This window comes from Cavia porcellus, unplaced genomic scaffold (genome assembly GCF_034190915.1).
Source record: "Cavia porcellus strain 051 isolate PalLab524CR breed Dunkin Hartley unplaced genomic scaffold, mCavPor4.1 scaffold_7, whole genome shotgun sequence".
Lineage (NCBI taxonomy): Eukaryota > Metazoa > Chordata > Mammalia > Rodentia > Caviidae > Cavia > Cavia porcellus.
Window position 1 is genome coordinate 38,394,523 of NW_026947490.1, and position 67,946 is coordinate 38,462,468.

Consider the following 67,946-nt stretch of genomic DNA (forward strand, 5'->3'; position numbering starts at 1 on the left):
CTTTTGAAGGTAAACATTGGAAGGGACTGATCAAAATCAGACATGCTCGGGGAAGAATACTTTTTTTTTTTAATGTAGGAGAACTATACTACCACTCAACCTCTACTGAAAGGTTGGCAGCCCTGGGAACTCCTTTATTCATATAGCATGTTACGGATGCATTTCTACCCCCAAAGCAAGGAGGAAGAAAACTTTATATGGAGAATGTGGGTGAGGTTTGACTAGATGTCCAAATTTATCAGGTGGTTATATCTAGAAGTCACAGCTCACTGGAAATAGAAACAAACACCAAGATAATGTCAAATCCTGATATATGTGAGTTGTCTTTTTTTTTTTTTTTTTTTTTTTGGCACCGGGAATTGAACTCATGACCTCATGCTTGCCAGGCAGGCGCTTATGCCACTGAGATAAATCTCTGGCCCATAAATCATTTGCATATTTTTTATCTCTTTTTTTTTTGGTACCACGGATCGAACTCATGACTGTGTACTTGCAAGGCAGGCCCTTATGCCGCTGAGCTAAATCCCTGGCCCAAATCCTGATATATGTGGAAAGTGTAAACATTACCTTGCTGCTTACTATTTGTCAGAAATGCACAAACCCACACTCTGCTAAGCACTCACATAGGAGTGAAAAATAGTTTCATCAACACAGACAAATCTTAACTATGCATCAACTCTTCACACGGAAAATTTGATAGAAATGAATAAACTCGGGGCCACTCACTCAGCCCACTACTGGATGTCAGTGGGCGGTTTCCTTGTTACTCTGAATGTGTGGAAAGCAGACATAATAGAATAAAAGTGTGCTGTGGTTTGTCTTTTAAATCTCTCCTTACCATGTGTTAAAGCCTCTTCCCCTGGCTTTGTGCTTTTGGGAAGTGCTGGAAATTTTAAGAGGTGGAACCTCACAGCCGGGCATGGTGGTGGCTGTGGTGGTGCACACCAGCATTCAGTAGGCTGAGGCAGAAGAATCATTGTTGAGTTTGAGACCAGCCTGGACTGTACAGTGAGCCCAAGGCCAGCCCGAAATGCACAAAACCCTGCCTTAAAAAGACAAAAAAAAAAAAAAAAAGTGGGGCCTCAAGGGCATTCCCTTGATGGGGACAGGAGGCCCTAATTCCTCCTTTTCCTCCCTTGTTTCACATCCCAACCATGAAGTGAACACCTTCACTCTACCATGTGCTTCCATGATTAGTTGCTTCACTGCAGGCCCGAACCAACAGGGCCAAATCGATCATGGGCTAAAACCTCCAAAACTGAGCCAAAGCAACTTTTTCTCTTTATAAGCTGACTCCCTCAGGTATTGGTTACAGTCACACAGAGCTGTCTAACACGGACATGGATGGTTTTCAATCCACAGAGCTTTTAGTGTGAGGAACAGAAGGGTCTTCTTAGGTAACCCTGCTCTGTTTGAGATGTCATTTTTGCACGTGAGCACTTCCCCATGTTTTCAAGGTCACTGGGTTAAAATGAGCTTTCTTTTTCCACAGCTCTTACTCACACCATGAACTTTATTCAGCAATCTACCTGCAAAAGCAGAGATCAGAACAGGTAAAGAGAATATGGACTTGCCCAGTCAATCTGAGAATCTTGAGTCAACTGTCTTGAAGACAACAGTCTTGAAGACACTGATCCTGTGAACAGAAGGGTGGGTTCTGGAGTAAGATGTGCCTGGTGAGGTGAGGGGCAACTTGACAGTGTGTGAAATTTGCGTAGTATTCATCAACAAACATAGATGGTTACCTTAACATATGAGTGAATAGGGGGCTGGGGATTTAGCTCAGTGGGATAAGCACCTGCCTTGCAAACAGGCAGTCGTGAGTTCGATCCCCAGTACTGATAAAAAGGAAAAAGACCAAAAAAAAACCATATGAGTGATTTTTTTTTTGTCTTTTTCATTTTTATCAGTACCAGGGATTGAACTCACGACTGCCTGCTTGCAAGGCAGGCGCTTATGCCGCTGAGCTAAATCGCCAGCCCCTCATCTGAGTGAATATTAAAAATACCATAGTAGTCCAGTAGGATTCCTTTTATTGTCACATATTATAACTCACATCTATGATACAGACATCCTTTATGCATTTAAAATGGAAATGGAAGGGCTGGCGATTTAGCTCAGTGGCACAAGCACTTGCCTGGCAAGTGCAGGGTCATGAGTTTAATTCCCAGTACCAAAAAAAAAAAAAAAAAAAAAAAGTAGAGCAAAAAATAAAATAGAAGTGGAAGCCAGGTATGGTGGTATACCTTGGAATCCCAGCAGTCTGGGAGGCTGAGGCAGGAGGACCACAAGTTCAAAACCTGTCTGGGCAACTTAGTGACTTAACAAGATCCTCTCTCTCTCAAAAAAAAATTAAATATATATATATATATATTAAATATTAAACATTAAACATATATGTGTGTATATATATATATATATATATATATATATAGAGAGAGAGAGAGAGAGAGAGAGAGAGACAGAGATAGAGAGAGAGAGAGACAGAGAGCTGGGAATAGAGCTCAGTGTAAAGGATCTAGGTTTGATGCCTAGTACCTATCATTAGAAAAAACAAAGAGAACTAGAGAAAGAAAAGTGTCCAGTTTAGGCCACAGGAGGAGAAGGTATAGATGAAAGGGAGGTGGGGCTATCACTGAGGCAGGAGCCAGCCAAGAATCATAGCATCACGTAGGCTGAGAGCATCCCAGAGGGACGAAGGGCTCTCCCAGGTTCAGGGCCTCGAAGAGCAGAGCAGGAAGATGAGGACTGGCCAATACATTGGATTCAGCCACTGACTGAAGTTGGAAGAGCAACACTGAGGGGCAGGGAACAGAAGCTGCACTGTAGCTGACGAACCCAAGGGATGGATTGCCAGAGGCTTAGAGTAAGAAGAGCCTTTCCTCAGTTGGCTGTCAAGAAGGGAAGGGTGGGGTGGCCTTCCTCAGCCTCCTCCAGAGTCTGAGCACCCCACCCCCTTCTCTGTCCTCTCTCCCAGCTGGCCAGAGAGTAACAGGACTCTGGCCCGACTATTCCAGCTTGAAGGTCATGACTCTGTGGCCCAGCCAGGACACGAAGAGGAAAAGAAGGGCCAGGTCTTCTGCTGTCATCACAGAGTTCTGAGCTTTTTGAGAACAGGAGGAAGAACTCATAAGGTAGGAGAGTGTTGGGGTCCTAGTGTGCCTGGTAATATCCCAGCCTGGCCTGTGAGGGTCAGGGTCTTCCCCAGCCAGGGGAACTGTCTCTTTGGATTCCAAGAAGTCCTTGCTATGCTCTACTGTGCTGACTGACAGGCTGTTGTCCGGCCTCTGTAGCCTGAGCTGCCCACCAGCACGGCAGCTCCAACCACAGGAACTGCCAGGCTTCCTGCCAGGCTGCGGAGGCTGCAGCAGCCACTGCCCATTCACCCTTTGTCTCAGGAGGGCCCGCTGCTGGGAAGCCAGAGAAGGGAAATCCCAGGTTCTGTCTCTCTCTGTCTTTCTGCTTCTCTCTCTGTTTCTTGTTACTCTCTTTCTCCACTCAACAACTGTGTCTGAGGGCCAAGGTCTTTGGAGCCTACTCAGCCTTGGCTCCTTCCAGACTTTATATCTAGAAATGACATCGGGGTCAGGCTGAAATTCATGGAACACCCAGGGCATGGCCTTTGTGGATGCTTAGAAAACACTGCCAGCCTAAGGACACGAACAGACACTTGCTATGCCATCACTGTGTGCTACTATGGTTGGGGTTTCTGCCACTCCCCCAGGATGTCATGTCAGATCTACCAGTCCCCAGAAAAAGAAGTGAGACGCAGGGTCACTAGAGTAGGACACAGAAGGGAAGGAACCTCACCAAATCTCTACGACCCCTAAACTGTGCTCCTAATCAAAGCTCGTTTCTCCTGGCATAGCAGAGGGGAAGGTGGTAGGATCTTAGACAGAAACCCTCCCCCTTCACCTGTCTTCTCTTTCCCCTAGAGGTGGTACTGCTGTTCAAGACCCTCGTCATGGCTGAGCTCCTGCCCCTGTTTCCTTGGGTGCCGCTGGAGAACAAGGGTGGTGCCCAGGACTTGCCTGCTACCCCAGCAGAACAGCAGGCACAGGATGATGGAGCCCAGGACCTGGTTCCTGAGCCATGGAGATTCCCAGCCATACCAACCATTCAGATCACACCATGTAGTGATGGGGAGTCACCCCCCAGCTCCACAACACCCTCAAGCTTACCGCAATTGAGGACCTCCGAGCTGGAGAGTCTACCCCAGAACAGGTGAGACCTGGGTCGTGGGATGGGCAAGACAGTGTCTGTCTCTCTTTCCTCATGGTGGAGGGTGAGAGCCTCGTGACTGTCACCCGTCCAGATTGGGAGCTACAGGTGAGTGTTGCCTTAGCCTCATAGGCCCTGCCACTCACTAAGTAGATGCACAAACAAAACCTGCACAGGTACATTATGATACCAACTCTGAGCTCAACTGAGCAAGTCTAGAGTGCACTTCCCTCCCCACCTTTGAGCTTTTCAAACTGTGGGTTACCATCCACATAAGGACCATGAAACCAATGTGGTAAGCTGTGATCAGCAGTTTGTTTCCAAACTGAAGTAGAGTAGGACTGAAAATAATGCTATGTAGCAGGCATAGTGAGAATACGTGTGGTTTCCTGCAACTTCTGGGACATGACATGTATTTCTAAGTATGTGCTAGAGGCCAATGCAAGAGGTATTTCCTGCTGAAACCTGCAGACAAAAAAAAAAAAAAACACTTAAAAAAAACTTCTGTAAAGACTCACTACCTGTAGCCAAGGACACAGGAACTGGGAGGTTCAAGGGCATGAGAGGAAAAAGGAAAGACTGTATATTGGCTGGGAGTAGAAATATGCATTGTGGTTTCTTCCAACAATGGACACTGGCTAAGAGTGAAGGTTTATGAAGCAGAGCTCTGTGTACTGGTGTGGAAAAATTTCAGAAACAATGACAAAGGAAAACCAGTTGCAAAATGATCAAGTAGGAGCCTAACTATGTATCTTTTTTAAAAGGACACCAAATGCTAGATTATATTGTAGGTAGAGGCATCCTGTTGTAGAAAAAGGGTAGGCAAATTGCACAGGAGGAAGGCTTGACACTCAGACTGAGAAAGTGGGGGGTGGGGAGTGGGCCTTTGTAACAGTTTATTCCCCTCTTTTTTTTTTTTTTTTCTTTAAAAAGGGATCTTAAGCAATATGGCCAAATGTCCATGTTGATTGCATATGAGTCACAGGCATAGATGGCCACTGTTTTCCTGTTTGAAATTAATATTCCCTACTTAACAATATAGACATATTTCAAAAGATGAAACAGGCAGAGATAGAATTGGGACACAGGAATATGGTGGAAAGAGGCTTCTGGGACATCTTGAGGTGGAAGGCAGCCAGGGAGAATTGGGGGAGAGCTTTCCCCTGCAGAAAGGATAGCAAGTACAAGGGTCCTGAGGCAGAGGCAGGACTGTGCCTAGTGAGTTACAGGGCCCAGCAGGGAAGGCAAAGTGGGTAGGGAATGCGCAATGGAGAGACCAAAGAGCCAGATGGCTCTATCTGTTGCTAGGGTCTTGGATGCCAAGGTGGGAGTTTTACTTGGGGGGAGTTTAAGCCAAGAGAGCTCAGGTGTTCATAGGGTCGGGCTGCCTATGAGTGGGAACTGACTGGGGGTAAGGACAGGAACAGGAGACCAGAGAAGAGACTGGTGTGATGCTCCAGGCCAGGGGATCAGGCTGGAGTTGGTTGGGGGCAGTCAAGTGGTGTGGGGTAAGAGTTTAGCTTCTGGAGAGGCTTTATAAGTGGAGCCCACAGGGTTTGTGACAGATCTTAAGCAGGTGAGGAGGGTCAAGTAAGATTCAGAGAATTGGGGTTTGCCATCCACCAAAACAGAGAAGTCAGGCAGGGATTTTTTTTTTTTTTTTTTTTTTTTGCGTGGGTGGGGATTAAGGGAGAAAGGTTAAGGGCCAGGAAGGGATGGGAATGCAGAGTTTCCAAGAGGCAGGATCTGGGCACAGTGTCACATGCTTGTAATCCCTACAGTAAGAAGGCTGAGACAGGAGGTTTACAAATTTAAGGCCAGCCTGGGCAACTCATAGTACCCCTGATTCAAAATCAAATAAAATAAGGGGCTGAGGATATAGCACCAGTGATAGCACTTGCCTGGACTCTGAGTTCAATTCCAAGTGTTGGGGTGGACAGTGCACCCTGGAGAGGTAGGGATCAAGTCCCTGTGCTGGTGGAATTCACACTTCTGTCTCTCTGGGCAAGGAATCCAGCACATCAGCAGGCAGCAGTCTGCAAGGGTGGGTGCTGGCTCTGGCAAAACAAGCCCCTGTCCACTTTGCAGCCTGTGGCTCCCAGGCCTCACAAGTCACTTACCATTTTTGAGGCCCGGCCCCCACCCCTCCCGCTGACAATGCCCTCTATTTCGTTATCCCAGTTGGAACCCCACACCTAGGACGACTGGCTGGGGGTTGAGGTCGAGGCACCAGTAAGAGCCAGAGGTGCTGGATTCAGATTAGGATTGCTAAATCTCCAGCGCCCAAGGTCCTAGAAACTCCCGGTGCAAGAGCTGGGGTTCGAGACTGGGAGGAGACAGGGGAGGGTTGGGGGTCGAGGGGGTGGTGGAGATTCATGCCCTACTCTTTTCCTCCAGCTTCGGTTCTCCCGGCCTACCCGTGCAGTACCACCTCCACATCAGCTCCCCGGTTCCTCCCGGCCGGTGGCCTGGGCAGATTTGACTTTTCGGGGTCTAAGGGAGAGGAGTCCCCAGCCTGCAGCCAGGCAGCCTTGGCCACGGTGTTCAGCTCTAATAAAACGCCTGTCTCTGGCGCCCTGCCCCCGTCCCGTCCTCTCATCCCCACTCCCCAGCAGTCTCTCCGGGTCTAGGCCGCGCCAGGCCCGCCCCGTTTCCCCTCCCGGCCGGGGGGCGGCGCCGTGACGCGGCGAGGCGGCGCAGGAACCGGGTGTCGCTGACGCCGCGGCGGCCTCCGGCGGCTCCGGCCTTTTGTGCTGGCGGCGGGGTCGGGTGGGGGTGGCGGCCCAGGCAGGCGCGGCCGGCGGCCTGCGGGGTCGCCCAGCTCAGCCCAGCCCCGCTCAGTCGGGCCCTGCCCTGTGGCCGGGCGCGCGCCGCATCCATGTTCGAGTAAGGAGCGGGCCGCCGCGGTCGGGGAGGCGCGGGTCCGGGCGCCGGTGCACGTGGGGCGACCCCGGGTGGGCAGCGGAGGTGAGGGGACCCGGGGCGCACGGGGTGCACCGGCGTGGAGCGCTGGGCCGGGAGAGGGATCCAGGTCGGGATCGGCGCTGCCGGCCCGCGAAGCTCCGGGCTGCAGCGGTTTGGCCGGGGGAGACCTCTCGGCAGCCAACCTCCAGACCCGGCCTGGATCGCCCTGCCCGGGATGGAGGGAGGACGGGGTCCAGCCCCTGCCGGCCCGGGCCCACAGGCGGCCGAGCCCTGGGCCGGCCGGCAGCCCCTCCCGGCTGCGCCCCCTCCCACCGTGCTCGTCGGTCGCGGCTGCCGGGGGGCGGGGCTCCTGCGAGGTGCTCGGGGGTCCTGCGTGCCTGCAGCTTCCTTCCTCCTCCTCCTCCTGTCTGGCTCGGTGTGCGAGTGTTTCCGATTGTGGAGCCCGTCCTGGCCATGACTGTGGGTCTGTCTGGGGCTCCTAATGCGTGCACAACAGCTGCGAGCCGTTTCCGTGGTGTAGGTGTGTGTAATTTCCACGAATTCCATTTGTGGCTCTGTGTTACTTACCTTTCCTGTGTGTGTAGGACTGTGACTGTGTAGTGTGTGTTTGGGGCTCTTTGCCTGCTGCTGGTGACGTGCCTTTGGTTGTATGTGTGTAATATTTCTCATTCCATCGTGCAAGTAAGTACAGATTACCGACGTGGGTCTGGTTGTGTTTTAGGGGTGCAGCAACTATCATCCTTGTTAGTTGTTGGTATTTGTAATTTGCCACTAATTCCATCTGGCTCCTTATGTCACCTGTGAGCTACCAGTGTTTGTCCCATTGTGATTCTAGCGTGTGTATCAGTGTGCTACAGGACTCTCTTTGCTGGTATGCCTGTGGTTTACTTCTGAAACTCATTTGATTCTGTGTGCAAATGTGAATTTCCAGCATCTGTCCACTGCTGTGTGCCTGTGTCTTTGTGTGCATGTGGTTGTGCCCCTCTGTGGTTGAGTCTGTCATTTACTTCTGGTTTTTTGTCAACCTTCTGGGTATTTGGGATTGTGACATTGTTGCATGTGCCTGAGCTTTTCTGTGTGCAGCTTAGATAGTTTGTGGCTTTGTGTGTGCTTGAGGAGAGAGACAGAGAGATCCCTTGTGGCTCTCTGAGGGTGTGAGGCCCTCCTTCCTCAAACCTTGGGTATAACCTTGACTCTGAAAGGAGTAGCATTGTCCCCTTGTTAACAGTTTATAAAACATATCCTATGCATTACTTCAAAACCTGGGCACTGTGATGTCAAGGTGTGTCTCCCAGCACCCTGGAGCTGCGTTTTTCCAGAGTCCTTTGTGGTGTGTGTGAGTGTGAAGATTCTCTGCCACGGTGGCACTATTACTTTGCTCTGTTTTCCCTGCCAGATGGTGACTATGAGGATAGAGGAGCTGTTGGGATGTGTGTGCTGATTGCGTGACAATCTACCTTAAATGTGTGTGTATATGATTTAGCTGGGTTTCCCTATGACTGTTTTTTTCCTTGTGAGGTTCTCTCTGGTGACTTATGTGAATCTTTTTTGCTTTTAATGTCTCACTGAGACTCTTGTGGCTCTGTATGTAAATGTTGTTTATCTGGGGCTTCCTGTGGTTCTCTGTGTGTTCCAGTGCTGTGCTGTAGCTCTGTGTGTGTGATTAGCATGTTTGTAGTGCTGCAGTTGTGTGTGTTGATGATTATTCTGAGACTCTGGCTCTGTCTGTGACTGTAGCATGTTTAAGACACTACGTGTGTGTGTGTGTGTGTGTGTGTGTGTGTGTGTGTGTGTGTGTGACAGAGAGAGAGACACGGGGGGGGGGGGACGCTTTTCAACTGTGAGTGAGTGCAGTTTGCCTGGGATTCAGACTTGGGGACTCCTCATTGAGGTTCCTTGTTATGCACACCTGTGTATGTGTTTGCCTGTCTCTGAGCAGAGGCAGCTGGACCTGCAGGGGCCCAGGAAGTCTGTGGTGGGACAGTCTGTGGTTGCAAAAACCCCTTCCTCCTCTCACTGGTCCCCACCTCCGTAACGGTTCTCCAGCCACTTGGGGCTCTGCCACCCATGATAACACAGCTGCCTGTACTGGGCAGCCCCTACCCTCTGAGCACTTCCGCTTTGTCCTGCCCTCTGCAGCAAGAACTGAGGCGTGGGTCCTGCCTGCTTGTGAGCTTGAGCAGGCAGCCCTGCTCATGACCTATGGCTTCAGGATAGTAGGGGAAGCCTGTGTTTCAGGCCCGAGAGGTGAGAAGTCACCCCCAACTCGGCACCCTTCCCCACTCTCCTCTGTCTTTGGGTGATGTAGCCCAAACCCTTGACCACTGGCCATGGGCCCATACTGTGGGCCTGTGCCCTCTTTCCCTTCCTCAGCCTTGCTGGCCACCTGACTTCCTCAGCCCTGCTGAGTTCACTCTGCCTTCAAACTTCGTGTTCCAGCCTGTCCCTAGAACTGTCTTCTCCCATGGTTTTCCAAATCTGTTCTCTTGTTCTCATTGCTTGGCTCAAGTGAGCCTAGCCCTGTGAGGCCTTCACAGACCCACTAAAGAGACTACCTCCATGATCTGTTACTCCATCCTACACCTCTGTGCTTTTCATACCTGAATATGCATCAGAATCTCTTGGGGCCCACCCCCATCCTGTGATGGGAAGTGGGTCCAAGAATTCTGCATTTCAAATAATTTCCTGACCCAGTGGTCCCAGGCCATGCTGTAGCCTGATTTGAAGCAGTGGCCAGTGTCTAAGGCCATTATCCTCATTTCCCCATTTTTTTTGTTTTTGGTCTTTTTGAGACAGGGTTTCACTGTGCTGTTCAGGTTGGCCTTGAGCTCATTTTATAGTCCAGGCTGATCTCGAGCTCACAACCATCCTCCTGCCCAGCGTCCCAAGTGCTGGGATTACAGGTGTGTGCCACCACTCCTGGCTATTTCCTTGTTTCTTTACTAATTCTGCAGGTCCCCACCTAGAATCTAGGTCCCTCTTGGCAGCATTGTAGTCCGCCATTGTGTCTGCAGTGCAAGGTTCAGGGCAGGTGCTTGGGGTGTATTTACAGAGTATGTAGCTGGAGACTCCAGATACTGGCTGAGATGTACGCCTGTCAGCATCAGCATGGCATTTTGGATTAAAGTGGGCTGAGATGATGGCAGGACTGGGCACTGCCAAGAAGGAAAACAGATCACAGTGTCTTCTCTGTGCTGGGATCTTTGTGTTGGTCCTTGTTTTCTCCTCTAGGCAGCCCTAAGAGGTGTGAACTATTGCTCTTCTCACTATATCAGAGGACACAGAGGCTCAGCAAGGTTCACACTGGCCCAAGGCCACAAAGGGAGGAATTTCTTGCACATCCAAATCCCACAAATCACATACTGGGTGGGTTTTATCCAAGTTCTGGAAGGGCAAAGGATTGATCGTTCACTCAGCTCACAGCAGCAAATGCTCACGAGGCACCTGCTGTGCACCAGGCCCGTGCTAGGTGATGGGGTTACTAGCATCTGGTTACCGGAACCTGGATGGGAATCCAGAAGTCACCGGGGATGTGCCGAGGCAGAAGAGAAAGCAGAGAGGGAGGGTGGAGGTGGGCAGTGGAATTTCACAGTGGGCACTGAGGTTTTATTTGTTTAGTTTTGGTCTTTTTGAGATAAGGCTTTGCTATGCAGATCAGGCTGGCCTTAAACTCACAGGGATCCTCCTGCCTCAGCCTCCCAAATGTTGAGGTTGTAGGCATGTGCCACCATGCCCAGCTGGCGTTGGTGTCTTTGAGATGTGTTTGTTCCTTGAGTTTCTCTTCCTTGAGTTTCTGCTCAAGGAAGATCAGGGTGTCCCTGGACATCTGGGAGGAAAGCAGTTGGGTCAGAGGGAAGAGCAAAGCAGAAACTGGAGGAGAGGGAATGCGGGCAAAGTCCCAGTCCTAGTCCTACACGCAGGAGGTAAAGGGCTCAGGCTGGAAAGATCCTGTCCCATCTTGGGGGCACAGGCTCCTTCAGGCAGCAGGTAGGAGCAGACTGAGTCCAAGAGAGTGGCAATGGTCCAGGCCACCCTTGGTTTAACTTACTTACTTGTATATTTTATCCTGCTAATGCATTTTACTAGTATTATGTGAATGCCTCCACTCGACCTGTTCCTGAGCAGGACTGAGGAAGACAGCAGGGAGGGGCCAGGACAGCCCAGAGCTTTCCCCCTGGGAGCCTTCAGATCTGAAGGGGAAATGACCTGTCATCAGACAGTGGCAGGCTGGAGAAGTCACAGCTGGAGCAAGAGCTGCGCAGGGGGTTATGGAGGCCCACAGAAAGGAAGGAATGTGTGAGCGGGAGTCTAGAAAGTTGCTTAAGAGGGTCAAGGGTGCTCTGGGAGGCTGAGGCAGGAGAATGGTAAGTTCATGCCCAGCCTGGGCAACTTCAGGAAATCCTGTCTCAAATGAAAAATAAAAAGTGTTGGGAATGTTAGTTCAGCATGAAGGTCCCCCCCAGCACCCCCCAGGGGTGCATTCTGCAACGTGGGGGGAAAATAAAGGCACGAGTAGTCTGGACAGAGGAAAGGCATTGCTAAAGCTAGGAGGCAGGAAGGGACCGCACTCCTGCCTTCACCCCAGAGCCCATTAATGCTTCCTGAATTGTAATACAACCCTGAAACAAACCTGCTGTGTATCTTTGGTCAAGTTGTTCACCATCGAGCTGTTTGAGGAATAATAAATCTTATCGCAAAGAGAGCTTGATTGTTCCTGATAAGGAATCAACAATGAATGTGCCTTTAAAGTTCCTGATATCTTGCAGCCCTTATTGCAGTTTGCAATCTCCCCGTCACCTGCGGGTTCTGTTTGTTTAACATCTGCCTCCTACCAGAAGGTTAACTCTCCCAGGACACCAGCCATACCAGGTCTCCACTGGCCCAGCTCCTGCCAGCGTAGGGCCATTCATCCAGTTGTCAGTGTTTACCGAGTATTATTTATGTGTCCTGTACAGGTGAGGGTGCTAGGGACACCATAGCAACCAAGACTTACTGCAATTCAGTTTTGAGGTGAGCAATAAACAAACTGAATAAATAAATGGGGAGCACAGATAAATGGGGTGTGGCCAGGAAGGTGCTGATTCTAGGCCTTGCCACTGGGGAAGCTGTTACACTGGGGCTGGGGCTGGGGCTGGGGCTGGGCCTTGGGGTTCCAGGTGGAGGGAAGCAAGTGTGGAGGCTAGGTGTGGGGATGAAGTTGGACAGCTTGGGGAACAAAGGCTGGGATGGCTGGGACAACCAGGGGAGGTGACAAGACCTGACTCCAGTGGTCACAGACTGCAGTGAGAAAGCCTAGGGCCAGGGATAGGATCAGGAGGGGCAGGGAGGACCCTGCTGTGACATCTAGGTGATAGGGTATGGAACCTGGAACAGGGAGAATTGACAGAAGAAGCAGTAGGCACATCTATAATCCCAGCACTCTGAGAGGTCGGTGCAGGAAGATTGCAAGTTTGAGCCTAATCTGGACAACTGATTTAGCAAAACCTTGCTTCAAAATAGAAAAGGCCTGGGACTATAGCTTTGTGCAAAGGCCCTGGGTTCAGTTCCCAGTAACAAAAAAATAAATTTTGGTGGTGGTACTGAGACGTGCTGACAGATCAGAAATGAGGGGATAGGAAAAGAAATTCAGAGGCATGCTTATGGTTTTAGCTCAAGTAACACAGTGGAAAGTTGCTGTTCATTAAATTTTGTTGCATGAGTGAATTAGTTTTTTAAAAAACAGATATTAAGAGCTTAGTGTGTGCTTAGTATGTACCAGGTTCTGTAGAAGTCTTTTATATGTACTGGGTAACTTAAAGATGAAGATGTATTTGTCATTCCCAGGATTACAAAGTGATCAAGGCACTGCTTTGGAGCTGCAGTGCAAGGCAGGGGCACAGGTGCCTGGGTGGGCAGGTGGATGGATAGATGGGAGGGTGGGTAGATAGATGAGTGATGGATGGATGGATTGAGCAATGAATGGATAGATTGGGGATGGGTGGGTGGCTGGATACATCAATGGCAGGGTGAGATTAGATGAGGAGATGGGGAGATCAAGGGGAGTGAATTGGTCGGTGAGGTTTGTTGGACTGGTGAGTAGGTCTTTAGAACCAGGCCTGACCCCACCCCAGCCTGTCTCCTGTTTCCTCTCCCTGGCCCTAGCACCACGCCCCATTCTGGTCGCAGCACACCGAGCAGCTCCCCATCTCTCCGGAAGCGGCTGCAGCTCTTGCCCCCAAGCCGGCCACCACCTGAGCCTGAATCAGGCACAATGGTAGAGAAGGGGTCAGATAGCTCCTTGGAGAAGGGTGGGGTTCCTGGGACCCCCAGCACCCAGAGCCTGGGCAGCCGGAACTTCATCCGCAACAGCAAGGTTTGTTAACGCCCAGGTGGGTGGGTAGGAGGTGGGAGTGTAGGGAATCCAAGGGCTCTTCCTGACTCCTCTGTTTCTCTTACAGAAGATGCAGAGCTGGTACAGTGTAAGTATTTGGGCTAGAGGGGTGCAGGGGAGGTGGGGTCCATCTGCTGGCCAAGAGCCCCAGACTGCAGCAGTCAGAGAGTTGGTGCTGTGCCAAGGTTAGCAGCCAGCATTGCAGCAGATGCTGATGTTTGTATGCTGTGTGACCTGGAGTGAGTCACTCAATGTCTCTGGGCTTGTCTCTTTCTCCTTAAGAAACAGCCCTGCCTTGCATAATGGGAGTGGGTATTGAACAGGGGTTGGTGGTGCTGGTGGAACTTGCCACAGGGCCTGGCTTACATAAGAAGTCAGTAAATGGCAGCTGGCATCGTACTGGGGCTGTGCTGGGGTAGAATCCCCACCCAGACTCTCACTTGTCCACCCCCAGATGCTAAGCCCCACGTACAAACAGCGCAATGAGGACTTCCGTAAACTGTTCAGCAAACTCCCCGAAGCTGAGCGCCTCATTGTGGGTGAGTCCCCACACCTCAGGCCCAGCCCCAGCCCCTGACCTCGTCTGCAGTTCTGCCCTCCCTACTGTCCCCGCTGGGCTGTGGACTGCCAGGATGGCTGGGTGACTCGGGTATCTGCCTGTCTCTCCCGGCGCCTGGTGGCTCTCAGATTACTCCTGCGCCCTGCAGCGTGAGATCCTCCTGCAGGGCCGCCTCTATCTCTCCGAGAACTGGATCTGCTTCTACAGCAACATCTTCCGCTGGGAGACCACAGTGAGCCTTGGGGACAGGAAGAGGCAGGGATGGGTGGGGGCATGGCCCTGGCACCTTTGACCTTCCTGTCTCCTTAGATTTCCATCCAGTTGAAGGAAGTGACGTGTCTGAAGAAGGAAAAGACGGCCAAGCTCATCCCCAACGCCATCCAGATCTGTACAGAGAGTGAGAAGGTGAGCTTGGGGAGCTGATGATAGGGCCACGTGGCCACTGATCTCCACAGGCTGCCCTTTCCCCCCACATACCACAGAGCTTAGAGCAGGGCCTGATTCTTCTGAGCTCTGAGCAGCTGAGCTGTCCCTGCCCTTTATCTCGCAGCCCCTACTGTGGCCTGGCCCTCATCACCTCTGCCTGGATCCCTGCAGCAGCCTCCTGTTCCCTTGCTGCTGCACTGTATCCCCTCCTACAGCTGCCTGGAGAGGTGGCAGTGGTAGTAAAATCCTTGTCACCCATGTATCCAGCTGCTCAGATGTCCCCTCCCCTCGACAGCTGGCCTCCCATGTGCCTTTCTGCCTCACATCCAGTTGGTCACAATAAGGCCACGTCACACCTGTGGGAAGAGTGGGGGAAGTGGGAGTGGGAAGAGCAGGGGAAGCCGCAGACTTTCCCCTGTGTTCTGCCAGCCCAAAGCCAGATTAGTTGCCACCCCTAGTGAGGAGGACTCGGGAAATGCCCTGGGCTTTCCCTTTGCAGCCCCAATTTGCAGGGTTGAGGCTGCAGGGAGAGGGGTCCAACTCCACCCTGAACTCCTCCTCATGGTGACTCCAGCACCATCCAGCACTGGGCCAGCCGTGGGGTTAAACAGTTTACAGAATGGATGCAGGGGTGATACATGGATTCCTTAGGATAGGAATGCAGAGGGACAGCTGGGAGAATGTGGAAGCCGCTCCCTCACCCTATCCAGTCTCATTATCCCCTCTCCCCTGCAGCATTTCTTCACCTCTTTTGGAGCCCGTGACCGCTGCTTCCTCCTCATCTTCCGCCTCTGGCAGAATGCGCTGTTGGAGAAGGTGTGTCTGGGTGGGACCTGGGAGGGGTGGGTTTCAGGGGACGAAGGACCCAGGGGTGCCCAAATCCGGGGAGCAGAAGGCACCCCTGACTCTTCTCACCGGCAGCTACATCCACAGGCTCTTCCAGGGCACCTGGGGGTCCTTGGGCTGACCTGGAAGCTGATCTCTGGTAAAGGAGACAGACCAGTCAGTATAGACTGTCTTAATTTGTCCCTGGGCTGCAGAAGATTTTCGCACCACACAAAACCAGTGTTCTGTTGGCGGGGAGGGGGGACGTATCACTGATGCTCTGCAGTGCCTCAGAGCACCCTGGCCACCCCTCTAACTCATTGCGCACCTCCTGCCTTCTTAGGGGCTCTAATGCCCTACTCCCTGGCAGCTCCACTCTGGCCTCTGAAACGCTGGTTCCAGAAGGTCCCACTCAGGAGCAAGAGGGAGAGACAATGCAGTCAACATCTCAAAGGAGCTTGAGGCAGGAAAGGTCAAAGTGTGGTTCAAGCTCCATCACTTTTCAGACGTGTGACCTGAGCAAGTCACAGAAATGGGGTCTATTCCTACTTCATGGCTCCCACAGCCAGTCCCAGACCAGATACTCGGTGATGGCAAGTCCTCTGAGGCTGAGTATCTCAGTGGTTAGCCCTGAGGCTTTCTGAAGCCCCCTGTAGCCACAGCTCTGCCGGTTCCCAGTCAGATGACCTTGGATATGTTCCTATGCATCTTTTTGTACCGCTATTCTGAAAACAATGTTAATATTACATTAGCGCATTCTTTCCAGAAAGTGGTACCTGTGAAGACATTAGAAGAGTACCTCATTAGAACCAGCTTGGTTCATGCGCCTGCTGCTGCTTTTCTTCCCTTTATTACCGTTGTAATTCTTTCACTGCCAGTGCCCTTGTCATCCTGCCACCTGGGGACACCTGGGGAGAGAGTTGAGGGTGGGAATGAAGGGCTCTGGACTCTGTGGTGTGAATCCCAGAGTTGCCTCAGGTTACGTGTGTGATCTTGAGCCAGTGACTTTCACTTCTTGGAGCTCCACATTCTTTTCTGTAAGAATGGAAACTTCAACTCACTCACCAAGTATTACGAGGACTTGGGAGGTCCAAAGGGCCAGAGCCAGGGCCTAGAGGGACCATAACTGCTGCGCGTTCCCGTGGGAGTGGGGAGAGTCTGGTGCGGGAGAGCATGTCGCCCCCTTGTGGAATCCCTGGGGAACTGCTGAGGCTGAGGACTGGCAGGGAGAGCTCCATCCAGGGCAACTGAGACCAACACCACATCCTGCCTGCCCAGACGCTGAGTCCCCGTGAGCTCTGGCACCTGGTGCATCAGTGCTATGGGTCGGAGCTGGGCCTCACCAGCGAGGATGAAGACTATGTCTCCCCTCTGCAGCTGAATGGTCTGGGGTGAGTAGGAGGTGAGAGGTGGCCGAGCATCAAGGAGATCATGAAGGGCTGTGCACAGAATTCTTGGGGTGCCGGGCAGACAGTGGTGGACCCAGGAGAGTGGGAGGGGGGTCCCAAGGATCCGGGGGACCCACTTCCTCCCTCCCCTGCAGGAGCCCCAAGGAAGTGGGAGATGTGATTGCCTTGAGTGACATTACCCCCTCGGGGGCCACAGAGCACAGCCGGGAGCCAAGCCCCGTGGGGTCTCGCCGTGGCCATGTTACACCCAACCTTTCCCGGGCTAGCAGCGATGTGGTGAGCAGGAAGGTGCTGGAGAGGAGGGTGCTGGTGGAAATGGGTAAAGGAAGGCCAAGGGCAGGCAGGGAGAGAGGGACAGAGTGACAGGGGAGGATGGATGGAGGGATGGGACAGATGGAAATGGAAAAATGGGCAAGGAAAGCAGGACCACATAGGGAAAGAGAAAACAGACAGAAGGAGGACAGACAGAAAGCCATGAAGGGTAAGAGACATGTGGTTGAGACAGATGAGCAGTAGGTGAGAAATCTTATGGTCCAGGCATCTAAGACAGTCTGCAGTTCAGCTGTGAGCCCAGGTTTGCACACTACCACCTCAGCCTCTTGAGTCCAGTGCAGACCCAGGGGCTGCTCAGGTTGGGCAGCATGTGGGATGAGGTGGATGAAGCCTTTCTTTGCAGGCAGAGGAGGAGAAGGAGGAGCAGACGGATATGCAGCCAGATGTATCCTCCAGCCAGACTGTGACCCCAGTGGCAGAGGCCCTGGGTGCAGAGCCCACCCCTCCCGAAGGGCCCACCTCCCTGGGTCCCTTGGACCTGTTGCCCAGGGAGGAGCTGTTGACGGACACCAGTAACTCTTCTTCATCCACGGGGGAAGAAGGTGAGGCAGGTGAACTCTGTTTCATTTGCTGGCTTTGCTTATACCTGACAAACTTCACTCAGACAAGTCAAGCAAGTAGGCAACATATTGGCTTAGAAGGGCTGAAAAAAATGCAAAGGTTTGGCCAGACCTGGCAGTGCATACCTATCATCCCCACACTCTAGTAGGCTGAGGCAGGAGAATGTCAAGTTTGAAGTCAGCCTGGACAATTTAGCAAGAGCCTGTCTCAAAATAAGAATTAAAACAAGGGCTGGGGACATATCTCAGTGCAAAAATCCATGGTTCAGTCCCCATTATTGGAGGAGCAAAATTTCAGAATATGGGCAGGGACACAATTCCAATGATACTGTTAGATATCTATATGTCTTGAATTCTGCTTTGAAGGCTGTGTGGCAGGATGAGAGCAAACTCAGAAGATCAGTTGCCAGTGTTCAAATCCTGGCTATACTGCTTCCTACCTATGTGACACATGTATTTACTCAATCTGGCTGAGCTTCAGTATTTTCATCTGAAAAGTGGGGTTAGAAATAATAGTACTCACCTCACAGTGTTGTTGTTAAGAGAATGAAATGAGTTAGTGTATGTAAAATGCTTGAACCAGTTGTATTTGTTTTCTCTGTGCCAGTTACTTTTCAGGTAACCTTGGTGTGGTGGCAGTCCAGCTTGCTCAGCCTAGCACAAATAGAAAGACAGCATGCTTTTCCCACAGGCTACAGGAAAAACTCTAGCATTGATTCTGATTGGTCCAGCGTGATGAATGAACCCACTGCTGAACCAATCACTGATGCTGATGCACCAGGGAGCAAACAGTCTATAGTCAAAGGATTCCATTGGAATCGCCCTGGTGGTCCAGCAAGATGAGACTTCTCTGTGAATGTAGTAGTGCAGACCTCTAATCTCCACATTGTGGGAGGTTGAGGCAGTAGGCTTGCAAGATCAGGCCTAACCTGGGCAAGTTAGTGACTTAGCAACACCCAATATCAAAATAAAAAATTTTCAAAGGACTGGGGGTGTAGCTGTAGCTCATTAAAGAGGCTCTGGGTTCAATCCCCAGTACCACACGTGCACACATGATGGGGGCTCCTCTCCACCCTGAGGGTTGGGAGTGCGGAGGAGCAGGATCAACGCCCTCCAGGCCCTGTTCTGTCTCCCAGCTGACCTGGCCGCCCTGCTTCCTGATCTCTCTGGCCGGCTCCTCATCAATTCTGTCTTCCACGTGGGTGCTGAGCGGCTGCAGCAGATGCTTTTCTCGGACTCGCCCTTCCTGCAGGGCTTTCTGCAGCAGTGCAAGTTCACAGGTCAGTGGGCAGGCAGGCCTGGGGGGGATGCTGTGGTTAGTCTGGTGCAGGGCAGGGTGAGGAAGGACCATGAGGGAGATAGGTGGTGGCCACTAGCTGGCGTGGTGTGTGTGGTGGGCAGTTGGCATCTGTGGGAGCAGAAGTAGTTCAGCTTCTCAGATTCAGGTTCAGTCACTCAGCTAGCTGAGTGACTTTGGGCAATGTTCTGAGACTCAGTTCCTTATTCTGGATAATAGAGTGCACCCTTTTAAAGCCCGCCTACTCAGGGACCCATGAGAACTAGAAGAGTTATTACTGGAAAAGAGCCTAGGATAATGTCTAGTAAATGCTTAGTAAATACAAGTTAATGAGCTGGATGTACCGGTGCAAGCCTGTAATCCCAGCACTCTGGGAGGCTGAGGTAGGAGGGTCCCAAGTTAAGCCTATCCTGGGCAACTAAGTGACTTAGTGAGATCCTGTGTCAAAATATAAAATAAAAAAGGGCTGAGTATAACCCAATGTAAAGGCCTTTGGCTCAATTCCTAGTACTACAAAACAATGACAAGTTAATGATCACACATGTAAAGTCTACTCTGTCAGAGGGTAGATACGGGGACCCATAGGGGACAGGTTGGGTGAGATGCTGAGGCTGCTGTGGGGCCTGGGAGGTGGGAAGGATTCAAGGACACCCCAGGAAAGATGTTCAGAAGGTTACAGATGAGCTGAAGCTCAGGGGAAAAGCTAATTTGGGTACAGAAGGAGAAACTGAGGCCACAGGAGCAGACAAGCAGAGAGATGGATCACAGGTGTTCGAAGCTCGGAGAGAGGTCCCAGCTCTAATTGTCACCAGCATCTAAAGTATTAGATTCTTAAAAACATAAATTGCCCTAATTGATGTGTTTTGAAATTTTATTGTAGTTTTCTTTCTTCTTCTTTTTTTTAATCCTTGGGGAAAAAAGGGTAGGGGAGAAAAAGAAAAAAAGAGACATGGAAAGTAGAAGAAAAAAAAAAAAAAAAAAGAAAGGAACTTGAGTGAGGACATGTAGGAGGGCGGGCCTTTGGGATGAGTCTTCTAACTCTAACCCTAATCCTCTAAAAAGGCCGAGTCTCCTGATGCCGAGGGCAGAGGATCAGAGAATGGTTTCCTCATTCTGTTCCTCTTGCTCCTAGATGTGACCTTGAGCCCCTGGAGTGGAGACAGCAAGTGCCACCAGCGCCGGGTGCTGACATACACTATCCCCATCAGCAACCCCCTGGGCCCCAAGAGTGCCTCTGTGGTGGAGACCCAGGTGGGCCAGCATGGCAGCCAGCAGGGGCGGGGTGGAAGGGTGCCCGAGGGCATGGCCCTAATCTGCCCCCTTCCCTGCGCCCCTGCAGACGATGTTCCGGCGCGGCCCGCAGGCAGGCGGCTGTGTGGTGGACTCTGAGGTGCTGACCCAGGGCATCCCGTACCAGGACTACTTCTACACTGCCCACCGCTACTGCATTCTGGGCCTGGCCCGGAACAAGGCTCGGCTCCGGTGAGCGGCAGCCCCGGTGCCTGCCTGAGGCTCACAGGGCCCCTCCCTGTTTGCCTACCTAGAGTCTGAAGCAGAGTGTTGGTTCCCACATGCCAGAGGAGCAGAAACACTGGGTCCCAGAGGAACTGGTCCCCTGAACTTTGAGTAGCAGAGGGTAGATACAGAGACCCTGCAGCCAGTTTCTCCAGCCTGCAGGGCACATTTGAGCTCTGACAGACTGCATGAGTACATAGGTGAACAGTTCATTTGTTTAGCTGTTTATTGAGCACCTCCTGTGTGGCCATTCTGTTCCAGACCCTAGTCTCAGTGAGAAATCAGCCAATAAAATAGTGATTACGTGAGTGTTTCCCACTCACGTAATCTTTGGAAAAAAGCATAGCGGGTTAAGAATTGCGGGTGAGTGGGCCAGCAGAGGGTTATATCCTGAGTACACTGGTCAGAGATGGTCCTCTGAGAATATTTCACCAAGGACCTGAAGGAGGTGAGGGGTCACTTGGAATGGCCAGTGCAAAGGCCCTGAGGCAAGCAGGGATATGGGGCAGCAGGTAGGGGAGAACGGAGGGTGAAGAGTTCATTTCTGGACAGAGTTTTTAGGTGGCAACACCAGGTGCTGAGAGGCCATGTTCAACTGTGAGTGGGAAAAGGAAAGGACAGTGGGCAGGGACAAGCTCAAGGTGTCCTGAGTCGCTGTAGGATCGAGCCAGGACGGGGATATGGGCCCTGGAGTGTGATCAGAAGCTCAGTTTGGGACATATAGAGCGGAACCATCTGCTAGACCTGACATGTAGAGTTGGGGTGCAGCAGCCAGAGGTCTGGGTGAGGTCTAGGCTGAAGAATGGGGTGAGAGAAGAGGATGGCACCCAGGCAGCTGGGAGACTTGCACAGATGGAGAAGGACCAGTACGGGAGCCAGGAAGCCACAGGGTGCAGAGTGGGTCTGTTTTGTCGGTGAGTGGCCGAGGGTTCTCTCTGAAATAGAGGACAGAAAGACTCCAGCTGGGGTTCAGGGAAGACCCTAACTCCTGTCCCTGTCTCCCTGCCCCCAGGGTATCCTCGGAGATCCGATACAGGAAGCAGCCGTGGAGCCTCGTGAAGTCGCTCATTGAGAAGAACTCTTGGAGTGGCATTGAAGATTATTTCCATCATCTGGGTAGGGGAAGGGAGCCAGCTAGGGCCAGGAAGGGTTGTGGCCCTGCTGGGTACAGACATCTAAAGCACTCTGCTTTCCCCAGAGCGAGAGCTAGCCAAGGCCGAAAAGCTGTCCCTGGAGGAAGGTGGGAAGGATGCCCGGGGCTTGCTGTCAGGCTTGCGGAGGCGGAAGCGACCCCTGAGCTGGAGGGGTCACGGCGACGGGCCCCAGCACCCAGACCCTGACCCCTGCACCCGGGCCGGTGTGCACACCTCGGGTGTGTTCCTTTGGGGTGTGGTCAGGGCAGGTGGAGGAGCTGGGGACTTTGGGGCAGGGTCACCTGAGGGGTGGCTGTCTGACCTGAGTTGCTGTTCCACAGGTTCCCTCAGCTCCCGCTTCTCAGAGCCATCCATAGACCAGGGCCCTGGGGCAGGCATCCCCAGTGCCCTGGTTCTCATCAGCATTGTGTGAGTAAGGCCTGGGTCTGCATGCTTGGGCAAATGTTTAGTCCCCCTTGCCCTCTTCGCTTACTTGGGAGTGTGGGCTTACCTCCCAGTTAGGATTATGTGAGATGGACGTGTCCAGCATAGAACCTGATGCAGCCTAGATGATACCCAGTTTGTCATAAAGAAGTCTTCCTTGCTAGAAGAGCAGAAGCCTGGGGGGCCTGGGCAGCCTGTGAGATTTCTGGAGGAGCTTGGTGCTTCAGGATATGGAATTAGCTCGGTGAATGGGGAGAGATTTGCAAAAGAAGCAAGATTCTTTGTATGATTTGCTCGTGTTTTCTGTGTCCAGCCCTAAGCTGGGTGATGGTGGGGACACAGCAGTAAGCAGCAGCTTTGAAGGGAGGCAGACCTGACACCAGGCCAGAGGGACTGAAGCCAGGGTTGGGAAGCAGGGAGGCAGTGCAGGCTTCCTCCCAGCTCCGGATGGCAGTCAGGGCCACTTCTTGGCAAATCCAAGGACGCTGGGCTGAAACTGAGGCATGCGGAGGCCCACGGGTACAGAAGGGCGCGTGCTCTGGGGAAGTGGGGGAGTGCACTTCTGGGAGGGCAGGTTGGCCACAATCTCAGGCTTTCTGGGTCTCAGTTTCCCAAGGCCAGCAGCCCAGGAGAGGCCATGAAGCCTGCTGGGCTCAGGGCTACCAGGGTAGAGGAGGGCTGGGCGACTCTCATCTCTCTGTCTCTGCCTTGCTGCCTCTGCAGGATCTGTGTGAGGTAGGGTCCCACATCCTGTACCGCCCCCATCCCTAGTCACACCCTGCAGCTTCCTCTTGCTACTCCATACCTGCAGTCCCCTTCCAAGGTGCCCTGGTGTGGCCGCTAGGCTATGGGCATCATGCAGCCCTGGATTTGAATTGGCCTTCCTGCTTGTGGGTCATGTGCCCCTAGGCCATCTCCCACGCTCTCTGTCTGTTTTGTCCTTTGAAGGGGTGCGGGATGTGATCATGGTCCCTTTCAGGGTGTCATTATTGAGGGAGGGGAGATCCAGAGTTCACCCTTGACCCCTGACCTCTGACCTGTCTGCAGCCTCATTGTCCTCATCGCCCTCAATGCCCTTCTTTTCTACCGCCTGTGGTCCCTGGAGAGGACAGCCCACTCCATCGAGTCCTGGCACAACCTGGCCCTGGCCAAGGGGTGAGCGTGCAGCCTGCATAGTTGAGGGATGGGGCACGTAGGGGAGCCCAAGGCCCCACTCAAGCTCTGCATCCCCGCAGCAAATTCCCCCAGACAGCCACGGAGTGGGCCGAGATCCTGGCCCTGCAGAAGCAGTTCCACAGCGTGGAGGCACACAAGTGGAGGCAGATCCTGCGAGCTTCCGTGGAGCTTCTGGATGAGGTAGGGGCAGCCCCTGGCTGGAAGGGGAGGCGTGGGTCCCCGAGTTCCCCTCTCTTGCTCCTCTGTAAATGGGGAAAGTGTTTAGTCCCCACATTCTGGGGCAGCTGGGAAAGTCAGGAATGTAAGGGGAATTTATTGATTTGGATCTGGGGAAAATGTTCAGGAAGCCTCACTTCAGGCATGGCTGGATCCAGCTGCTCTGTGGAGTAAGAAACCATCTCTTGTCTGATCCCCAGAAGTGACTTTAGGGATGATACTTCCTTCAGGATGACCAAAGTGGTACTTGCAGCTCCAGGCAGGCATCTGAAGGGAAGAAGGCTCTCCATTGGCTTCTGGGGCCAATCTCTGTGGCCAGGGGCAGGATAAGCTTAGTCCCTGTTCCCCTAACCCCACTTTGGCCTGATGAAGGCATCACATGATCTGAGGGAAGGGAGAGACTCTCTGAAGGATATAGGGGTCTCATCTCCAGGAAGGGGTTACTTGGATATCCCATATGGCTCAAGGGCAGCATCTATGCAGACAGCTGGCTTCAGATTTTATTATGTGACCTGTGTAAGTGTTGTTTGTTTTCTTACCATGTGAGCCTTGGTGCCTCTTCTGTATGAAGGGCTGTAATTGACATTGCCTCTTGAGAGAATAAAATGGGTTAACATTTTGGAAAAGTGCCAGGTACACAGTAAACACTTTGTGTGTGTTATGTATGTGAGCTTAGCACCAGGTACACAGTAGATACTCATAATCATGTTGTTACTACATAGAGAAGTCCTTGAGCCCCTGTGATTTTTGGCCAGAGCAAAAGTGAGGTGCCTGTGGTGGGGATGCGAGTGGGAGACTTGGGGAGAGCCCACCACTAGCTGGGTTTGTGAGAGCAGCAGAGCTGAAGAAGCAGGTGATGGAGAAATCTCTCCTTCCATAAACTGAGGCCCACATCAGGGGCCTCCTTGGGTCCTGGACATGCACATGGGGAGATGGTCCCACTGGATGAGCTGTGCAGGGCATGGTGGGGAGCGACAGGCTGGAACCCTGTCACCGAGAGAGAGAGCAGGGACAGGGCACAGATCCCTATCCTGAGTTAAATTTTGGTGACTTTCTTCTCCCTCAAGTCACTGAGGGTACAGAATTAACTTCACAGATGGGCAGTAGCAGGTGCACACTGAGCAGTACTAGAGCTGGGCTTTGCTAGGCCAAGCATGCTTGATGGTCTGAGGCTCCTCGCTAACCTTCTTGGAGGATGTGCTTGTTACCCATTTCATAAACAGGCAGCCATTTCATGGACCCATTTTATAGATGGCATCCTGGGTACAGGTCCCTGAATTTGCCCAAGGTCGTGAGGGGAAGTAATAATAGCTAATGTGCACTGAGCACTTACTGCAATCAGGTTCTAGTATTTTTTAAACCCCTGAAAGAATCCCCCGAAGCAGGGATGTTGCTGACACATGCTTCAGATGACTGCCCAGAGCAGCAGAGGAACTTGCTTCAGGTCATTCAACAAGTAGTAGAGTCAAGATTTGAACCCAGGCCATCTGAGTCCTGGGCTCACATTAGGCCCATCTTCTGCTTCCTGGGGGAAGCTAAACAGGGCATATACAGCGTGGCTCTGCTCTTCTCGTAGTGACCTGAACAGGGGCGCCTTTCAGCTGAAGGTACGGGTGGGCTCCGTCCCCCTGCTGGTCTGACCTTCATACTCCCTGCCTTCTCCTGGCAGATGAAGTTCTCACTGGAGAAGCTGCATCAAGGCATCGCAGTCTCAGACCCTCCCTTCGATACCCAGCCACAGCCTGATGACAGTTTCTCCTGAGGATGCCTGGCCACACAGCCGTCCCCCAAACCGACAGAGAGACACAGCCCCGGCAGCCACTGCTGGCACGGTGCGAGTGCCGGAAACCTCCTGCCCACCCCTTCAGTGGCCTGACCAGGGACCATGCAGAACTGGGGACCACAGAACCGAAATGCACTTTAGACCAGCGTGTGCGAGTCCAGCTGCCATCACCTGTCTGGCCAGGGAGCTGGCCTGGCCCGTGGCAGGCTCCCCACTAACTTATTTTGCCCAGCTGGGGTTGTGGGGGGGCACCCCTGGGGTGCACTATTCCCTCAGCTCTGGGTTTAATGTATTATATTTATTTGGGGCTGACGAAGCTCCAATAAAGGGTTGGAAATGGCTGTGACTGTGGTTGTGGGCCCCTGGGATGGGTAGGGGCTTCCCTTGGCTCTCAGACCCTGCTGTGGCAGGAAGGAGGCACCTAGCCATCTTCAGGGCCTGTAGGCATTGAGGCCATCTAGAATCCCTCCAGCATGCTCCACCAGCATCATCAAAGTCCAAAGCAGGGACTCCAAGGACAAGTTGGTTCCTAGTGGCTTGGGTTCAACTGCTACCAGTAATCATACAACCCACAGAATGTCAATGTCCTTGAACCTCGGTTTCATCTTCTACATAATGGGCACGATAACACCTTCCTTCTCTCACAGTGGTTTAAGGCAGTGGTCCTCATGCTTTAGCTGTATGAGAATCTCCTGGAGAGCTTGCTGTGAAATGGAGTGTGGGGTTGGGGTTTCTAATTTGGGCTGGTGCAGGACTGGGATTCTGTTGACAGTGCTTCCCAGGGACCATACTTTAAGAAACACTTTTAGAGGCTTCAAGGAGTTATAAATGTGCCAGAGCCTGACACAGTAAGTGTCCAATAGATGTTATGCTTATTGTAGGAAAATTCAGAGGAAAAATAAGTAGTAAGCATCAAGTATGTCTGTAGTGCTATGACCAGATGTTTGATTTTTTTCTCACAGTGACTCACTCCATCAGGTGGTAACAGATGCCTAAGGCCACCCAGCAGGGAGGTCTCCATATTTACATGCAAGATGCCAGCCTCCCTCAGCCCACCTAGGTGGAGTGTGTTTAGATACCTGTGGTACAGATGAGGAAATGTGCTGAGGCCAAGCCCTGGCCATATAGGACCCAGAGGGAAGGAGAGGTCACAAGAGATCTTGGGCAAGTCATGTGACAGGCTGTGAAAATCATCAGGCTCTCCTACCTTCTAGCTGTGTGATGAGGGCCAGTTAATCACTGGGTACCTCAGCTTTCCATACATGTAAATTACTCATAATGCTGATACCCACCTTGTAGGAAGAACTAAATGAATTAGTACTGGTTCTACTGCTTAGGTCAGGACCAAACCCATAGAAGATGCCCAGGCATCTTGCAGGGCTGTAGGGGCTGCCCCCTGCCCATTGCTACTGCCCGTCCTTACTGTGTCATCACCTACCATCCCCCACCCGGGAACAGCCTGGAACAGCAAGGCAGTTATTTTCTGCAGGGGAATTTCACAGCTCCGGAGGTGCTGGCATAAAAGCCCGGACCACAAAGGTGTCTGGTGTCCCTGGATCTCTGCCCCTCTGCCCTGGATGTGCCCCACACCCTTGGGCTGGCACAGGATGCTAGGCTAGGGAATTGTGGGATTTTACCCCAACCAGAACTGGAAGGTAGGACCTGGGCAGCCACCCCGGCCAAGAGTCTCTTTGCCAGCCTGGTCCTGAGAGCTCAGAGCCCACTGTCTGACAGAATCTACTGGTCTCATAGCCACCCCCCACCCATGAGCAGGAGTTCTGATCCTTTAGCTCAAAGTTTCCTCATTTGTAAAGCATGAACAATCAAACTTGCTGTGAAAGTCTTGGGAAGCAGTAGTGAGTTCAGCAAACCAGAAGCAAGGTCTAATAAGCACTGTTTATTCTTCATGAGCACCTACAGTGTGCCAGGCACAGTTCCAGGTGCTGTAACAGCAGTGCCAAGCACAGCGGCCTCACTCTCTTCTGTGCACAGGTACTGAAAAGCTATGTAAAAGAAGTAATGCCAGGTAGGAAGGAAACGAGGTCAAGTCAGCGGCAAGGGAAGCAGTGTAGCCTGAATGGACGCAATACCTGACCAAGGTGACACTGGAGCCAAGAGCTTTAAGAGGCGTGGGAGTTGGTGACCCTGGTCACCTGGGGGAGAGCAGGTCCAGGCAAAGACCCCAAAGTGGGCATGAGCTTCCTGTGCAGAGAAAGGACAGCTGACTTCAGAGATGAGGATGTCTTCCTGAGGGGTCCTCTTGAAACACTGTCTGCACACCCCAGAGCAGCATCTCTGGTTTGGACTCCGTGTTTCCCTTCTTGGGTGGGGACTGGGGTAGCAGATGGAGCCTGAACCCTTCACCCTAGGCCCACTTGGCAGTGACCTCCAGGTCTAGACATCAGAGCTTTTAGGGTATGGTCACTTAGCTGTCCCAGCCTAGATTCCCTTGAACTTGGATGACCTCCATAATTTGGAGACAGGAGACCATCCCAAAACTGCCCGCTAAGTTGTGCGTCTCAGGGGTGACCTTTCTCGGAGTCATATGATGAGAAGTCCCAGAGTCGGAGGGGTCACAGGCGCGCAGACCACCCGCCTGGTGCGAGCCCAAAGCCTCGAGCCCTGCGCCACCCGGAGGCCAGGCCAGTGCGGCGGGCGCCTCTCCGGCGGCCGCTGCGGCAAAGGCTGGGCGGCCGCACCCTCCCCCCGCGGTGATTCATCCCGCCCCCTCCCTCTCTCCCTCCTCCCCTCCCGGGCCGCTGCCGCCGCCGCCGCTGCAGTGCGCAGGAGACCGCTGTCCGCGCCCCAGCGCGCCCGAGCCGAGCGGGGTCGGGGTCGGGGCACCTGGCGGATGCGCCCCGTGGCGCGCGCCAACTCAGCAGCCCGAGCAGCGGTGGTTGCCCGCGCGGCGGGGATGCCCGAACACCGGGCTCCGGGGCTGGGCCCCTGGCGGTAACCGGAGCGGGGGGGCCGTGCCCCCCCCCGTCGGTCCCGGAGCCGCAGCTGCTGCGCCCGCGCGCTCCTGGGGACATTCTACCCGCCGCCCGGTCCCGCCGCCTCGCGCCCCGCTATTAATACCGGCGGCCTGGGAGGGGGGCGCAGCGCGCGCGGCGCAGCCATGGGGACGCTGCTGGCCTTCCTCGTCGGCGCGGCGCTGGGTGAGTGCGAGGGGACGCGCGCGCGGCGTGGGGCGCAGCGGGCACCTGCAGGGCGGCGGGGTTCGCGCTAGAGACTCTCGCTGGCCGAGCAGAGCCGCCCCTCACCCGCCCCGGAGCCGCGAAGTCCGCTTCAGAAGTTGGGAGCGCGGGGCGCGGGGCGCGGAGGTTCGGGGGGCGAGAGCGGGTGGCGGCCGGCTTGGCTCGGCCTCGCGGCTGCGGGCGCCCAACGGGGGCGAGAAAACGCGGAGTCAGCTGTTTCCAGAGCCCCGCAGGCTGCAATGTGACACCCACAGCCGCGGGAGGGGTGGGGGAGGCGGCGCGCGGAGCCTGGGACTGGGAGGCCGAGACCGGAGGGATGGAGATGGGAGGGAGGGGGCGGAGACCAGAAGGACTCGGGTGCCGAGGGCTCGGTTGGGAGACGCGGTGTGGAGCCAGGGGGAGACGGAGACAGAGATGCTGGAGAGGGGCGAGGAGCGAACGGAGTGGTGTGAGCAAGGGACAGGGAAACTTGAGAGGCCGACAGGGGCGGAGCGAGGAGGGAGGGAGACGCGGCTGGGACTAACAATGCAGAATGGAGCTGAAAAGAGAAAGGTGTGGAAAGGTGCAGAAAGGAGCCAGAGGGCCTGAACAGGAACGAGGCCACGAAGTAGTGGGACCTTCAGAGAGACTCCAGAGAGGGCTGAAGGTGGGAGAGGAGCCGATGGAGACCGAGAGGTAGCAGGGGAGGTGGACAAGAAGCCCTGAAGACTGAGGGAGACATGGAAAAGACCAATCAGTAGCTAATGAGCCCCAGGAGCGGCAGGTAAGAGGGTGAAGGAGAAATTTAGAGTCTGGAACCCAGAGGAAATGCAAAGGCCCTGAGGCAGGAAAGAACCTTTTGAGAGGCTACTAGGTGGGTGGGGGCCTGAAGCTGCTGGGAGTCTGGAAAGCAGGGGAAGAGGCAGAAGAGGAGGTGGAGCTCCCAGGGGCTTGTGGCAGGAGGGAGCAGGGCTGGAGTGTGTTCTGTCCCCTTAAAACTTCTCCCTCTCAATCCAGGAAACATGGGAATGACTCTGTCGCCATGAACTCCTAAAGCACCTGGAATTCTAGTCCCACCGCCTTTAGTGCCTAGTGGCTTGGCCTTCTGAGGGGAAGACAGTGACTGGCCCACATTGGCATCCTGGGTACTGGGGCTTCCCGAGTGCTCAGGGATTCTGCCCAGCACCTACTGATGACGATTCCACTGTTCCTTTAACAGAGAGAGGGAAACTGAGGCTTGGAGATGATAAGATGCATGATTGCCAAGGTCACACAGCAAGCATGGGCCAGAATTGGCTCCAATTCTGTCCATTTGTAATCATTATTGAAGGGAAACAGATGGTTTCCGAGGGCCCTGAAAGCCAACAGCCAGTGAGCCCAGCAGCGCCGGGGGTGATGGTGCCCTGCCCAACCAGTGCCTGCTGTCCCCATAGTGTCCTTAGCCTGCGGGGGCTGTGTGGAGGTGGACTCGGAGACCGAGGCTGTGTATGGGATGACCTTCAAAATTCTGTGCATCTCCTGCAAGCGCCGCAGCGAGACCACGGCTGAGACCTTCACTGAGTGGACCTTCCGCCAGAAGGGCACAGAGGAGTTTGTCAAGGTGTGTGGGTGCCCAGCAGGGCACAGGAGGGCAGTGTCCGTGTGTGTATGTGTGTGTTATGTGTGTGTGTGGGGGGGGGTGTCGGTGAGACTGGATTTCAAGATGGATGGGGGGTGTTTGCTCATTTTAATGAGAGTAGTGTGACTGTGACTAATGACCTGGATTCAAAGTCCAGCTGCACCCCTGACCAGCCGGTGACCTTGGGCAAGAAGCTATTGAGGCTCTCATTATAAGGTTGGGGTTGTGATGTTGTCTTGCCCAGAGGTTTGTGTGAGAGTTGAGTGAGTTCATGCTCCTGACACATGGGGCTGGCATGAAATAAATGTCACCAGCATTACTTGTCACCGGCAAAGATCTCCAGGATCATCTTCAGGATGGGAAAGTGAGACCTTTTAAAAAATCTCCTTTACGCTACGTGCATTTGTTGAGTTACTTGTAGGGTGCACCACTGACTTTTAGCACCTGCTGGAGAATTGGGGTCTGCAGCACCTGGGATCAGGCTGCCCAACCCCCCTGCCTGAGGAGTGCGTGTGGTGACTGAGGAAGGACTGCAGGGTCGAGGGTGGGGAGGCCCCCTGCAGTTTGGGACCGGACTGGTGACTGTGTGAGGGTCTGTGTCTCGGGGTCTGGGACAGATCCAGGCACAGTCCAGACCCCTGTGCCCTCCTTGTCCAAAGTTGAGATATCTAAGCCCATGGATGTCCCTGGTGTCTGCATGTGCAGGGCAGGGACAATACTGAGGTCAGGAGCGGGAGTGAGGCCCAGGCAGTGACCCATTACCCCCCCCCAAGATCCTGCGCTACGAAAATGAGGTGCTACAGTTGGAGGATGATGAACGTTTCGAGGGCCGTGTGGTGTGGAATGGCAGCCGGGGCACCAAGGACCTGCAGGACCTCTCCATCTTCATCACCAATGTCACCTACAACCACTCAGGCGACTACGAATGCCATGTCTACCGCCTGCTCTTCTTTGAAAACTATGAGCACAACACCAGCGTTGTCAAGAAGATCCACCTTGAGGTGGTGGACAAAGGTGAGTCCTGCCTGTGTCTTCGCCCCTGTCACCCACTAGTACACCAGATGGAGGGACAGATGGCAGATGGGGTACAGATTGAGTCTCTGCCTGGGCCAGCCAACCCGCTTGCTACAGTGAGGTAAGCAGCAACCCCATCCATTCTGGCTGTGGCTTCTACTTAACCTGCAGCCCATGGAGAGGTCCACGTAGGCCTCTCCCCAAGGATATTGTAGGTGCAAATCTCAGCTCTGTGCCTGTGCTGTGGAACCTTTGGCAGGTGTCTTGCTGTCTCTGAGCTTCAGAGTGGTTCTAGAGGAGGCAGGGTTGATAGCTGCACCGTGCTCCCAGGGTGGTATTGGAGCCGTTCTTCTCTCAGGAGGTTGGGAGGATTGAACACCGTGCTTGCTGCTCGGGTTCAACTCATGGTAGTACCTTATTTACTAGGGTGAGGGCCTTGGCTTTTTTTCTGTTTTGTGTGTTTTTTGTTGTGATTTGCAGTACTGAGGATTGATCCCAAGGCCTTCACACTGAGCTATCTCTCCATCTCTTTTTTATTTTTTATTTTGAGTCAGGGTCCCTCTAAGTTGTTAAGTTGACTAGGCTTGAGGCAAACGAGTATCTTCCAGCCTCTGCTTCCCAGATTATGGGCTTATGGGCATGTGCCACTACACCTATCAGCTCTGCTTGTTGAGTAGCCTTTGCCCAGTGTCCCTCTGTCCGGGTGGAGTGTCACCAGGAGAGGCTCCTCAAGGGCTGCCCTGCACTCCCGCCAGCAGGGGTCTTGTGGACATGCTTGGCCTGACTCAGTAGATCCCGACCCCGTGGCCCAGGAGTGGGGTCTCACAAGCTCTCAGTGAGGCCAGTGCTGCAGGTTGAGGGGACCACACAGAGAGTGCCAGGGTCCAAGCGTTGCAGTACCATCTCCACTTGTGTCTTCTGCTCTCTCCCTTCTCTGAAGGAACTCCTCCCCTTCTCGGCCATCTGCTCTTCAGCACACATTGGAATTTTCCAGGGCCCTGTGGCCCACTGGCTCCCAGAATCAGGGAGCTATTCCAGACCTCAAGCCAGCAAAGAGCCGTGGCCAGTATGTCTCCTGGGGCCCAGCAAGCACAGCAGCCCAACAGGCCGCGCTCTTCCTTTCCTCCAGACGGCTGCTGGTACTCATGCTGCTGGTGAAGGCCCCACTGAACCCTCCCCGCCCACCTCTGGGGCACTGATCTTAGTGTCCCCACTATATAGACAAGGAGGCCGAGGCTCAGGATCCTGTAGTTGGGACCTGGATTTGACCCCTCGTCAGGAGACTGTGAGCTCTGTTCTCAGCGTGAATCACTGTTCTCTTGTCACCATGCCTGTGGGATTCCTTTCAGAATTAGTGTTTTTACATTTCTTATCAAAGGGCAAAAGCAGAAGGCAATTTGGAAGAGATGGAGGAGCCACTCAGGGCACATGTTACCCTGCTAGGTGGGTCATCAGCCCCGAGGGTGGGGTGCAGCACATTGGCTACAAGGATGCCCGGATACCAGGGCAACAGCACCTAGCACTTCCTCTCCCGAATCAGTGCCAAGCGGAAGGCAGGCAGCTCACAGTCCCCAGGCGTCTGTCTTTCCATCATACACTGGGCCTTTGCTCCTGGAGGGCCCCTACCATGAGCCTCTGTCTCACATTAGCTACCACACTGTGCTGCCTCCCAGAGCCTGCATTCTAAACCATAGTTCCTGTAATACAGAGCTGTTTGTGTGTCTTCAGCATCATTCACCATATTTTAGTAGTTTCTATCCACTGTATTTTTTTGTTGGAATTTTTTTTTTATTTAAAGAGAAAAAAACAAAAACCAAAAAAACGGGAAAAAAAGGGGTAGAAATATAATTTTATCTTTTTTTCAGTGCTGGGGATTGAACCCAGGGCCTTCACACTGAGGTAAAGCCTCAACTGTTTTTAACTTTTTGTTTTGAGGCTTCTGCTGAGTTGCCCATGTTGGGCTGAAATCTCTGATTCTCATTCTTCAGGCTCCTAGCGTACTGCAATTACAGTCATACACTACCACCTACTGCTACTTTGATGTTGCCAGATGACAGTTTTTTTTTTTTAAAGACAGGATTTCATTATGCAGTTTGTATCCCAGGTTGGCCTTGTTTGTATCCCAGGCTGGCTTTGTTTGTATCCCAAGCTGGCCTCGAATTTGCAGGGATCCTCCTGCCTCAGCCTTCTGAGTGCTGGGATTATAGGCATGCACCACCATACTCAGCTTAATGGTATTTTATAAACCACAGAACTAGAGTTTATTTATTTATTTATTCAAATTTTTATAATGTTTTTGCTCTTTTGAGACAGGGCATCACTGTATAGCCCAGGCTCACCTTGAACTCAGTGCAATTCTCCTACCTCACCCCCAAGTGCTAGGATTACAGGCATGTGCCACCGTGCCTGGCAGAACTAGAGTGTTTTCAGTGTTCCCTGCTATGCTATCATGTTTCTTTTGTGAACCAGCATTCTGTGCTCTAGTATTTAAAAATATTATGGGTCATGTTGCAGTGATATTACAGTATTTTCAACATGACATCACACTAGAGCATTTTCATTCCCCATGATGTTGTTGTGTTGTTACCATCAATAGCCATCCCCAGCGTCCCCTTCCCTTTTTTAAATTTTGAGACACTGTGTCACTGTGTCACAAAGTTGCCCTGCAGGACTCAAAATTGTGACCCTCCTGCCTCAGCCTCACAAAGCACTGGGATTACAGGCATGTTGCAAATGTCAGGTTTAGAATTATTTTTACTTGATGTCTCACTATGGGGTCCGGGGTCATCATCAGCACACAATACCTCCTGCTAGTGGCCCCAGGAATGAACTGAGTCACATCCAGAGGGCAGTGATGAGAATGCCACCTGAGGGGTGTGGAAAGCCCATTGGAGGCCTAAGAGGGGACAATAATGCTACAGGGCAGGGCGTGGAAAATATCCTCAGGCTAACAATGCCTGAGGTGGGTGTGAAGGCCTGCAGTGCTGCAGCAGGGCCTTGGATCTGGGGGCTGGCAACACTCTTAGAGGTTTGGGGTTTTTAAGAAATTGTGAGGCTCCCCAGGGAAGGTGTTGCTGACTGTGTGAGAAGCTCTGCTTTGCCTCAGCTCTTATCTGTAGAGTGGGGCCCCACACTCACACCTGCTGAGATGTCTGTGGTCTGTTCATGGCTACAGTGCCTCCTGGAGCAGCGGAGAAAGCCCAGAAGGTTGGAGCTGGTTACACTTGGGGTGGAGCCTGGCCCCAAGGCCCATCCTGGTTGTGTGTTCTTGGGCTGACCCCTGTGCTCCTCAGTGCCTCAGTGATTCTATCTAGAAAAGTAGCAGCAGGTCCCTGCTGATCCCTGTCCTAACCTGAGTGAGAGAGCAGAGCTAACTGTATTATGTAAATCTTGGGCACTGACTTCCTGGAGCAAGGTGAGAATTAGACCATCCAGCTGTAGCCCCCTGGCTGTACTGTGTGGTTGTTGACCTGGGAGTCTGGACCGTCCTGTGCTTGGGGCGGCTCCGAGGAGCCAGGGAGGTGCTCAGGTAGAAATCACAGCACGGAGCCTGGCCGAGGACAGCTACTCCCTGCAGGAGAGGCATCAGTGATGTCCACTGGACCAATGAACGAGTGCATGAAGGGTGCCTGAAACCCGTCCTGGGTCCTCCTTCAGCCGCAGGGGGCGGGAAGCGTACAGGCCCCCTCATCCTGACCCAGAAAGCTCCCTGCACTCAGCACAGCGTGGAGCAGCAGACAGTGCCCGGCTCGCAGGGAGGAAGGGACATGAGGCCAGAGTGGCAAGGAGGGCGCGGAGGGGCCAGGGGCGCAGGATGAACACCTGCAAAATCCGGCGGAGGACGCCAAAGTGGCCTTCGACTGATCTCCTGGCTGGTTGAGCTCCCTTTACAGTTTAAATTTAGGCTCAATGAAAGGAAGCTGGCAGTGGCAAGGGCCAGTGCTGTGGAAAGGATGCAGGCTCTCCGGAAAACAGCCCGCGCAGTACTGGCTGCAGGCTCAGCCATGCGTGTTAAGGGTGTTAACTCACATTTCTTCCCCGAGGTTCTGGAGGCCGTAGGAGTGTATTTTATGGAGGCAGATTTGAGGCTCAGAGAGGTAGAGTCATTTGCCTAACATTGCACAGCTAGTGAAGGGCAGAACTGGGATTTAAACCCCAGCAGTCTGGACCTGGAGCCCCCTACTCCTAACCATTATGCTGTACTGCCTCACTTGTAACAGTAATAATGGAGGCAGTGGTAGTAAATACTTAATGAGTGCTATTGATAAGTCAGGTACTACACTAAGGATATTTTAAATTGTATTTATTGAGTTCTGCAGTATTGGGGATTGAACCCATTCCATCCCACTAAGCTATATTGCCAGCCCTTTTTAAATTTAAATTTAAATTTTCCTTTTTTTTGGAGACAAGGTCTCACCATGTAGCCCAGGCTGGCCTCAAACTTGCAGTGATCCTCCTGCCTCAGGCTCCTGAGCTCTGGGATTACAGGGGTGCACCACCGTACTTGGTGATGCTTTTTTAAATTTTGAGACAGGCTTTCACTCAGCTGCTAAATTGCCAGGTTGCACTTGAACTTGCCGTCCTCCTGCCTCAGCCTGCTAAAGTACTGAGTTCATGGTGTTTGCCATCACATCCAGTTTTTTCTAAGGGTTTTTGGAAGCTCACCCTTACAACACCTCAGTGTAGGATTTTTCAGTTATCATAGTTTCACAGCTTTCTGTGTTTGGGGACATGGAAGCCCACAGAGGCTGAGTTGGTTGCCCAAGGTCACACAACTGGCAAATGGCAGAGGCAGGATTTGAACTCCAGCCTGATTGCAGTTATAGTATAAACTCTTAGGCACTGTGCCCAGCAGCTTCCTGAGTGACACAGATATGCCCTCAAGTTATACAAGGAGGCAGATTAAGAGTGATCCTGAGGTCTGTCTGGGGCTCGGGGAACAGCATGATTGTCCTGTGTGTGCCCAGGCCTGGGGAGGTCAAAGCACTCGCTCAGGCTCACGCAGCGAGCTTGCCACACAAGCAGGCTGTCGTGTCTTCTGAGCTTGGGTCTCAGCCACGCCCTTGCCCCTCCCTGCCAGCCAACCGGGACATGGCGTCCATCGTGTCCGAGATCATGATGTACGTGCTCATCGTGGTGTTGACGATATGGCTGGTGGCAGAGATGGTGTACTGCTATAAGAAGATTGCTGCTGCCACAGAGGCCGCCGCGCAGGAGAATGCGTGAGTGGGGTCGTCATGGGGGCGCTGGAGGAGGAAGGAACCCAGGATCCTACCTGCCAGTGCCCCCTGGAGCAGAGTGTGGGTGTCAGAGGTGGGGTAGGTGGGTGGTGTGGGCCCTAGCCTGTCTTGTTCTGTGGGGAGCTGGGCCAGACTGGTCATGGGGTGACTGTATCCCGCTTTCCTCCTGCAGCTCAGAATACCTGGCCATCACCTCAGAGAGTAAGGAGAACTGTACCGGTGTCCAGGTGGCTGAGTAGCCCTGGTAAGGTGGGTGACAGGATGGAGGGTATGGGAGGGTTTCTGCCCATGGGGGTCCATTACCGCCCTGTCTCCCTCCCTTCTAGGCCCTGGGCTCCACCTGAAGGAAGAGCCAGCTCTAATCGGGGACATCTAGCGCGCCTGCCCCCAGTGGGGGATGGCGTCCTGGGGCCTCCCCATGCCTCAGAGTCCTGCCAAGGGAGCTGCCAGGGCGGGAGGGACGGGGACAGGCACAGTGCACACTCCTTACCCAGCCTTCCTCCTGCCTCGTCGCCCACCCACCCACCGCCATGCATGATGGGTAAAGCAATACTGCCGCTGCCCCCACCCCTGCTTCTGCTGCCTGTTTGGGGAGGGGGCGGCGAGGCGGGGGCAGCGGCTCCGTACCCCTCCTTCTTGCTGATTTGCACACATTGGCCGCTTCAGACACGCACTGCTGGGGCCAGCCCCTCCCTGCCTGGCTGGGGGTTGTGATGGGGGCCCAGAACAGTTTGGGGCAGGGAGTTCTGGCCCCATTGTGACTCCCAGCATCATGTACCCTCCCCTTTCCTCCGGCTGGACCTGGGGTCCCCTCTCCCTGTGATGCACTCTGGCCCCGGCCCCACCCGCCCTCTCTCACCAGCCTTCAAGAGGCCACTCAGAAAGGGGCCGTTCTGCCTCCTCTCTCTTTACAGAAGTAGTTTTGTTCTCGAAATAAAGATTCTTGAACTTCATTTACCATCTCTTTTGAGCTCCCGCACCTTCTATGTCTCACCCCAAATCTAAGAGCCTTGGTTTCCTGAGAGATTCTCCTCTCCGAGCAGGCAGCCAGCCTCTGCCGCTGCACCTTTAGGGATGACTGGGGATGATGAAGCCACTTAATGTTGAATTGAGGGGAGTTATTAGCTCAGCAGAAGGGGAGTGGGAGGAGATAGGATAGGGGTAGGAGGTGGCTCTGAGTTTGGGGGTTTCATGGGGGAGAGAGGCCAAGCTAATGCTAGGGGGCAGAGGGGCTGTGAGCTTTGCTGTGTCCCTAGCAGTGTGGGTCTCTGGCAAAGTGGGAGTTGGGAAGAGGGAGCGCACCAGGGGCACAGAGCTTAGGGACAGCCCCAATGTGTCCCACTGTGCCGGGCAACAGAGCTGGATCTGTGGGGGAACAGGGAGCAGAGGGCTTGTGAGGGTGAGCGGATGGGTCTGATTTTGTGGGCATGGTCAGTCTGGGATGAGCAGTGCACTCTGTGTTAGATGCCTGGTTGAGGACCAGCTGTCCGGTGGCACTGGCTTGTCTGGGTGTTGACCTGGCCCTAGAGTCTGACGCAGATGCCTCCTGGCTGCTGGCGGGACAGTGTGTATCTGCCTCTAGACACTTCCGGCCACTTTGGCCTGGCCCTGAGCACTTTGTGTGGCCTTTTCTGGACCAACTGCCCCCCCACATCGAGGACTTTCCTGGCTCCAGAGGTCACCGGGCAGGCTGAAGAGAGGCTGCCAAAACAAACCAACCCCCGTGACTTGTAGGAAAGCAGCTGGGGGAGGAAGTGGGGGGTGCAATGAGTGGGGCAGTGCTGGCTGGGCCTGGACTGGGCTGGGCCAGGGACCAGGGAAGGGACAGAGGCAGTGGGTTAGTGGAGGGAGGGGGTTAGGGAAAGGTCGGTGGCTGAAGCTGAGACTGGCGGTGGGTAGGGCCTGGGACCTGGCAGGGGTGAGAGAAGTGCTGAGCAGAGTGGACTGGGGCAGCAGACCCTGCCAGTGCCACCCCTACCCTCTAGTTCCCGGGGTGCTGACCCAGTCCCACAGACTCACACCGGAGCCCCTGCGCAGGTCCCCCGCGAAGCTGATGGCTGGCCTGCCTGGTCCAACCCCTACCAGTCCAGCCCACCAGCCAGGTGGCCTCTGGCGCTGCCAATCCTGTGGTCCAGCCCCTCCCCGCCCCTTCTCCCGCCTTCTGCCCAGCCCCCTCCTCCTCAGGTGAGGCAGCCTGGCCTAGCAGGCCCCAGCCGCTGCTGCCACCACCTCTGCCTCCCAGGCCGCCCTCCGCTACAGGGCGGACCATGCTTCTGCCAAGGCCTGGAGACTGAGCCCTTAGCCGGCACCATCTCGAGGCCCTGCCCTCACCGGCCGGACCCCAGGGTAAGGACCAAAGCTCTCAGACTCACAGTTCCAGTCCTGAGGGCACTGGTTCCCTTGTCCCCTACCCAGCCTGATACCTACCTCCCAGTGCAGGGGCCCCAGGAGGGGACTGTCTGACTTCTCCTCAAGGGCCTAGGAGTTCCAATACACTTTCCTCTCAGACTTGGAGATTGGACCCAGGAGTCCAGGCTCCAGGCCCATCTTCCCTCATGACGGAGTCCTGGACTCCAAATCCCTTCTCCTCTGGGCCCTCAGCCTGCTCTTCTGCTGGGTCTAGTGAGCTCCAGTCCTTAGCTGTCTCTTCCCTAGGCTTAGACCTGGGGGTCCTCAGCCTTGCCAATCTAGTTGTCCGCCTGGCACTGGGCAGACATTGACCCCATCCTTGAACCCAGCCTAGTCTGCACCCGTGGTTATGGCATGCTCTGGCCAGGGCCCAGTCCCTGTAGCCTCCCTGGACAGACGCCTGGGACTAGGAGCTCAGGCCTGGGCTGGGCTGAGTTCCCCGAGTCCTGCCTCCCTGTTCATCTCCCCACAGGTCCCGCGCCGGCCAGGAGGTCAGCCAGGGAATCATTAACAAGAGGCTGTGACATGGCTGAGAAGGAGGGTGAGTCCCCCCTTACCTGAGCCCCAATTTTGGCTCTTTCTGGTGCCCCTCCTGCTGTATTCTCTCCTTTACCATCCACCCCCACGGAGCCCCCTGATTCTGGGCACCCCTCCCAGGCCCACTCTGCCCCTCTGAGGCCTTCTGCGCCTGATTAAATATTAACCAAATTTTCTGTGGGGCTCTGCTATCACCTACCTTCCTGCCACCCCACGTGACCCTCCCAACACTCTTCCTCAGTTTCCCCTTACTGCCCTCTCAGTGATTTTTCACCTAAACCTGGACCTCTACTTGAGACTGAGACTATGTGGTTGTCAGAGCCTGGAGTCAAACATACAGGCCTGCGTTTGAATTTGCTTGGACTCCTTTTGTTGCTGTGTGATCCCATGCAAACTACATTATTTTTCCCGGCTTCAGTTTCCCCTGGGTCAAGTACAGATCCTAATTCTCTCTCCTGAGATTGTTGGGATCATGGGGCTCAGGACATAAACTGGAGCTGTCATGGCCAGGAACAACCCCATCTGTTCCTCCTACCTCCTGGTTCTGTCGCAAAGAGCAGAGGGAGGACTTTGGCCTCAGCCCTGAGGGATGGAGAGGGCAGGGACAGTGTGGACACCATAGCAGAGATGATGGAGAGGAGCCATCCCATGGGGCGACTGGCTTCTGGGCTTGGAATGGCAGAGACTGCGGGCAGCCTTCTACCTTGTTACCTCTTGCACAGTTGGAGACCAGCTGGAGAAGCCCAGTTAGGGACAACCTTTTCTTTGTAGCGTCCCTCAGGTGGGGCTGACCCCGGTCTTCTTAGGGACCTATAAGCTGGGTTCAGTCCCAGGCATTAGTCTTTTCTAGCTGGGTAACCCTGGGCAAACATTTAACCTCTCTGAGCTCCATTTTCTCTGCAAAATGGAGATGGAAGTACTGCAGACCTCACAGCCCAGCACGAGGAAGCAGTGACCATGTTGGCTGAAGTGATGAACACAATTCTGTGGCCTCCTTGGCTCTCCGTTTTGGTGTAGATAGCAACTCGGGCCCCAAACCATGCAGCTGAGGTCCAGAGTGAACCGAGGCTCTCAGTCACTTGGGAGAAGGTGCTGCACTTGGGCTGAGCAGGTGTGGCACCAGAACTTGGCCCCTTTGTGACAGTTTCTTTCCTGGAGCTGACTGAAGGGAGATGCCGGGGCTGGAACCTGTAGGTAAACAACCCAGGGAAGAAAGGCAGAAAGTGCTAGGATGGACCGAGATGGATCTGCTACCAAGAAAGAGATGCAGAGGAGCTCAGGGTCTCTCCAGAAGCTTGGGGTTTGGTGGCCACATCTGAATGCACATGTCGATTACTTGCTGCACCTGCTTGCTGGGTGGCTGGAGTTGGTGGCCCCACCTGTTTGGGCCTCCTTTCCTCACCTGTACCTATAGACAGTAATGGTCCCTTCCTAATTAGCAGCAAGGATATAAGGGCAGTACAGAACAGGATAGGCTTAGGGCAGTGCTGTGAGCTGGGGAGAAGTCCTGAGAGCCCTCGCTGTGCCAGTGACCACCATTACTGCTGGTAAAGTGTCCCCAAAGGTCACAGTGCTGTGGGCCTTGGAACTGAGGAGGAGACTTACAGGAGTGAGTGGGGCGAGTCAGGCAGAGGCAGTGTGGCTGGAAGCTGGGGCGGAGAAGTCCCCGTGTGTGGGGTACGTAGATGGCGCTAGTGTGTCTGGAGGTGAGGATGGAAATGGAGCCAAAGGGTCATGAGTTGCCCAGCTGTTGGACCAGACTCTTGGGGCTAAATTAAGGTGCAGGCAATTCCTTGGTGATGCTGGGTCTTTCCACAAGGTGGCGCTTGTTAAGTGGGCTACTTCAAGTTCTCTGGTGGATTGTTCTTTGGAAGTTCTGTTAGGTATCTGACAATGACCGGTGGCTGTCTCAGAACTCAAGGAGACATGTGTTTCAACCTTGAATCTCTAAAAGCCATGCTTCTGTATGACAAGTTTGGAAATACTGAGATGAAGGCTTTAGATTCCATCCTGGGGAATCGTGGAGGGTCCTAGGTAAAGGGATGAGCTGGGTTTGGTATTTAGCTGAGTTTTCCAGGCTGCATATTGCTCCAGAAGAAAGAGGGAGCTCAGTGGTCAGATAGGGTTGGACCAAGGTGAGACTGGGGAAGGGAAATAAAGGGGCAGGAGAGTCACCCAGCAGGCCTGATGGACTGGGGAACTTCCAACACATAGGGGAAGGAAGTGTCCTGGGGACCAGGGCCTCTGAGACAGGACTTGTGAGAGAGAACAGATGTGCAGCTGGGTGTAGTGGTGCCTGCCTGTGATCGAGTTGGCAGGCTGAAGCAGGATGATTGCAAGTTTGAGCCTGACCTGGGCAATTTAGCAAGACCCTATCTCAAAATAGAACTTAAAAAGGATAGGAATGTAGCTTAGAGCTACCTGGGTTTAATTCCCAGTGCAAAAAGAAACAAAAGGCAGACTGGTGGAAACATGGAGGCTAGTATGGGATGTGGTGGGGGGGAAGGGACTAGGAGATTCTGGAGGAAGGTGTCTAGAGACTGTGGGACCCCTAGTCTGGGGCTCAGGAGAGAGTCCAGGCCTGAGGACAGAGGGGAAACTGAGGCCACAGAGGTAAGTGAGATAGACAGGAGCAGGGAGGAATGAAGGGGAAGAGGCTACCTACCCTATGAATTCCAGATTTCCAGGTGGGGTGGAGAGTTGGGTTGCTTTTACTCAGAAGAGTAAAAGAGAAAGAGGAGTGTGTGGTGTCCCAGAAGTCCAAAGAGAAGAGATCGTCACCCAGGAACCTTGGATTATTTAAGAGGAAGAATGAATTTAGACATGGTGTATCCCTGTAATTCCAGCACTCTGGGAAGCTGAGGCAGGAGGATCACAAGTTTGAACCTAGCCCAGGCAACTTAGTGTCTTAGTAAAACATTTTAAAAAGTACTGGGGATGTAGCTTAGTGGGAAGGCCTTGGAAGCATTGAGAACTGGAATCATCAGTTGAGTGGCTTTTGAGATACAGGGAGTTAAAGGTGTCACCTCTGAAGGTCTTTGCAGCTACATGGGGGAGCAGAACTGTCCTATGAGAAGATGTGGGAGAGCTGGGAACTGCCTGAGAAATGGGGAGCAGAGAATCTCAGGGAGAAACAGGGAGCAGGGAGCCCTGGCTCATGGAGGACAGAGCTGAAGAACAAGGGTGCATCCGGTCCTAACAGGGACACACAGAGAGGACGCATCTCGCACCAGGGAAATCAGAGAGAAGATGAGTCCTGCCTCCCCAGAGGCACCTGTTTTGGAGGTGCCCGAAGTCTTCTGTGCCAGTGAGCAGGGGAAGACAGTGCTTCTCTGTCACCCTGGGAGACGAGAGGGCTGCTGGGTTGGTCCAGTGTAGCCCTGGCAGGTGTGTTTACAAGCAGAGGGGCTGGGGAGTCTAATGGCAGGAGGAGGCCAGATCCTCTTCCAGAACCAGGAGGGTGGGGAGTGGGGAGAGGAGGCAGAGCAGGGCTGGCAGGCAGGCTGGAAAAGCCGGTCACCCAGCAGGGCTGGGCAAGGCTGACCCTTGGGGGCCTCTTTGTGGGATAGGGTGTTTTCCTCATTTCTTCATGGGAGCAGCTGGGCTCTCAGATTCTTAAGTCACCCCAACAGTGGCTGTCCCCGTGAGATCCTGGACTGTGTCCTGCTCTGTTCTGGGTTCTGGCCTGGCACACAGCCTACAGCCTTACCACCATGGACACAGATGGGAGGGCTGCGAGGGCTTTGCCACAGTGGAGCCCAAGCCAAGGTCTGCGGAAGTTCTGCCTTTTGTCCCTGGTCCTCTCAAGCCCAAGGGAAGTAAAGTCCTTCTTTCCGGGCCACGTCTTCTCACTGGCCCAGCCTTGGTTCCCACCACCGTGCCCAGGCTAATGCCATTTGGTCACCTCCCTGGCCCTCCAGCCCTCTAACAGTACGTGCCCCTTCCCTCCCCACAGACTTTTCCTGAGCTGGCCCTTCTGCCCACGGTGCTGTTCCTTGGTGTCCTGGCATGACTGGATTTGCATTCTGTTCTTAGCTCAAAAGTCTCTCTCGATCCCCCTCATGTGCTGCCCCCAACCTGCCTTCGTCTCCTAGCCTGGAAACAACCAGGCTTCCTTTCTTGTGATGCCCTCCCAGGGGTGTGAACCCCATCAGCGCCATCCTCTAATCTATCTTGTTTTGGGGTCTGTTCCCAGAGCCTAGGGTGATGCCAGGACAGGGCAGATGCTCAACAGGACAGGAATAAAGCTCTGTTTTACTGATGGACTGAGGTTCAAAGAGGCAAAGGGAATTGCCCAGGACCACACAGCTCTAATGATTTATAGAGCATTTATTAAGAACTTGCTGTCCCTCAGGCATGACATGGAGATAGGTGGTAGGCTCTGTAGTTATACAACTTTGTACCCAGCACCAAATCCGCCCAGGGTGTGGAACTCAGCACTGCCTTTCAGGCTGAGTCATCATGGAGATGGGATGCAGCCTCTCAGAGCCATCGGAACATGGGAATCACAGTGTGGGACTGAGATGAGGACTGAGTAGCTTGTGTGTTTAGAGCAGCACATCATAACCATCATTAAGACTGTGGTTGTTGTTATTAGGGTTTTTTTTTTATTATTTTGGTACTGGGGATCAAACTCACAATCTTGCACTTGCCAGGCAGGCACTTATGCCAGCTAAATCCCTGGCCCAGGTGGTTATTAGTTAAAAAGAACTTTAAAGTGCTATTTTTAGAAGTAGGTGCTAGGTGGGTCCCATTTAACAGATGAGGAAGCTGAGGCTTCAAGAGTTGATGTTCCCTGCCAAGATCCCAGCCAAGAATGGGGAAGGTCAGTATTTTAAAGTAAGGCCGGAAATTTTTCAAACTTGAATTCTCCTCCTCCAAGAGACAAATTTGATCTTGGGGTTGGGATCCTGTGAGAGAAATTGCCCAAGGGCAAAGATTCTACAATAGCAGCAAGAAAGGAGGCCATGAATAAATGCCAAGCAGGAGGGATGACAGCTGCCAATAGGGAAAAGGTTAGGGGTTACAGACCCCCTCCCCGCCAAAAGCTTCAGGACAAGTTAGCAGAAGGCCCAAGGACACAGGCAGAAAGTGACTAGAGAAATCAGCAGTGTAGTGTCACCAAGAAGGAGTGAGGCCATAAGAGCCAGAAAAGGGCCAGGGTGGAGGCATGGAGTGTATGGACACTGCCATACATGGGGCAGGAGAGGGACAACCCTGCCAACCCGTCATCCCAGGGAAGCAGGACCCAGGGTGCAGCAGGATAAGTTGAGGGGGGTGGGGCAGGAATGGCCCAGTGCCCGGACCTGGGGCAACAACAGACCTGGCAGTGGCCCCAACATGGTGTCTGTTGCAGGTGGCCGGACTGTGACATGCTCCGGACCCAAGGTGGCAGCTCTCATTGTGGGGACTCTGCTATTCCTGACAGGCATCGGGGTGGCGTCCTGGGCCATTGGTAAGAGCGGTTGACCCCGGTGCCTCTAACTCCCCTGCTCCGTGACCCCAACCTCCTGCCTCACCTCTGCCTTCTCTGCAGTGACCGTACTACTCCGGGGTGACCAGGAGCTGCTGTACCCAGGTGAGCATTGCAGGCTGGGACCCTCTGAGGAGCCCCAGAGGAGACTTGTCTGTGGGGAGAGCTCTGTGAAGAGTGTTTCTGAGTGAATGTCTGTACACTTCTGAAAGTCTCATAATAATAGTGTGTTTGGCTGAGCCCCTGCTGTGTACCAGGCATGAGTCTAATAAGCACTTTGCATGTCTACTCAGTGATTTTCAGGCTCCCAGTGGGTTCCCATTAGTTCCCCATGAAATTAAATGAGGGAGTTGAAAGCTCCAATTTTTTGAAAGTATGAAATAGATTAGATTAGAAAGTATCAGAGTACATCTCCTAGAAAGAAAAAGTTTTGTCACTGTTTCATTTTGTTTTTATGTATTCATGTACATGGAATCCCAAGGGTTCTTCCTAGTAGCTCTGGAGGTGGGATTATTACTGTCCTCATTTTAGAGGGGGAAACTGAGGCTCAGTAATGCCCCAGTGGTTTGCCCCAGATCACAGAGTTCCTGTGGGTTACATCATGATGTACAAATGTATTTTATACCATAGGGCATGGTCAAAACGTGTTCCAGAGGTACAGTATGAGTTCAATGGACCCTTCTAGCTCTCCTAGGAGGTAGCTGCTACTATTTGCCTATTTTATAGATATGGAAGGTGAGGACTGGGGAAGACACACAGCTGGTAAATGATGGGACGAGGAATAGCTCTTAGATACATGCTTATGGTAGACAATTTGCTGGGCTGAGGCAATGAATGGGTGCACAGATAAAAGGCAGAAACTAATTGTGGGATGAGTAAATGAATCTGCCCATGTGTAACTCCATAGTGCTATTCTGTGACCCAAGGGCATGGAAAGAGGGGAGAGTGAAGTGGTAGAGAGTATTTTTCACATCCCTCGAGTCCTCTAATTCCATAAAAGATGCAACTCATATTACAAGAAGAAATGAAAATCCAGACACAAAAAGCCAACATCAACATTCACCACCCTTGCTGGCACAGTGATGGCATTTACCTGTGCCAGGCACAGCCTTGGGGCTTGATGGGATCCATTCATTCAGTCCTCAGCACAGCCCATTTTCTTCCTTTCTTTCTTTTCTTTTCTTTTCTTTTCTTTTTTTTCTTTTTTTTTTTTTTTTTTTTGAGGCAGGGGGAGTTGGCCTTTTTGAGACAGGGTCTCACTATGCAGCTCAGGCTGGTCTTGAGCTTATCGAACTCGAAGCAATCTTTCTGCCTCAGCCTCCCAAGTGCTGGGATTAAAGACATGTGCCACCTTGCCTGGCTTGCAGCCCATTTTCATATGGGAAAACCAAAACATAGAGAGGCCAAGAGACTGGACCCAGTAGCAGGGCTGGGACTTGCCCCCACGCAGCCTGAGTGGTGCCTGGGGGCAACGCCCTTGCTATTGTTTGTCCTGAAACTGCTAAATTTGTTGCCATAGTGATGTGTAACATATACTGGGCCCTGTTTGCAGATTTGCCCAGCAGATCAATGGAACTGGGGCTGTTCACATTCCTGTTTGGCCTATGGGGAAAACTAAGGTCCAGTGCAGCAAACTATCTTGCCCGAGACAGATACATGGCAGAGTAGTGAGATCAGCCCCTGCAGACACCTCTCCATGGCTCCCCTGGGCATCAGGGTGAAACCTCCACAGTCTGCTACTTCCGTCTGGCCTCAGGTCCTAATTGGGGCACTCTCAGGGCTCCAATCCTGGGGCTTCCTCTCATTCACCCAGCTGGCTGCTCCTCTTGTGCCCACTTTCACCAAAGCCCTGACTCCCCTGCTCACACCTAGAGCAGTTTCACTTCTGCATGGCTGCTTCTGAGCTTGGAGCCTCACACCAGCTGTATCCCGTCCCCTTCCCCCCCCCCGGAAGCCTCAGTTTTCTCATCTAGGAGGTGGGGTGAGAATGTGCAGGGCTTGGCTCATATCCAACTCCACCACTCTCCTCAGGTTCCTCCTGCTCTGGGTTGGTTCCTTCCACTCCATGGCTGTTCCCTGATGCCCCAGGCAAAACCTACCTCACATTCACAGTTAATCATTTACTGTGGATACCTTTCAGAGGGCCTAGGACATTTTGTTTACTGCTCTAGCAGTGCCTGGCACATAGTAGGAGCTAGGGGATCTTTGACTGATAAATTAGTGCACAGTTGAGATGCACCAGTGTGGAAAGTGACCTGGCTGCAACCCAGACGTGGTGCGGCTAGTGCCAGGGCCCTTGCCCTCCAGATGTACTTGAGTGTTTCCCCAAAAGTGGGAAATTATGAAACCAACCAACCAACCAACAAGCCCTGTCCCATCCCCCACCCCACCCACATCTATATCCCCAGCTTGCTTTTCTGGGATCGTCACACTTCTAAATATATCAGGCAATTCGGTAAGCATACCAGGTGACCGGAACATACTTTTTGCGTTGCTTAAAATAATATAAATGAGAATATAGAATTTAAAAAGCAAGAAACAGTGGCGTAGTATGTAGCTTTAAAAATAATCAGAGGAAGCATTTGATGTTCCTGTCCCCTCTCCCATTTCCCACACTTCCCCTAACACACATCCAGAAAGTCACATTGTCCACTCTTGCTGGAATTTTCTGCAAGCAGTTAGGAAACATTTAAATAAGACTTTGAACCTCACGTGTGGCAAATGCTTGTAATCCCAGCATGCTGGGAGGCTGAGGCAGGAGGACTATAAAGTTGAGCCCAGCCTGGGCAATTTAGCAAATTAAAGAGACTCTGTCTCAAAATTTATAATAAGGGCTAAAGGTGTAGCTCAGAGCAAAGGTCCTGTATTCAATTTCCAGCATCACACACACACACACACACACTTTTTTAAAAATAAAAATAAAGTAAGATTTTATTGCCCCTGAGTTGCTGTCCTGAAACCTGGCTTTTCTTGGAGCCTAGGGCGTGGCAGTCTCTAGTCAGCTGAGGTGCCAGGGTCCCCTGCTGTGTCCCACAGCAGGAGGCTTTCAGATGGATGGGTACCTGCAGGGCGGTGACAGGCAAGAGTCTGTGAGATCCACAGTAGCAGCAGGAAATGTGAAGTTTGGCAGGCCTGGGTTCAAATCCTGATTTTTTCAGGATTAGCTGTATATTATTGGGTGAATATGTAACTCCAAATCTGCTTTTTTCATCTAAGAGGGACATACTCAGGATGCAGGGTTGAGTGCCTTAGGCTGGGTTCAAATTCTGCCTGGCTGCTTCTCACCTTGGTGATGTTAGGCAGGTTACGCCACCTCTCTAAGCCTCAGCTTCCCTTCCCGGGAAAGGGAAGGGGATCTCTGTGGTCACTGGGGTAGGGCAAGGCCTTGGTTACTGGTGGGATAGGGAGAGCCTGCAGGATTGTCCCCAGCATGCAGTAGGTGCTGAGCAGGACTGAGTGCTCCTTGGAAGTCTTGCCTTTGCTGGTGCAGACCTGCAGGGCTGCCCAAGAGGACTCAGCATGTGTGTGGCCTTGTCAGATACCTCCTAGGAGGATGCAAAAGTACATTGTCACCAGACCTGGCTTCCCAGAAGGTGACCTGAGGACGCAGCCGTCCTGGAGAATCCAGAGGGGAGGACAGAGAGGCCATAGCTTGTCTTCCCCGACTGGCACCTTCCACCTTTCCCACCTAGAGGCAGCTCTATCCTTCTAGTGGCTCAGACCAATCCCTTTGACCCTTTCCTTTGTTCCATTTACCTGTGAGTCCAGTCTCTCAGCAGCTCCTGCCAGCTCCACCTACAAAATCAGTATGGAATTCAACTCTTCTCCCCATGCCACTCCACTGTAACTCGAAACTCTGTTCCTTCCAACCTGGAGATCTCCCGGCCCCCAGCCTGTCTTCTGCTTGTGCCTACCCCAGGCTGTCCCCTCCTAAGCTGGGAACCTGCACACACCTGTGCCTCCTTCCAGCTGACAGACAAGCCCAAGGGCTGCACCCTTGCAACTCTTCCTCCCCTCCCCTTCCCTTGCTCCCCTCTGCTCTGGCTTCTTTCTGTCCCTTCCACACTCCCCAGCCTTTAGGGATCCCTGAACTTGCAGGTGCTTGGCCTGCTTCGCTGTCCCCAAATGATCCTTAGTATCTTTCTCGCCTCCTTCCCATCTTGGCTTGTTTGGAACAGCCTTTGCCTGCTTGGAACAGCCTTCCCTGCCGTTTCTGAGAAGCACCATCCAGCCCTGCACCCGCTCTTCCTCTGCTGCCGAGCTTCCCTGTCTCTGTGGCCGCTTCTGTTGTGACACATGGCATATTTTAGTTCCTTGTCTGGTTCTTTGTCCACCTCCCCTACTGTGCTTTGAGCTCCACAGGGTCAGGGGTTTTGTCTGATTTGTTCATTGCTGTGGCGATTTGTTCACAGCCTAAAATAGAGCTTGGCACTTAGCAAGTGCTTGGTAAATATAAAAAATGCGCCTCAGGGCTGTGACCTGACTTAGGTGGTACCAAGCTGTGGTGTGGGGGAGGGCAGATCGATGGGCTGTGTTGGGACATCAATGCTCAAGCAGGCTGTTCCCATCCTGCCCAAGATGTGAACAACTGCTGTGACCTCTCCAGCCTTCCTCTGTATCCTAGCCTGCTTTATGGCAGTTTCTAGTGTGTTGGTCAAGTGACATTGTAATTACTGTCTGCCCACTGCCAGATTTTGTCTTGGTGATGGTGGGGCCCTGGGCCCTGTCGGTCATCCCATGTTCCCAGTTTCATGCAGTAAGTCCAATTAATGCTCACTGAGTGGTTGAATGAATACTGCATTGTCTGCTTGGAGAATTACGCACATTAGCAATCAAGGCACTGATAAATCCTACAGAAAACATAGCTATTTTTGTCTTTTTTTTAAATGGCCATTAAATATTTATTGAAACATTTTGGTAATCTGGTCTTAGTGAAGGATCTTCCAGCTGCAAAAGACAAAAGAAAAAATAAAGGAATTGCCTAAATGAACAGAGAAATTATTAACTCGATTCTGTGGGTAGGGGATGGAGCATGGTCTTCAAGCCTGGATGTGTGAAAGAGCTTTGAAAATGTAGAGCACACTGTAATCCCCAGCACCAGGCGAGGCTGAGGCAGGAGGACTGTCAGTTAATGCCCAGCCTGGGCAAGTTAGTGACTCAGCAAGACTGCATCTCAGAATAAAAAATAAAAAAGGCTGAGGATGTTGCTCGTGGAGAAAGCTATGAGTTCAAACCCAAATACCAACAAACAAACAAACAGAAAGAAAGCCAGAGTTAATCAGAAATTTGCCATGTTAGTCATCTTTCCCCTCAAGGGGGCAGAAGTGGACCTTAGCAGATACAGCCCCCATGCCATTCCCTCCGGAACTTGGCAGGAGACTTTCTCGTTTCCCAAATGTCCAAGTCAAGTTCCAAAAACCAGCTTAGTTAGAACTCCCAGCAGGAAGGGAAGAGGCCTCCCATGCACAATGTGGCCTGTGTATGTTGTCCTTCCTAATACCACACAGATGGGGGTGGTGCGCTGGAGAGGCCCCTGGGGATCCAGGACCAGGGTGGCTTGGCTACAGAACAGGCCCCAAGGGGCGTAGGGGTGGTGGTCAGGAGCCCGGCCCAGGGACCCAGGTGGCTCTGCTCTGTCACTCCGCAGTACAGGTCAGTCCTGTGGATGCACGGCTCACCGTGTTCGACAAGACCGAGGGGACGTGGCGGCTACTGTGCTCATCGCGCTCCAATGCCAGGGTGGCGGGTCTCAGCTGCGAGGAGATGGGCTTCCTCAGGTACCAGGGTGCTCCATGGTGGGCAATGGGTTTGCGGGCAAGTGACATAGGAGCAGGCCTGACCCCTGCCCCATCCAGGGCTATGGCCCACTCAGAGCTGGACGTGCGGACAGCAGGCGCTAATGGCACATCGGGCTTTTTCTGCGTGGACGAGGGCAGGCTGCCCCAGGCCCACAGGCTGCTGGAAGTCATCTCTGTGTGGTGAGCTGGGTAGCGGCTGGTGGGGTGCCCCATCCCTAGCCCCTGCACCCACACCCACACCCATACTCTTTCTTTCCCTGTGGTCTGTCCTGATTGGTCTCCATAGTTTGTGTCTCTCTGTGTCTCCATCCCTGTCTCTCTCACAGTGACTGTCCCAGAGGTCGTTTTTTGGCTACCATCTGCCAAGGTGAGATCTTGAAACTCAGAACCTGTTCCCTTAGATGCCTGGGAAACTGGACTCTTGGACTCTCCCAAGGGCTGTGTCTCTGTAGGTTCCCTAAGCAAAGGGCCAGGTCAACTTCAGACTCCCAGGGCAGGACTATTCCCCACAGCACGGGCTATGTTCTCTTAAACTGCCCAGAGTAAGGCTGTATCCCCCTAAACTGCCTTTGGTGGAACCTCATCCTCCTCAAACTCCCCAGGTTGAGGCCATGTCCTCTCAGATCCCCTAAGGCCAGGCCAGACCTCTGGTAACTTGGGTCCCTGCTCTGTTCCACTGCCCTGACTGCCCTCACCCTGCAGACTGCGGCCGCAGGAAGCTGCCTGTAGACCGCATCGTGGGAGGCCAGGACACCAGCTTGGGCAGGTGGCCATGGCAAGTCAGCCTGCGCTATGATGGAGCTCACCTCTGTGGGGGGTCCCTGCTCTCTGGGGACTGGGTGTTGACAGCTGCCCACTGCTTTCCAGAGTGAGTGCCCAGATTGGGGAGGCAGTGTGATGGAGGCCAAAGGGCATGCCCAGGCAGGCCACTGGCCCCATTTCCTGTTCCTGGCAGACGGAACCGAGTCCTGTCCCGCTGGCGAGTGTTTGCTGGAGCTGTGGCCCAGGCCTCGCCCCATGGCATGCAGCTAGGGGTGCAGGCTGTGGTCTACCACGGAGGCTATCTTCCCTTTCGGGACCCCACCAGCGAGGAAAATAGCAACGATATTGCCCTGATCCACCTCTCCAGCCCTCTGCCCCTCACAGGTGAGTCTGTGGTTCAAGCCTTGCCTTGGGGACCCCAGAGACAGAGGAGGAAGGAAGGTACCAGGGCTGTAGATTAAATTTATCATTCAGGTATCCAGAAAATAAGGAAATAATCCTGAGAGGACACAAACCAGACATTAACTGAAAGGTAGGAGCAAACACTTTGGAAAATGCTGAAAGTCTCTGAAAAAGTTAAAGTTTACCATTTGACCCAACAATCCCACTCCTAGGGTGTTTGCCCAGGAGGGATGAAACACTTGTCAATGCAGACGTGTACACGAATGTTCATAACAGCTGTATTCATATCAGCCAAACATGCCAGCAACACAAACTTGCATTATCTGACAAATGGGTAAATAAATATGGTATATTCATATGGTGGACTAACATTTGATCATAAAAAGGAAAAAAAGTACTGATTCATGCTATAACATTCATGAACCTTGGGCCAACTTAGCTTCAAATTCTGGCTCTATTGTTGCCTTGTGAAACTTTGGTAGAGTAGCTTGGCCTTAATTCCCTCCTCAGCACAGTGGAGTAATAGCCCCCAGGGCTGATGGAAGGTTAAAGGAAGTGGTGCAGGAAAACATGTAATAGTGGGCATTAGATGGTCATTCTGTGGTGGACATTATAAAGGGACAGAGGGAAGCGGCATTTTGGGGGTCTGTGGGGGTGGCTGGACAGGTTGGTTTGCACCAAATGGGAAGACCAGCAGGGGCTGGACTGTGGTTTCTCTCACAGAGTACATTCAGCCTGTATGCCTCCCTGCGGCTGGCCAGGCCCTGGTAGATGGCAAGATTTGCACAGTGACCGGCTGGGGCAACACACAGTACTATGGTGAGTCTTTCACACTGCCTGTGAGGCCACTGTGAGGGTGACTATGAGTTGGGTTGGGGAAGGAAAGTCAAGGCTCTCAACTCTGGGCTATCGGGACCCTGAGGGTTGTGGGTTTGGCACCAGTAGGAAAGGGAGTGTACCTGCTCCCCAGCTTCAGCCAGCCTTCTCCACACACCCCTAGGCCAGCAGGCCGGGATGCTCCAGGAAGCCCGAGTCCCCATCATCAGCAATAACGTCTGCAATAGCCCTGACTTCTATGGGAACCAGATCAAGCCCAAGATGTTCTGCGCTGGCTACCCTGAGGGTGGGGTTGACGCCTGCCAGGTGAGGGACATTCAGCCTTACCATCCCCCAGGGCTATCTGTCTCAGGGTCAGAGGGCCTCCTGGCTGCTGTCTTGGGCTCCAGCCAGGCTTGCCTTTCCCCTGGCAGGGCGACAGCGGTGGTCCCTTTGTGTGTGAGGACAGCATCTCTCGGACGCCACGTTGGCGGCTCTGTGGCATTGTGAGCTGGGGCACTGGCTGTGCCTTAGCCCAGAAGCCGGGTGTCTACACCAAAGTCAGTGACTTCCGGGAGTGGATCTTCCAAGCCATAAAGGTGAGCTGAGCCCAGATGGGAGCTGGGGTGGGAATGTGTGATGGGGTGGGAAAGTATGATGCTTTTTTGGAAACTGACACTAAGGCCCTAGAAGAGGGTATCCAGGGAAGCAGATGGGTTTCTATAGGCTTCCAGGGAAGGGAGACTAGCTGTGGGACTTTGGGGGAAGCCTCTCAGACCACAAAAGCCCCCAGATGTCTTTCCCCAGACTCACTCCGAAGCCAGTGGCATAGTGACCCAGCACTGACCTGTGGCATCTCCTCACTGCACGCACCTCCAGGGCCAGCGTTGATCTAGTGGCTCCACGTGGTATGATCCATGCTGACCCTAGGATGGGACATTTTCCTTCTTGGGCCCAGTCCACAGGTCCAAGGACAGCTTCCTCCAAGGTCCTGTCTTCCATAGTGGTGGGCCCACTCAGCCCTGGGACCACCCACGTCTCACCCCCCACACCCTATGTAAATATTGCTCTGCCCTTTGGGGACTCTAGTCTGGGGACCCTGATGACAGGATGCTCTTTAAATAATAAAAATGGTTTTGATTAATGTGGCCTCTGAGTTTGTACATACATGAAGCGGTGAGGATATTTTTGGAAGGAAGAAAAAGAGGAATTAAGGGTTGGCACAAATCAGTCAGGAAGCATGATTTCTTAATTCTAACTGATTTAAAGGATGGTTCACTTAAATGAAAATGTCCTAGAGCATTTTGGCTTCTGGTACTGGATCCAGCTGCTCTCAACTGTACTTTACTGTGTATCAATTTCGTTTCCAAGTAGGTTCCTCTATAACCAGAGCTGTATCCACACCTTTCTGTAAACTCTAGGCTTCCCCATCATGGACTGGCTTTGTAGCTCCAATGGAAAAGAAATGCTTCTTTCCTCATAGCTCCAGCAAAAATAGTCCCAGTGACCCCCAGCTCTCACTGGATAGGTTCTGGGTCACATAACCACCTCTCAGCAAATCCCTGTGCATCTGATGGATGGCCTAGGAGTGGGATCTAGACCTTCGTGAACCATACAAGCTGAGTACAGAAGATTCTCCAAAGGAAGATGAGACTGCTTCCAGGAGAACTTGGCATCAGTGCTCAGCGAGCAAAAAAAAAGACATTCATCTTGGGCCAACATAGAAAACATCCCTGAGTTAGGCATGGTGGTGCAGGCCTGTAATCCCAGCACTCTAAGGAATGCGATCAGGAAAATCGTAAATTTTAGCACACTCTAGGTAACTCAGGAAATCAACAAGATGGTGTCTCAAAAAGAGACAGAGAGAAAGAAGCTGGAGATGTAGCACAGTACAAAGATTCTGGAGTTTAATCCCCAGAATTACAAAAAAAAAGAAGTAAAGCAAGCAAGCAAGCAAAGCCCTGTAGGTTTGAGACTGGAGTGCCTGGCCTTGCCATCACAGACTGAGATCATCTCCTTCTGCCTTCTGAGCTGGGGTCTCGTCCATTTTCATGGTGGCCCACATGGCCACCAGTAGCACTGCTGTTCCTTTATGGTGAGATGTGAAGGTGTTTGCTTAGTGTTGCAGAAAACCAATTGCTCGTGTGTGTGAGCATGTGTGTATGTGTGTTGCATGGGTGTCTGCTTCTCAAAACTTCAAATGATGAAAACCATAACATGTCACTCAACACCCTCAAGTCCCCAAGACATTTCTTAAAATATAAATAGATCCAAGAAAGCACCTTTGAAAAGCTGTCACTGGCGAATGTGGGTCCTTGTTTTAGGAGAAATGGAAATTAAAACCAAAGTATGAATCTTCAGGGAAGGAGCTTTAACTGGAATTTAAGAGAAAGACAGGGAAAGGGCTTGAGTGGCTGGAGGTGTGCAGGCTGGCTCTGAAGGACTGCTGAGGTGGGTCAGGATGCAACTGATCACTGCCTCGGTCCTGGTTTCAAGGTGGGTGGTTCTGTCCTCATGAAATGAGCATCTCTGGGACAGTTCTGTCACGTGAGGCTGTTTGGTCACCTGTCAGGTGACCACAGGCTCAGGAGAACAGCTGGAGACTTCTAAGCTTTGCTCCTGGGAGGGAATCTATGACTGGACATTGTACAAACCAGCACTGGAAAACCCTGGAAATCCTGAGAACTATTCTCATTCCTCTCACTCGGTGTCCTCTGCCTTGAAGGGGGGTGAGCTCAGATAGGTAAATTTAGGGCTAATAACATGGTTCTACTGACTTTTCTGCAGTGAGCAGTACACCTATATCCAAAGTGTTCAGGTAATAAAGGGTACAAAAATGAACATCAAACTTCAATTTTAGTTACCTATTGGGTAGGCCCAAATGAAGAGTCATGAAATTCGCTTTTAAGTCTTTAATTACTTCAGAAAGAAAACAAAAAACAAACAAAAAAAAAACCCACCACAAATCGTACTTTTAATGAGTAACAGGTTAAGGACCCAGGAGTTTGCCCTTTGTCCCTGTAGTGGTCTCTCACTATGTCATAATCATTTCAGAACTAGCAAGCCATTCATCTAGGAGGTACTGTAACCATGAGCCAGGGTCCCCAAAGCACTAGCAAGGTGGATCCCCAGCATTGCTTTGTTGGCCAGAGCCTCCCCACACCGTATCTCATGTGGGAAGATTTCTCCTCCCCTCATAATTGTCCCAAATGGCTCCACATGGCTGGCTCTACCTATGATATTTGGAGTATAATTTCAGGCTTGGTTCATACATTGGTTTGTCAGGAATATACAGTTACAGGTAAGTGACTGTAAATTTTCCTCTGTAATGGTGAGCTTAGAAAAAATGTGTTAGACATGTGTTTTATAAAGTCTGGGAATACTGAGGGGATATGGTCCACCTTAGGGAGTCTGAACAGGTATAAATATGTCCTGGAAGAAAGAGGTACTGAAAACAACATCATTTTGCCCAAAAGGATGTGGCCCTTTTCTAGAGGACTTGTGGATGTTTGTTCTTGTATTAGTGCATTTTTCATTGCTGTAACAAAATGCCTGAGATTGAGCACTTTACAAAGAGTCTTATTTAGTTCATTGCTTTGGAGGCTGAAAGCCCAAGATCGAACCCATTATTCATCTTCAGGAGCATGTGTGGAAAGGATCACAGGACGAGATAAGAAGCGAGAGGCTGGGGAGAGGACAATGCTACTCTTTAATAATCCAGTTTCTTGGGATCCCACAAGAACTCCTTAGTTTCTCCTGAGGGGAGCATCTCCATGACCTAATTACTGTGCACCAGGCCTCTTAAGTGCCTACCACTTCTTAATGCCACCACACTGGGGACCAAGCTTCTAATATGTGCACTTGTGAGAAACAAACTATAATGGAGCATTAAAAGCCAGTTGGCAACTGGGTGTGTTGGAACGTGCCTGTAATCACAGCACTTTGGGGAGTGAGGCAGGAGGATTGCAAGTTCAAGCCCAGCCTGGGCAACTTAGCTAGATCCTGTATCAAAATTGCATAGATAACTGCTTTTTTTAGTTCATTGAAAACTTTATGCTAGTATTCAGATAATTAAATGCAGATACCTTGTACTCTGAGTAACTGATTTGAAGATAACAATATGCAATGTTTATGCCACTGTTACCCCCTAATTATTGTTTTTAAATTTTGTCCTTTTCTCTTTGAAATAAAATAAATTTGGAAAAAATGGATAGATAGATGAATATATATATATATATATATAAAGGTCTGAGATGTAGCTCTTTGTGAAGGACCTGGGTTCAATAGTCATTACTAAAAAAAAAAATGTCAAATGCGGTGGGTGACCACTCTGAGTTCTGCTGGCATCGTTGCTGTGCTAGAGCGGAGGGGTGGGGGAGGCAGTGGTTCAGTGAGCTTCAGTTTTCTCTCCAGTTCCCATCACTTTGTCATACACCACCAAAAAGCTATAAGGATAGTAGAAAAACTATAATGATCTCAAGGTTGCTTTGGGTTCTTCTAGGGTCTTAGTCTCCAAAGAGGGGTGAATATTAAAACGCTGACTTTCGCATCGTTGCTGGCCCTCTCTGAGTCAGACAAATCGATCTGTCTGCGTAGTGAGTGTAACTGCATCAGGGACATGAGCAAGGTTTGGCATTCACACTTAGCAATGGTATCTGATGATTCCCTTTCAAATATGGAAAAGCCTTCTACAGTGAACTTGGAATGGAAAGTCCTGTATGTGGTTTATATGCTGCCATCTTACAGTCACGTTGAAGGAGAAATGCACAGTCATTCTCCCACAGTGGAAATTTCACAGGTAGAAACACCGCTGTACTTAACCATGATTATGAAGGTCATTCGTTTTGTATTGAGAAATAATTGTGAACGTTCCAATAGTGTTGTAAGCAGGAAGATGGATTTTAGCCTCTGCATTGAAACCAGTGCTGCTTCAGTGGAACAAGCATCTATCCTGGCTCTATGACTGCAAAACAAAACACTCCAAATCTGGTGATGTAAAATTACCACAATGTCTTAGGCTCATGGATTCTGCGACTCTGAGGTTGAACAGGGAATGGAGGAAACACTTGTCTCTGCATCATGATGTCCAGTTCCTAAGCTTGGAAACATAATGGGTAGAGTGAGTTGGTGAGTAGGGACCAGACTCTTTGTCATAAATCTGGGCCTGGGCTGGAAGTCTCAAAGGCTGGGCACCACTCGGACTCTCAACCCATCTGTCCAAGAGACTTCATTTCCTTCCATCATGGCTGCCTCTGGACCTTTGAACTTCTCACGGTGTGGCCCAGAGCTCCAGACTGAGCAGAAGCCTCTACCTTCTGTATCCCAGCCTCACTTTTGTTTGACTCCATTAGCTGACACAGTCACCAACCTACCAGGCTGAGGGCAGAGACTCCATTTTTCAGTAGGAGACACAACCAAAACTTCAAGGCTGTTTCTTAGAACTGCCACATCACTTATAGATTGTAGGAGCAAGTTGGACATCCTGACAAAGCAGAAAAATGATACTTTGCTAAAGGTCGTGCTACAGCAAACAGAAACACCAAAACGAGACCGGGGATTTGGAGGCAGATTTATTTTACATTGATGGGCACTAATTGGTATCATTCCCAAGATATCAGGCCCCGATTTCTGATGGTCTAGGGCTTTTACAGATGCATAAACAGGAGACACAAAGGCAAGACAGAACAGCCTGGCAGGTCTTCTGATTAGCTAGCAGAGTGAGATCATCAGTTACAAGGCTAGATGAATGATGATCAGTTACAAGATTAGATTAACGATCATGGCGCTTGTTACAATCAGACATCTTGCATGTCTGATTATGCTCTCATGGTTACAGGAATCAAGAAAGTAACTACAGAGCCATGAAGCAGTTACAGAGCTAGGCAGTTTCAAAAAGAACAAGGCTTTAAGGAGAACAATTTCTGTCACACAGTTTTTCTCTTTTAGTCAACCTAAAAACCAGATTTACCTGCTACAGTTGTGGATAATGAAGTTGTGACTAATAACTTTGTACTACACTTTTCAATTTGTTTGTATATTTCAGATGGGAACATTCAGCTTTGGGTGAATGTTGAGTTTAGCTTCTGTAAACATTTGACCATAACTCTGTTTGGTGTACCCTAAAGATATTTATATTAATAAGTATAACTGTAAGAATATTTTGAGTACTTCTTATGTGTCAGGCACTATATGGGAAATTTCTGTATGTACTTCCCCAAATTCAAGGCGTTTTCTTTTGTAGTGATGGAGATTGAACTCAGGGCCTTCTCTCTGAGTTGTATCCCCAGCTGTCTTTCTTTTTGGTTTTTCTTTCTCTCTCTTCTTTTTTTTGGGGGCGGGGGGGAGCACTGGGAATCAAACTCACAACCTCACACTTGCCAGGCAGGCACTTTGTGCCACTGAGCTAAATGATTTTCCAGCTCTTTCTTCTTTCTTTTTCTCTTTGTTTTCCTTCCTCTTTCTTTCTTTCCCTTTTTCTTGTTAAACTGCTAACTTGCCTAGGCTGGACTCAGACTTTCAGTATGCCTGCTTGAATCTCCCAGAGTAGTGAGGTTACATAAATTTAGATGCTTGAATGTGGTTGCCTTAATTTTTGCTATTCATTCATTCATTCATTTATTCATTCATTCAATATCTTTCAACCTATTATGTGCTGGCTGGAGCAGTGCCTTTGGGAGCCCACCTGGTAGTGGAGTTCCTTCTTCCTAGCTCTGAACCTGCTCAGTCCAGGCAGCTCCATGAATTTCCAAGGTACACAGAACGGAGCCTTGACCTGCTCCCCATTCACCTCTCCAGGCCAGTCTCTCCTGCACTGTGTCAGTACCAGGACCCCAGAACCAGTCTCAAATGCTCATGGACAGCTGTTGTATCCCCCATCATTCCCTGCAGTTCCCAGTGTTGGGCCCTGAGCTGGCCTGCATCCCTTTGTCTCCCCAGGTCCACCCTTTAGCTTCCCCTTCACACTTGTTCAGCTCCCAGGAGGCTGCAAATTAATCTTTAACCTGCAGGAAGGAGAACTGGCAAGGTTCCCAGGAGGAAAGGTGCTCTGGTCAGCAGCTCTCCATCAGTCCCTTTGCTAAGCCAAGAAGTGCTGGCAGTGTCTCCTTCTGCAAATGCTTTGCTTCCCACACGGCTCTGCTAATGTGGGTGTCACTCCGGAGTGGGGCTAGGTGCCTGTGGAAAAGCCCCGTCTACCTCCTCCCCTCTTTCCGACCCCTCTTCTTGTTCCCAGGCCTGCCCAGCTTCAGTCAGAACAATGGAATCAGGATCTCAGGCAGCCTCCTGATTCCTGGATGCAGTGCCATTGGGCTGGGGCTGCAAAGTTATGTCCCACTGTGGGGCCACCAGGAAGATGCTCTGGCTCCTTGGGGGGCTGTGATGGGTGGAGCAGCCCTCAGATGATATCTCCTCTCAGTCCTGCAGAACCAAGCTACTTGGATTGAGGACACTGAACACACACTTCTGGGGCCTGCGGGGAGGACCCTTGGGGTTTAAAGGGATGTGATTCCCCTCAGAGGATCTGACTTTGCAATAAGGGACTGGGGAACAAGGCCCTTCCTGTGAGAATGACAGCTCCTTTAGGAGCTGCAGCTGCTGGAGCCCTTTACTCACACACAGTACTGCCTACGTGGGTCACGAATCCTGGCCACACCCCTACCTGAGCCTCCCCTTCCCCTGTGCTGCTCCGAGACCCGGATCCCTGCTCTCAGCCTACTGTGTGGGACAGGATCTCCTTTCAAGAGACCTTTGGCTTCAGGAGAGGGAAAAACAGTAGTGAAGACCTTGACTGAGAGTGTCTGGCCCAGCCTCCAAGGAAGATGAGCTTGGTCTGATTCTTGGACAAGTGGAAATACCATGAGGCAGAGAAATGGAGACAGAAGAGGGAGAGATAAAAATAAGGAGAGGATATTTGTAATCCCAACACTCTGGGAGGCTGAGGCTGGAAGATAGCAAGTTTGAGCCTAGCCTGGGCAACTTAACGATTTAGCAAGATCCTGTCTCAAAAAAAACAAAAAAGGCTGGGGATGGAGATCACTGTGAAGGCCCCCGAGTTCAATCCTTGGTACTGGAGGGAGAGGAAGAGGAAGAGATAAAGAAAGCATGACAGGAAAACAGGGAGGGAGGGGGATAGGTGATAGGAAGATACACAGAAGGGAAACCCAGCGAAGGAGATGGAGAGAATTCCCACAGAAGGGAGATAGTCAAATGAAGAGAGAGACTAGGGCAGAAAAAGAGAAAGATAAATGGATACAGAAAAATTATGAAAGGGCACTGCCATTGTCTCTGATGGAGGTGGCTTTGGATAGGGGACTCGGCAGACCAGAAGCTGTCAGCTCCACGGGGCAGGTGGAACCCAGCTATGAAGCCAGCCACAAGGGGGCATCATGGGTATTCCTGCGCCTACCCAGGACTGGCTCCAGGCTTTCAGCCCCAGAATCTAACTGCCTTCCACGTGGTGCTGGCTGTCAACAATAGCTCTGCCCCTTCCTCTATGCCAACAGCCAGTGGACCACCATGGTGGCCAGGGGCAGGAGCCCCTTTGATGGCTTTGGGGGAGCCACTGCAGCCCGGGTGGGTGGGGTACCCATGGAAGCTGGCCTTTGAATCTTCAGGGAGGGTGAGCTGGACGGCTGACCCTGACCTGAGCCGTTCTGGGTGGACTCCAATAGCAGCTCGGCAGTGCTCCTTTACCGTCACTGGCTCTGGGACCCTCAGCCTCCTGTATGTGGCAGATATCAGCAGTGTGAGCCAGGCCTTTCTCTGGCCATCTTCCCAGTTCCTAATGGCCATGCCTACTATAATGTCCCAGTTCCTTCTTTCCTTATACTCCTGCCTCCCTTGTTCAGGCCCCAGACACCTCCACCCCAACCCCACTCTCCACAGCCCAGTTCCTGCCCTTTGGTTCTTGTTTCTGGAGCAGCAGTTCCTACAACCACAGGTGCCTCTGTGGGCATGAAGGCCACATCTGGTGCTGGCCAGAGGGCTGACAGGTGGGGCCTGTGGTATGCTGCTGGGTCTCTCGTGGCTCCTTCTGCCATGTGGGGCCCCAGGGCCACCTGCACACACTCTCTGGGTGACTTCTGTGGCTCTAGCCCTGCCAGTTCCTCCTGGCCTTGCTTCCTGGCATCTGAGTGGAGGCAGAGCTGCAAGGGAACCCTGGTGCCAGAGGCCTGATCCACAGCCAGGACGTGATGGCGAGATCAGATGACCTAATAGGATGTGTGGTGGGGAATGAGGCCGCAAGCTGGGCTTGAGGATAGAGCAGGGGCAGGCACAATGACACGGGTGGGTGCAGGATCTACTGGCCCATGGGCAGACAGAAAGAACAGACAGAGAGATGGATGAGAAGATCATCAGGCAGATCGACAGGAAGACAGGAGGACTGAGCAGAGGGACAGGCAGGGGTGGTCAGAGATGGAACCACTTGAGATACCTGAACAGGTGGTAGGACAAAAGTGGGGAGAGACAGGGACAGGTGGGCAAAAAGTGGACAGATGGCAGAGCACTGGGGTTGGCCAAGGCTGACAGATGGTCACGGGCAGATAGCAACACCACCCAAGGCCTCAGCAGTGCAGCCTCCGGGGGCCCCCGGTCTTTCTTGGGTATGAAACCCAGCATGTGACTCCCAACCTCAAGCTCCTTGACTCCATCTGCCAGGGGATCCCAGTGGCAATGAAGTCTACTGTCCCTGCTGCTCCGTCCATATCCCTTTCTTTAGACCCCTCCACAGACCACGTCACAACAGCTGCAAACAGTTGACCTCGTCATACCTACCAGGTGAACCTGACTGCCACTTGCCAGCTCTGGGATACTTGCACTGGTCCCACCCCTGGGACTGTTCACACCTTCTCTGCCCTAGGCCAGACCTCTTCTCACCTCACAGCTGGCAGTCACTCTCCACTCTTTGGGTCTCTGGGAAAATAGCCACTGGACTAGCTGTGAGCTCCAGAGCCTTTTGCCTCCCTGGCTGCCGTGATGGACATGGCCTCCGCTCCTTCCACCCCTGCAAAGGTGCTCCAATATCCCCTGAAATTGTTTCTGCTCTGACTTCCTCTAGATCAATGCTTCTCAAAGGGCAGCTCCCTGACCAGCAGCAGCACCAGGAAACTTGTTGAGATATACATTCTTGGGTCCCTTCTCAGATCATCACTCCGGAAGGGCCCTGCAGCCCTTCTGGGGACTCTGGTGCTCATTCATGGTTTTGCATTTGTTTTTGTTTTCTTTTCCACTATTGGGAATTGAACCCAGGACCTCTGAACTCAGGGCCCTGATCCTTTTGTATTTTCAATTTTGAGTCAAGTTCTCTCTAGGTCACTAAGTTTTCCAGGTTGGACCTAAATTTGGAATCCTCCTGCCTCAGCCTCTCCTAGTTCTGGAATTGCACTGTACCCAGTACATATGCTCTTTTTCCACTGGATACTTCTCATATTCCAACAGACTATGATTTATTCCCATTTAGAACACCTTCCTCAGGCCACCTAGCTGCTTCCCCACTGCTCAAACTCTCTGTATAGCAAACTGCACAAATGTCTGCTCTATGACTGATTTCCCTCATCTGGGTTTACAAATCCTCTTCAGTCAGGATTTTGTCCATCTGCAATTTCATGCCACCAAAACATTTATTTCTTGATGAGGTCTCCCCAATCCAGTAGTCCACCCTCAGCTCATATCCTGCTTGACCACTGGTAGGTTTTGATTTAACCTGGTCCCCCTACTTTTCTGAAGTACCCTTTCTCCCAGATCCCAGGACCCTACACTTTCTGCCCCCCCCCGGCCAAGTGCCTTCACATTAGCCCCACTCTAAAGGCTCTGAACGCTGGTGTGCCCAGGACTCAGCCCACCATCCTCTTCTTCATCCTCTCTCATACTTTAGGAATCTCATCCAGGTTTTCTGCTATGGATGCCCTGTGGAAGCTGGACGTGGTGGCACACACCTATAATCCCAGTTTTCTGGGAGACAAGGCAGGAAGATCGAAAGTTAGAGCCCAGCCTGAAATATTTGCAAGATTGTGCCTCAAAATACAAAATAAAAAAGGGCTGGAGATGTAGCTCAGTGTGGAGGCCTGAGTTCAATCTCCAGTACGGGAAAAAACAAAAGCTCCACTGACTCCCCACTCTTTTCAGGCCCTGTCACTGGGACCTTGCACATCCTTTTTCCTGACACATGTGTTTATTTCCCAAATGTCCCTCACTGGAAGCCTCCTTCATCTCTACCTAAATGTGTGCCAGGGTCCCCAAGCACAGTATCTTGTATCTACAGGTAAAAGGACATCTGTTTCCTCTGTCCCTCTCCAGCCACCTGCCTGGCCATGGAAATAAGCCTTGAACTGGGAATTGAACCTGGAACCTCCAAAGATGAGCACAGGACACCAGACCTGAGGCCCTCTCACCAGAATCCGTGTGGGCCCAAAGCCTTGACCCTCTCTGGCACATCCCAGCTGGAGCCCATACCATTCCAAGCCAGACCACAGAAGGCAGGGTCCTGTAGTTCAGAATGGTAGGAATGCTCAGTCTGCCTGTGGGCCAGGCACATGGCTGCTAAGGCCTGTGGGTAGCTCTTGAAACCTGCTGGTCCTGGGACCTGTGTGTATATCACACTCTGCAGCCATAGGGGCAAGCGAGTGGGGTCCTGCCTCATTCAGCTTGCAGGCTGGTGTGAATGGTGCAGCGTGCCTCCTGGATGGTGGAGCCTGGGACTGTGGAACCTAAGAAGTAGCAACTTGGTGTCAGGCGACTCCCATACAGCACTTTCGACCATGTTGCCTTCAAGGCACAAGGTACTTGCTGTTTTGTGCTGAGCTGGATGGTATCAGTGCACAATGAGTATCTCAGCCCTGTGGCCATGTGACCTGGGCTGGACGCATCAAGGTCATTGTCCATGGGGTGATGATGATGATGGAGGCTTAGACTCCTGGGAGGGTACAGCTGAGATTGGATGAGAGCTGGGACATATCTCCAGAGAGCAAGTTCAAACTTAGAAATCTAAGGAGGGCTGGGTCCTAGCCCAGAGGTTCTGAGGGAGTCGGGCCCTAGCTGGGCATGTCCCATTTGTGTTGCCAAGTGGACAGGACTCAGGCCTACTCACTGCTCTATCTGGGCAGCAGCCTCATGCATGTCTCTCTCAGTGGTTCTGGGAGATGCTGCACACACACGCCAGCCTCCTGACCTCCTATGTCTGATGCCTTCAAGTATCTTTCATGGAGCCCTCTGTGGGCTGTGTGGGCTCTGTGGGATCTTGGGTGAGGTGCGGGGCAGCTGTGCCCAGAAGTTCCCACACAATGGCCTCCCCATGCTACCATTAGAGACCCCTTGTGGTCTATGGTAAGTGGCAACCTTGTGCATTGCCTTCCTCTATGCACAGACCAGCCTCCCTCTGCTTGCTGGTTACAGAAAACTGCATGGACTCATCGTGCTGGCTTGCACAAATAGCTAAGGCTCTGAGCGGGTATTTCAGGCCTGGCTCAGTCAGGCACTCAGCATCACCAGCCCTGCCTCGGTTTCACCAAGACACCTCCTGCCAAAGTAGCCTCACATGCAGATGACTCCCCTTCAACCCGCCTGGCAGCCACTCAGGTCTCTGCCCAGCAGGAAGGAGCCCAGTGTGTCCTTGCAGCCCCAGAAGAGGGGCTGAGTGGCGCTGATTGGCTGCCTCTTGAATCAGTCACGTGGCCAGCGGGGGGCGGGGAAGGGGGAAGGATTCTGCAGTTAGCTTCAGCCTGACCCTAGGCCGTGGCCCTGGGGAGATTGCCTGGGTGATGTTGAGGTTAGCACTAGCAATGGTACTGGCTGGTGCCCAGAGGACAAATGTCCACTTCTGCTGCCCTTGCCTTGCCACCAGTAGATGTTTGTCAAGAGCATTAAGCAGTCAGCCAGACAGGTTTGATGGAGGCCCGCAGTGAGAAATGCAGTATGTGTGAGCATCCAGCTGTGTTCATTTTCTGTCGCTGCCTTAACAAACTGCCTGGAACACTGCAGCTTAGAGTAACTCATGCTTCTCATGTTTTGGTTCTGCAGGGTAGAACCAAACTTCTCAGCTGGTCAACAGGTTCCCTTCTGATGGCTCTGAGGAGGGTCATTTTCTTGATGAGCAGACGACTGGCAGTATCCATTTCCTGGTGGCTATAGGACTAAGGTGCATATCTCTTTGCTGACTGCAGGCTGAGAGCTGGTCTCAGCTCCCACAATCCTTGGCTTGTGGTCCTCTCCCTCATCTTCGAGGCTACCCACTGCAGATGAATCCACCTCACGCTGTCAGTCTCCTTCCTCTTTCTGACAGGTTCTTTGGTCTCCTTCTTCCTCTTGTAAGAAGTCATATGTTTTCACAGGCCCCATCTGGACAATGCAGAGCAGTCTCCCCCATCTCAAGGTTGGTAACATCAACTACATCTGCAACGTGCCTTCTGCCACATAGCAGAACATATTCACAGGATCCAGCCATCAGAGTGAGCTGTTTGTTACTCAATCTGTGTACACACAGAGTACAAGGTGTCCCCAGTGAGGTTGTGCACTCCAATACCTTCCATTGCATGCTTGTCTTCTCTGTTACTTTCATAATTCAGGGAATTCCCCCACCTGGCTGAGTGACATGAGGATGGGACCACAGATCCCAAAGGCAGGCTTCTGTGTGCTGTGTGTTCAGTTTCCTCTTCAACATAAGCACAAGAAGGATAATAGTATCTACTTTGGGGAGTTGTGAGTGTCAGAAAAAATGAACAGTTCTTGGCAAGACATCAATGTTATAACTAAATATTAACTCTTGTTGCTAAATTGAATTTCTGACCTTCACATCAGGGAACGATGCTCTGTTCACATCACTTTGTCCCTCAGGTCAGAGTCACAAGACTCTGCACCCTGTGGGCAACAGGCTTCATCCCAGACCCTTGAGTCAGCCTGCCCTGGGAAGGCCCAGGTCAGCCAGGCCAGCAGATAAGGACAAAGCCACCTTCTCATTCCTTCAGGATGAATGTGACAACTTCATGATGATGAGCAGTCACCAAGGCACAGGACAGGAGGGTGTTCCCTAATCCTGTGTGGCAGAGAGGGATCACTCAAGGCCCAGACTTGCACTGGGTGAGGCTGGGCATGCAGTAGTGACTGTGAAAGACCCAGACCGTCCCCAGGAGCCCAGGATGCACTGAGGCACATGGAGCTGTCCTCAGATGGTGCCAACACAGGGCTGTGCTGGGAAGCCAGGCAGGTGCCTGGGGATCAGAGGAGGGAAGTAGGGAGGGGGAGCAGGGGAGGCGTCTGCCCAGCCTGGACAGTCAGGGCAAGCTTCCGGAGACAGGGACACTGGAACAAATCAAAGCTGACAAATCAAAATGGAGATGACAAATGTTTCCCAGAGGAACAAATGTTTCCCAGAGGAAAGGAACATGTCTTCAGAAGCCCAGAGGCTTCAGGCCATAGAGCGGGGAGCAGGGCAGCTTGGGGACAGATGAGGCTCGGATGGAACCCACGGCTCGTGAGTGGCAGGCAGGGAGGAGGAGTGGTATCCAGAAGATATGGGCCCCTGGCTTCCAGGCCCTATGGCCGGTGGGTCCTTTTGCAGGCACCTGCCAGAACAGGAAGCAAGCTCAGTGTCCTGCAAACGGAACTCCCCTTGGTTGGACAGTGGCAGCCTACTGCAGAGACAAGAGGCAAGGGAAAGGTTCTGCCCCACTGGAACCACCTCTGCTCCCAGACTCACCTCTAAGGTCAGTGCTTACTTCCCCGAGACAGTGACTACACGAGTACCTGAGGACCATCAGGAAGTGGTCTACGAGCTGAGGGCAAAGCAGCAACTGAAACACAAAACTTCCGACCCGGGTGGTGCTGGGATTTCAGCAGAGAAAATGAAGTGCACAGCACAGGTAAGCCAGAGTCGGTGGCACACACAGTAATTCAAGTACTTTGGAGGCTGAGGCAAGAGGATCACAAGTTTGAATCCAGCCTGGCAATTTAGCAACTCAGGGAGACACTGTCTCAAAATTTAAAAATATTTAAAAGGGCTGGGCTTATAGGCTATGGGTTCAGTCTCTAGTAACACACACACACACACACACACACACACACACACACACACACACCAGTGATCATTCCTTTGCTAGGTCCTTCCCCTTGAGACAAGAAGGCCTAACTCTCGCTCTCTCCTCGCAGGCCAGAGTGGGGCCATGACCTGGCCAGTGTCAGTTGTGATCTTCCCTGTTGCTTCCTTTTGCCCCCCTCGTCCTCTCAGTGGACTGGGACAGCTTCCCTCAGTGTCCTCCCTGGTTATGTAGTGATCACTGTTCTCCAGGCTGCTAGAGTATAGCTCAGTGGTCAGCAGCAGGGCCCCTCCCCTGATCCTGCCATTGCAGATGCTGGGGGCTGGAGGAACCGCAGTGACATGCTAAGGTCAAAAGGGAAGATTCTGGGCCCACTGTTACCAGCCCCAGCCCCCCAATTCTTAATTATCTACAAGGAACACAACTAGCTACCCCAAAGATTCCCTGGTTTTGTCCCTTTCCCAGTTTGGCTCCCTCCGTTTT

At 52.4% G+C, this 67,946-nt stretch overlaps 4 protein-coding genes and 1 non-coding gene across 10 annotated transcripts in view; 3 read left to right on the plus strand and 2 right to left on the minus strand.

Annotated features, from left to right (window-relative positions):
* Positions 1-70: 70 nt before the first annotated feature.
* Positions 71-203, minus strand: LOC111755865 (small nucleolar RNA U109). The gene has a single exon (XR_002790420.1). It is a non-coding gene; the product is annotated as a small nucleolar RNA U109 (small nucleolar RNA).
* A 3,746-nt stretch (positions 204-3,949) lies between these two features.
* Positions 3,950-25,533, plus strand: Gramd1a (GRAM domain containing 1A). Of its 4 annotated transcripts, none has more exons than XM_023563680.2 (19): positions 3,950-4,224; positions 13,288-13,498; positions 13,584-13,604; positions 13,971-14,055; positions 14,204-14,307; positions 14,385-14,480; positions 15,237-15,317; positions 16,605-16,717; positions 16,870-17,023; positions 17,412-17,610; positions 18,765-18,908; positions 20,058-20,176; positions 20,265-20,407; positions 21,453-21,556; positions 21,639-21,812; positions 21,915-22,002; positions 23,065-23,172; positions 23,253-23,373; positions 25,079-25,533. In XM_023563680.2, the coding sequence occupies exons 1-19, from the start codon at positions 3,965-3,967 to the stop codon at positions 25,169-25,171; spliced, it is 2,418 nt and encodes an 805-aa protein (XP_023419448.1). In that variant the 5' UTR covers positions 3,950-3,964; the 3' UTR covers positions 25,172-25,533. The 4 variants fall into 4 exon arrangements, with proteins under 4 accessions (XP_023419448.1, XP_023419449.1, XP_063109411.1 ...); XM_023563681.2 differs by having other exon boundaries at positions 16,870-17,011; XM_005002246.4 differs by lacking the exon at positions 3,950-4,224 and adding an exon at positions 6,962-7,107.
* Positions 25,534-27,985: 2,452 nt separating this feature from the next.
* Scn1b (sodium voltage-gated channel beta subunit 1) lies at positions 27,986-37,193 on the plus strand. Of its 2 annotated transcripts, none has more exons than XM_063253353.1 (6): positions 27,986-28,350; positions 29,802-29,968; positions 30,760-31,000; positions 36,081-36,222; positions 36,413-36,489; positions 36,567-37,193. In XM_063253353.1, the coding sequence occupies exons 1-5, from the start codon at positions 28,311-28,313 to the stop codon at positions 36,477-36,479; spliced, it is 657 nt and encodes a 218-aa protein (XP_063109423.1). In that variant the 5' UTR covers positions 27,986-28,310; the 3' UTR covers positions 36,480-36,489; positions 36,567-37,193. The 2 variants fall into 2 exon arrangements, with proteins under 2 accessions (XP_063109423.1, XP_063109422.1); XM_063253352.1 differs by having other exon boundaries at positions 36,413-36,484.
* A 931-nt stretch (positions 37,194-38,124) lies between these two features.
* Hpn (hepsin) lies at positions 38,125-53,581 on the plus strand. 2 transcript variants are annotated; one of them, XM_013149116.3, is made up of 13 exons: positions 38,125-38,586; positions 39,122-39,190; positions 44,543-44,641; positions 44,723-44,764; positions 50,307-50,436; positions 50,515-50,637; positions 50,784-50,824; positions 51,160-51,325; positions 51,413-51,603; positions 52,345-52,440; positions 52,622-52,764; positions 52,872-53,036; positions 53,231-53,581. In XM_013149116.3, the coding sequence occupies exons 2-13, from the start codon at positions 39,175-39,177 to the stop codon at positions 53,267-53,269; spliced, it is 1,251 nt and encodes a 416-aa protein (XP_013004570.2). In that variant the 5' UTR covers positions 38,125-38,586; positions 39,122-39,174; the 3' UTR covers positions 53,270-53,581. The 2 variants fall into 2 exon arrangements, with proteins under 2 accessions (XP_013004570.2, XP_013004571.1); XM_013149117.3 differs by having other exon boundaries at positions 38,133-38,586; positions 53,245-53,581.
* A 4,408-nt stretch (positions 53,582-57,989) lies between these two features.
* The window catches only part of LOC134476927 (uncharacterized), a 12,312-nt gene continuing 2,355 nt past the window's right edge, over positions 57,990-67,946 (minus strand). The window contains exon 2 of the mRNA XM_063253347.1: positions 57,990-66,992. Within this exon, the coding sequence (XP_063109417.1) occupies positions 60,862-61,791 (930 nt within the window). The 5' untranslated portion in view covers positions 61,792-66,992 and the 3' untranslated portion in view covers positions 57,990-60,861. The remainder of the gene's footprint in view (positions 66,993-67,946) is intronic.

Coding starts and splice junctions, on each gene's coding strand:
- Gramd1a (XM_023563680.2), top strand. CDS start 3,965: ATGGCTGAGCTCCTGCCCCTGTTTCCTTGGGTGCCGCTGGAGAACAAG. Junction 20,408..21,452: donor CGGAACAAGGCTCGGCTCCG/GTGAGCGGCAGC, acceptor CCCTGCCCCCAG/GGTATCCTCGGAGATCCGAT. Junction 21,813..21,914: donor GGCCGGTGTGCACACCTCGG/GTGTGTTCCTTT, acceptor GCTGTTCCACAG/GTTCCCTCAGCTCCCGCTTC.
- Scn1b (XM_063253353.1), top strand. CDS start 28,311: ATGGGGACGCTGCTGGCCTTCCTCGTCGGCGCGGCGCTGG. Junction 29,969..30,759: donor GCACAGAGGAGTTTGTCAAG/GTGTGTGGGTGC, acceptor CCCCCCCCCAAG/ATCCTGCGCTACGAAAATGA. Junction 36,223..36,412: donor GCCGCCGCGCAGGAGAATGC/GTGAGTGGGGTC, acceptor TTCCTCCTGCAG/CTCAGAATACCTGGCCATCA.
- Hpn (XM_013149116.3), top strand. Junction 44,765..50,306: donor CCAGGAGCTGCTGTACCCAG/GTGAGCATTGCA, acceptor GTCACTCCGCAG/TACAGGTCAGTCCTGTGGAT. Junction 50,825..51,159: donor TTTGGCTACCATCTGCCAAG/GTGAGATCTTGA, acceptor CTCACCCTGCAG/ACTGCGGCCGCAGGAAGCTG.